Raw genomic sequence first — 72,089 nt, 5'->3', positions numbered from 1 at the left:
GTTAAAGGTCATTCTAAGGAGTTTTAATCCTAGTACACTTAAGGAATGAGTGTTAGAATGAACCTGCTAGAGACATTGTACAACGAATCAAGCCCTAACTTCTTCACCTAGAGTTCACGGCCACAACACTTGAGTTTACGGCCGTAAACTCAAGGTGGGCCGTAAACTCCCCCTTAAAGACTCATTTCCTTCATTTTTTGTTCATTATCTCATTTCCAACTCAAGAACACTTCCAAATCCTCTCAAGTATCATCGAGTTCATCATCTTAGATCATCAAAAACGTAAGTGTTCTTTCCTTGATTTGTTGTTACACTTCATCTCCTAGTTACACTCTTTGATTTCATCCATGAAAACATTCATTTTAACTAGATCTTCAAATCTTCAAGTTTCACCAAGAACACCAAGAACACATACTAGTGTTCTTGGCCAAAATCAACCATTTCAAGCCTCTATATCATAAGTACTCTTCCCTACACTTGATATCTAGTTAGGACTCAAGCTTAGAGCCTTGAAAACATCAAGAACACAAGAACAAAAGGAGTTTACGGCCAAGCCATCTCCCATGGCCGTAAACCCCTTTAAGGGTGCCATTTTGGCCATAAACCCTCCTAGATACAAAATTTGTGACCTAGAACCCTTCCTTGATGGAAATAGGACCTTAAACTACTCTCAAATGCATAATGACCATGAGTTTACGGCTGTAAACACCTTTGGTCCGTAAACTCATCAAAAGCCTCCAATGAGTTGGTCTTTCTCATCCTTGTGTAGAGCAAAAGTCCCTCAAGTTTCCCTAGCATTCAAACCCACACTTATGCATGTTTGACCATGAGTTTAAGGCCGTAAACTCCCTTTGGACGTAAACCCATGGTAGTAAACTCATGATAGTGCCATTCCACTTTCCTTTGACGAATCACATGTGATTCCAACACTTGGTCAAAGTGTTTCCTAGTCCCGGAAGGTGTTTGTAACATCCCAAAAACACAGTCTGAAAATTTCGTTTTAAATTAGTAATAAAACCATATTCATCAAACGTCATATAAGACTCATAAACAATGTATCTCAAAATATCATAACAACTGTCAAATATATCAGAGTATAACCATCCCAGGCTGAACAAATGGTGTGTGCACTGCAATCTTTCCGAGCTTCTCTTTTGAAAACTGAGTACCTGAAACCAAAACTGAAAACTGTAAGCACGAAGCTTAGTGAGTCTCCCCAACTACCACATACCATACAATAACATATAAAGCACATATTGGGCCTCGCCCACTGCATCGGACCGAAGTCCGGAAACTGCATCGGACCGAAGTCCGGAACTAACCAGGGCCTTGCCCTCTGCATCGGACCAAAGTCCGGAAACTGCATCGGACCGAAGTCCGGAACTAACCAGGGACTTTCCCTCTGCATCGGACCGAAGTCCGGAACTAACCAGGGCCTTGCCCTCTGCATCGGACCGAAGTCCGGAACTGGCTGTACATAGCATAGTATAATCGTAACTACTAGCATAAACACAGATACTGCATACTGCATCGGACCGAAGTCCGGAACACATAACACAAAGTCATACTTGAATCACAAAGACATCAAGCACACTGACTACTGCATCAGACCGAAGTCTGGAACTGACTGAACATAGCATAACATGATCATGACATATAATATGAACACATATACTGCATACTGCATCGGACCATAGTCCAGAACACATAACACATACCATGCCTGTATCACAAGGACACCAAGCATACTGAACTACTGCATCGGACTGAAGTCCGGAACTACTGCTAACTTAAACGGGCCGGCATTGTGGCCGTAGACCCGTTCCTACTAAAAGGAAACTCACCTCACACTGCTGAAGTCCCGTAGACACAATCTCATACTGCTGAAGTCCCGCAGACTCAACCTTAGCTGCTGGATGACAGATTCCCGAACTGTCAACACCAAAATAACACCCAATTAATAATTAGGTTATAACACATAACTATAAATGCATACTTTGGATAATTACTACATTACCCCTGGCTTGGCTTACCCAAGCCCAAGGCCCAATCCATAGACCCAAAGTCAACTAGGGATCAAAGCCCAACATATGGCCCAACTTTCCAAATTGGGCGCAAACCTCTACATGGACTTCCCTTAAGGCCCAATTGATCAGTCCAGTCCAACATGTCTCATTCTATGGGCCCAATATCATACAACCATCTAGGCCCCAACTATGGCCCATCTATGGCCCAATTTTCCAAATTGGGCCCACACCCTCCTATGGGCCTTACCCTAAAGCCCATTAAATTATTCTAGTCCATTTGCTTGTTCTTGGATGGCCCAACACAAAGCCCAATGAAATTAGGGTTTCACATAAAATGATAACTAGGGTTAAGTGTTTCTTACTTAACCCATTAAGGACTTAATTCATTAATTCCTTTACTCTATTAGATAAGTGATATGGAGTGATTTGGGCTTAATACACAATCCAATCCCAATGGCCCAAAGATGGGTCCAATAAGTCTAAGGCCCAATTACTCACAATTAGGGTTTTCTAAACCGTAATTAGGGTTTCCTCTCAAACATGGCCCAATAGGCCCAAAATTAATCTTTAAGCCCATTAGGGTCTTGCTAGGTCCATTAGGGTTTGCTTGTGGGGCACCACCCACTACCACCTCGGGTAGTGGTGGTCAATGGCGGCTCACGGCGGCGGCCACCACCGTACGGTGGTGGTTTGAGTTTCTTTTCATTAATCTTTTGGAAATTACAATTACAATGTTTTACTCAAAGATAAACACACACTAACTAACTAACACGCACATACAACCACCCTAGTGGTGGCCGGCGGCGGTATAAGGCGGCAGCCACCACCTCACGGTGGTGGTTTTTCTTCATTTTTCCAGCCAACAAACCCTCACACGACCAAAACACACATACAAACACGATTCTAATTGCTCATAAGGTCCAGCCACCAACCTAGCGGCTCATGGCGGCGGCAGCTAATGACTATCGACAGGACAAAAACGACAGCCACCATGGCTAGCGGCCATGGTGGTCCTTTTCTACTATCGGCCAGCAAACACACGTCTATACACTCTCGCAAACGACAGCTTTATTGCAACATGAGATGTAACAGGTAACGCCCACCCACTACCTCATCTCGGGGTGGCAGACGCGACTGGAACACCGCAACAAGCGGTGCTTGGGCTATGGTGGCGACGGGGCATGAGCAGGAGCGCAGCAACCATGGTCGAAGAAGATACGGTGCTTGAGATCGACAGCAGCAGCGCACCACCGAGACAAGAACGGGGAAAAAGGATCGAGAGGCTCGCTTCCTAACCGCAACCGGCAACAGCGATAGCCGAGATTGTCGTCGGTGGCTAGGAAATCACGAATCGGCGGCACCCACAACGTCCACTCCTCATCCATTCTTCAACTGATGCAGCACCCTAATTCCGATTTCCATCGGTCTTCGCCATAGCTGATGACAAGAGCCATCTGACGGTGCTAGGTGGTCGGAGTTAGTGCCGGCGGCTAGAGGTAGAGAGGGAAGTGGCGGCTGATGAAATCTCATAGGGTTTAGGGTTTTGGGGAGTGATGACGGGTTATATACCCGGTTACTTCAAATCTTCCCATAAAATACCATTCCAGCCCCTCCTTAACTTATTCCTTTCAATCTAAGTCCCAATTTTACCTTTTTAACCCCATCCTCTGAATTTCTTTACAAATAGACTCCGAAATTACCAATCAGCCCCCTTAACCTCTAAATTATTTTCAAAAGGAGTCCCATAATTTACCATTTAGTCTCTACCTTCTTAAATACTTACAAAACTAATCTGGAACTTGCACTTTTAACCCCCGACTTTTAAAATTCTTCACAAACTAGTCTGGGACTTACATTTATTAATTTATTTAAATAAATGGGGCGTTACAACTCTCCCCCACTTAAATTAGATTTCGTCCTTGAAATCATTTCTTACCATTCCTTATACACCCAACCACTATAGTGAGATGGTCACCGTCCTGGGCACGCCCTAGCCTTCTCAGGGTAGCCATGACCAACCTTGCAAAGCCTTAAATTCCACTGGTGAACGGATTCCTCACAACAGTCTACATCTATTATGTCTGATATCTGCTGTCCTGAGATGGTCTGATTCCCTGACAGACCTCTCATACTAAATCATTATTGATAAACCCCGCGGTGGGTGACGAAGAATTAGTCAGCAATCTGTTACGCTTATCATACATGAGATCCTCAATTACCATCACTGTTGGAGATCCAAAACTGTCTGAATCCCTGATCTGCCTGAAAACACTGAACTGCCTGAAACACTGACTGTCTGAAACACTAAACTACTTGAACACTGAACTGCCCGCGACACTGAACTGTCTGAACACTGAACTACCTGAACACTTGAACTGCCCGAAACACTGAACTGTCTGAACACTGAACTGCCCGAAACACTGAACTGTCTGAACACTGAACTGCCCGAAACACTGAACTGTTTGAACACTGAACTGCCCGAAACACTGAACTGTCTGAACACTGAACTGCCTGAAGCAGTATGTTGCCACATGGCTGCTTCCCGAAATCTATCTAGGCCTTCCTGGTCTCAATTGGTTCGTCAATCATCTGAAATACCGGGTTCCAGCCCAACTGTGGAGCCAAAGGACTCCCTGCTTAGCCGCCTCGCACGACTTCTGAACGAAATCCTTCTATGGATCTAGCTGCTACTAGTTATCTTGTCACTGAGGTTCTAACAACCTCCTGATCCAACCGATCGGGTCCGTGCGTCGAATCTTGATGTTACCAAACCACGGCTAAACGCGATTGCTACATGACCATTTGTAGCCTTATATAACAAGCAACCTGAAGCAATCCATTGCTTCCTCGATCTCAAAACTGCAGTGGCGTTCCTACAGTCTTCTCACTGGCTCGACTAGATCTAATCCATCCAAATAATTCCGAAATCCAATCCGTGGATTTCCATATCCTTACTGCTACACCCGAACTGGTGGGTACTACTGTTCTTTCTGCGCCCTAACAACGCACTCACGCTATCTACCAACCTTGTGAATGCTACGACTACACCCGCAGTCTCACAACACTCTAGCACTATCTGACTGCTATTGAATGCTACGGTTACACCCGCAGGCTTACAACACTTTCTCATACTATCTGGCTGCTAGTGAATGCTACGGCTACACCCGCAGACTTACAACACTCTGACACTATATGGCTGCTAGTGAATGCTACGGCTACACCCGCAGGCTTACAACACTTTCTCACATTATCTGGCTGCTAGTGAATGCTACGGCTACACCCGCAGACTTACAACACTCTGACACTATCTGGCTGCTAGTGAATGCTATGGCTACACCCGCAGACTTACAACACTCTGGCGATATCTGGCTGCTAGTGAATGCTACAGCTACACCCGTAGACTTACAACACTCTGACACTATCTCATTCGCTGATTACTAATCTGAACACATCCGACGTCGAGCATACATGCGACCTAACATCAAAAACTGAACCCATGTCCCGATTGGAATCCCCAAACTGATTCCTTAAGGCTTGCTACCAACATTCCGTGAACGTGATCTCATCATTGGCAAGTTTTTCTGAACTTCCATCTCACACTATCCTCAAATCATACAGCCGCTTGGGCTTTCTTCCTTCCTGACAAAGATGCGAAGCTTATTCCAGTTTCAAAACTGCTCCTACTTCTGAATCCTTGAATGATTCTCCCCCACTTTGATTCAACTAACGTCTTACAGCACACAATACTGGAAGGATTCTCAATCCTTCTTTCCATTCTATGCCCAATCTGCTGAAAACCACACTTACCATTGCTAGTGTTTCAATACTAGCCATTCCGAAAGATCACACAACTTCTAAAAATCCGAATAAATCTCCGATAATAACCCGCTAGACCCAGGAAGCTCTGAATCTTAATTGGAGACCTCGGAATCTCCCACTGCATCACAGCCTCTATCTTGGCCGGATCGACTAGAATATCCTTCTGATTGACAAGGTGCCCAAGAAATTGCACCCCGCGCAACCAGAACTCACAATTGGAGAACCTTGCAAAAATTCTCTCCCTGCTCAATGTCTCTAGCACCTCCCTCAGGTGCTTCTCGTGATGCTCCTCAGTCTTGGAATAAACCAAGATGACGTTGTACTTCCCAATCCCGTAATCTGAGGGATTGCTCTATCATTATTCGCTAATGTTTCTCGGTATGCAATTGGCATATGACATATCTTAAAAATACAATTCAAACACAAACGGAGGATAACTCAGGGTTACACTTACTCAAACCCTTGAAATGAAAGACTCCATCGTGCAGTTTCCCGCATGTGCTGTACTGAATCTAACCCTGCTGGTCCTTCAAAAGTTGATCCGAAATCTAGGGTCTTCTCTCGGGACCCCTCACTATAAGCAACTGATCTGGTTCCCCCTTCCCAGTGTGCTCTAAGTCAATATCCCGCTCTCGAGCTCTAGAAGTCATATCATTCAGGGTCTTACACCCCTAGATACTCACGATCTCCCTGCTATCATTCTACAGTATGTTTTGATAACTTACCTTCTTCATTTCCTCATCTGCTGCATACTGTGGTACCAACTAAGCTCTCTCTCCCGAGACTTGGCAGTGATCTCTGCCACAGTCTCAGTAGTCAGGCGGAGATCTAACAATTCTCACGCCAATTTTTGCGCCTCAAATGCTTGGGCACACTCTGCTCAGAATCTGGTCTAAAAGTCATCACATGACATAGCATCAACCGCATCATCCCTCAACTCACTACCAACCTCTTCCTATCAATCTCGTGCTCTAACCCTCAGGAGACAGGAAGTAAGTCGGATCTTGTCTCCTTTCGAGACTATGTCTGGTACAAAAAGTGTTGGCGACATCTGCCAACCATCTGCTACTAACAATGGGGTCCCTAACCCCCATGACAATCTGAAGCCTCACAAACTCTGAATTCCCGAAACATCGACGTACGGGTCTCTATCATGAGTGTTATCTTAGTGCAGAATGCACTCGATCTCTCATCACAAATCTCTATAATGCCCTCCTTGATCACACTAAGGATCACAGGAGTCTGGTCAATGATACTGCGCGTAACTCTCAGATGGAATGAACTCCCTCATCTGATCATCAATCAGCCCGGCTCCAGAGTCCGAGCATGATCCCTCGTCGACACCAGAACTACCATCTGGTCTACAACATAGCGTCACTATACTCGGCAACATACCATCACTAACATCACAATACTCATCCAAACTCGAGGGATCTCACACACTACAAGTTCCCTGGGTTCATCTCAGCCTTCCTTGATTCGAGTACGGATCCTCTGCTTTCAGTAGTACGGGCCCATACTACCTTCCACATCTATCCGTACTTTCCTCAAGTACTGCCTCGACTCCACCAAGTCACCACTACTGCTACTGATCTCTGCTACTCTCATCCTAGGCTTGCCCTAGGGAAATCTCTGACTCTACCCAATCCAGTCATCAGCTGCTGAAGGCCTCCTTGTAATGCCAATTAGCCATTACCTGAATACCATCACATGTGGCGAGGCTCAGATAATCCTTCGAGTAAAAGACTCGTCCCTACAACGGTTAGACTCAAACAAGAGCTGCGCAATAGTGCCAAATCTAGCACTCTGAGATTATTCAACCCTGATCACATGTGACGTGACGTATTCACCTAATGGCTAGCTCCCATCACTCCGAGTCCCACAAAGCACAAAGCAAGCAGCATTCAGACAGAGGAGACTACTCAAGAAATTCTATCCTCATAACAAGAAACTGTACTAGCATACAATGCTAAGCTCATACTATCAGGCATAACCTACACAGGCTATCCTACTACTGTCTATTCAATACTAGCATACAATTCTCATCAAGCTGAAACACATATAGCAGGCACATAAGGCATCCTCCTAGATCCTTAGTCCTGTTCTAGCATGTTGTTCTACTGAAACTGAAACTGACAATCATAACATAAACTTGTATGGATAATTTGGGAGTACTTACTTGAGCTCGGCTGATTGCACGCACCACACCCTTTTTCTCTTTTCAAAGTTCTTTTCTTTCTAAAAATTCTTTTTGCTTTTCTAAAACTCTTTTCTTTTTAAGTTTCTTTTTGCTTTTCTAAAACTCTTTTGTTTTGAAAACTTTATACCACTTCCTTAGTTTGAGTTCAGACACACTCGGGAGTGCGCCCGAATCCCTCAAACCAAGGCTCTGATACCAACTTGTAACATCCCAAAAACACAGTCTGAAAATTTCGTTTTAAATCAGTAATAAAACCATATTCATCAAACGTCATATAAGACTCATAAACAATGTATCTCAAAATATCATAACAACTGTCAAATATATCAAAGTATAACTATCCCAGGCTGAACAAATGGTGTGTGCACTGCAATCTTTCTGAGCTCCTCTTTTGAAAACTGAGTACCTGAAACCAAAACTGAAAACTGTAAGCACGAAGCTTAGTGAGTCTCCCCAACTACCACATACCATACAATAACATATAAAGCACATACTGGGCCTCGCCCACTGCATCGGACCGAAGTCCGGAAACTGCATCGGACCGAAGTCCGGAACTAACCAGGGCCTTGCCCTCTGCATCGGACCAAAATTTGGAAACTGCATCGGACCGAAGTCCGGAACTAACCAGGGCCTTGCCCTCTGCATCGGACCGAAGTCCGGAACTGGCTGTACATAGCATAGCATAATCGTAACTACTAGCATAAACACAGATACTGCATACTGCATCGGACCGAAGTCCGGAACACATAAAACAAAGTCATACTTGAATCACAAAGACATCAAGCACACTGACTACTGCATCAGACCGAAGTCTGGAACTGACTGAACATAGCATAGCATGATCATGACATATAATATGAACACATATACTGCATACTGCATCGGACCATAGTCCAGAACACATAACACATACCATGCCTGTATCACAAGGACACCAAGCATACTGAACTACTGCATCGGACTAAAGTCCGGAACTACTGCTAACTTAAACGGGTCGGCATTGTGGCCGTAGACCCGTTCCTACTAAAAGGAAACTCACCTCACACTGCTGAAGTCCCGTAGACACAATCTCATATTGCTGAAGTCCCGCAGACTCAACCTTAGCTGCTGGATGACAGATTCCCGAACTGGTAACACCAAAATAACACCCAATTAATAATTGGGTTATAACACATAACTATAAATGCATACTTTGGATAATTACTACATTACCCCTGGCTTGGCTTACCCAAGCCCAAGGCCCAATCCATAGACCCAAAGTCAACTAGGGATCAAAGCCCAACATATGGCCCAACTTTCCAAATTGGGCGCAAACCTCTACATGGACTTCCCTTAAGGCCCAATTGATCAGTCCAGTCCAACATGTCTCATTCTAGGGGCCCAATATCATACAACCATCTAGGCCCCAACTAAGGCCCATCTATGGCCCAATTTTCCAAATTGGGCCCACACCCTCCTATGGGCCTTACCCTAAAGCCCATTAAATTATTCTAGTCCATTTGCTTGTTCTTGGATGGCCCAACACAAAGCCCAAGTGAAATTAGGGTTTCACATAAAATGATAACTAGGGTTAAGTGTTTCTTACTTAACCCATTAAGGACTTAATTCATTAAGTCCTTTACTCTACTAGATAAGTGATATGGAGTGATTTGGGCTTAATACACAATCCAATCCCAATAGCCCAAAGATGGGTCCAATAAGTCTAAGGCCCAATTACTCACAATTAGGGTTTTCTAAACCCTAATTAGGGTTTCCTCTCAAACATGGCCCAATAGGCCCAAAATTAATCTTTAAGCCCATTAGGGTCTTGCTAGGTCCATTAGGGTTTGCTTGTGGGGCACCACCCACTACCACCTCGGGTAGTGGTGGTCAATGGCGGCTCACGGCGGCGGCCACCACCGTACGGTGGTGGTTTGAGTTTCTTTTCATTAATCTTTTGGAAATTACAATTACAATGTTTTACTCAAAGATAAACACACACTAACTAACTAACACGCACACACAACTACCCTAGTGGTGGCCGGCGGCGGTATAAGGCGGCAGCCACCACCTCACGGTGGTGGTTTTTCTTCATTTTTCCGGCCAACAAACCCTCACACGACCAAAACACACATACAAACACGATTCTAATTGCTCATAAGGTCCAGCCACCAACCTAGCGGCTCATGGCGGCGGCAGCTAATGACTATCGACAGGACAAAAACGACAGCCACCATGGCTAGCGGCCATGGTGGTCCTTTTCTACTATCGGCCAGCAAACACACGTCTGTACACTCTCACAAACGACAGCTTTATTGCAACATGAGATGTAACAGGTAACGCCCACCCACCACCTCATCTCAGGGTGGCAAACGCGACTGGAACACCGCAACAAGCGGTGCTTGGGCTATGGTGGCGACGGGGCATGAGCAGGAGCGCAGCAACCATGGTCGAAGAAGATACGGTGCTTGAGATCGACAGCAGCAGCGCACCACCGAGACAAGAACGGGGAAAAAGGATCGAGAGGCTCGCCTCCTAACTGCAACCGGCAACAGCGATAGCCGAGATTGTCGTCGGTGGCTAGGAAAGCACGAATCGGCGGCACCCACAACGTCCACTCCTCATCCATTCTTCAATTGATGCAGCACCCTAATTCCGATTTCCATCGGTCTTCGCCATAGCCGCTGACAAGAGCCATCCGACGGTGCTAGGTGGTCGGAGTTAGTGTCGGCGGCTAGAGGTAGAGAGGGAAGTGGCGGCTGATGAAATCTCATAGGGTTTAGGGTTTCGGGGAGTGGTGACGGGTTATATACCCGGTTACTTCAAATCTTCCCATAAAATACCATTCCAGCCCCTCCTTAACTTATTCCTTTCAATCTAAGTCCCAATTTTACCTTTTTAACCCCATCCTCTGAATTTATTTACAAATAGACTCCGAAATTACCAATCAGCCCCCTTAACCTCTAAATTATTTTCAAAAGGAGTCCCATAATTTACCATTTAGTCCCTACCTTCTTAAATACTTACAAAACTAATCTGGAACTTTCACTTTTAACCCCCGACTTTCAAAATTCTTCAAAAACTAGTCCGGGACTTACATTTATTAATTTATTTAAATAAATGGGGCGTTACAGTGTTTCCTTTCAAATAGTTTCTTATAAACACTATATTCATGCCAATATATGTCCTTTAGGACTTATTGTGTCTCGGGACTTCATTCGTGGAACTTCTCATCCTTACACGCGTATTCGTTGAATCACCCACATCAGGTGAGTTCATACCCCGTAATGAATCTTTTAGCTGTTTTAAATGCTTTTAAGGGGGGGAATACAAGTTGAACACAATGATAATTGTGTAATTGTTTGTTATAAACATCTTTCAAAATGTTTCTTATGTCTTTTATAAGTGATCAAAGCATTTCAAAAACTCTTTTAAAGTTATGTTACTTTATAGTTAATCAAACTCCGTTTTTAAAGTACAAGCATAACTTCGTAGTAAAATGAGTCTTTTCAATAACAGTTCAAGTACAAACGTTAGTAAACTATCATAAGTATAGTTTAGGAAGATACTATTCATTACTTCTAGTACAATGAAGCATACAAAGAGTCAGTTCATACATGAGTAGAACATACTATGATGAGAAACAAACAGAACATACATACATACTAGACAGAGAGAACATACAATACAGCTAGTACATATTATACATTATACAAGAGAACATACTATGATGAGAAACAAACAGAACGAACATACTAAGATGCTATAGCATGGAACTACTACAGGATCTAATTATACCAATGAATCACTAACTCATTATTCTAAATAAAAGGTGATAGTTATATTGGGAATACGTGATCATATAACTTTAATGTGAATTACACGGCTTGCAATTGATTGCAGAGGTCACGTTTGGCTCCCTTAATCTCTTGACATGGAGAGTGTATAGTAGGGGTGCTAGCCTTCACATTATGACCAGTATAAAATAAACATGTTTTAAGGTCATCAGTACATCCGTATGTCATTATAAACGACAACTGTGTACTTATATTTGTCATTACTTTCATAAAGTGACAGTACCACTTGAAAGTCAAATGCAAACTATTTTCGAGTTAAGATAGTTATAAACTAGGGAAAACTTACATTTTACAAACGACAACAGAACAGTCGAGTCTAGTATATTCAGTAGAAAGGGACCATAATGCTAACCTTATGATTCCTTAATGTATACATCAAAGGATATATATATATATATATATATATATATATATATATATATATATATATATATATATATATATAACAATAGGATCCGACAGATAATAGGATGTGTACTCTCCGCTTCATTTCCTGTTCCTTGTTTGGTTGTGGGCTTGGAACGGATTCACCCAATCTATTATCCATTCGATTTTAGATATATATATATATATATATATATATATATATATATATATATATATATATATATATATATATATATGTTCAGTATACATTAGGTCATCATAGGGGTACCAGGTATGGGTCAAGTCATAGGACACAAAGTCAATTCACAGTTTTCTAGTACAAAACATACTTTCCAAATCAGAACTTTTGGTATACAAAACTAGAAACTTCCCAGTAAAGGGTTTAATCCATTTTATTAAACCAGTATAGACTTAAAGGACCTTAGGTGATTGAATCTATAATACCTTAGTTTATACATCATGGTTATATATCATTAATACCCAACAGGTAGTTGGATGTGTGCTTTCCGCCTTACTTCCTGTTCCTTGTTTGGTTGTGGGCTTAGGGCAGATTTACACAATTAACTATCTATTTGATATTAGATCATATATAGCCAGTATAAACTAAGTGATTATAGAAGTAATCACTGTGGTCACCATTTTATTATAAGAAATAAGGGTTTTCTTAAAGAATCTTTTCATTAAATATAAAGGAACTAATACAATTAACTCCATGAGTAACAAGTGAATACGCCAGGGTTATATACAACAATGACCTAACAAACAATGGGATGTGTGCTATCCGCCTTACTTCCTGTTCCTTGTTTGGTTGTGGGCTTAGGGCAGATGCGCACAGTCGATTTTTTGTTTACTCTGAGTTTTATATAACTTGTATCCATTTAGTACTCATAGAAAGGATTGTAGAATCATTTTTACGTATCTTTCATCAAAGTAGGAAATATAGGATTTTCTAGAGGAACAGGCGAACTTTTCTAAACAAAACTTATAACTTACTACGTTTCAACTACATTGTACAACAACTTTCAACAACTTACTTACATCACTAAAGTCTTATGAACTCACCAGCTTAATTGCTGATCAACTCTTTCAAATAACTTGTATTCTCAGGAGACTAGTAGACAGGTACTCGCGCTAGGAATTCAGAAGATGGAGCATAATAGCTCCAAGTCTTGTTTTGTTATTTGCTTATGTATTCTATGTTTTGTGAACACACGCATTGTAAACACTTTCTTTCTAATGAAATGGTTGTTCATTACTTTGCTTACTATAATACATATCTTGTGATACTAAAGATGACGTCCTCCACCCCCGAATGTTTCCGCCGTTCCGGTTTTAGGGTGTGACAGATTGGTATCAGAGCATTGTTTATAGTGAACTAAGTATATCAACCGATAAAAGATATACAACTATAAATACAATGGGGCTCAAGTGCTCTGGATAATGATATATTTTAAGAGTATAACGATAAGTTATAAAAATATACCTACTTGCTTATACATGTACATACTAGACCAAGTATCACAAGAAGAACAGAACTAAAGTATTTAAAGGTTGAACACTGTCGTCAAACCTGAACAGTTATGTAATCATAGTTAGGATCAATATAGCGTGATCAACTATATTCATTCGAGATGTGACCGACATGTGTTTGGGACTGATGTGGTGTTGCAACAGTCTTAAAACTTACCTAAACACCAGTCAAGAGAATACTAGATCAAGTACATTAGAGCTAGAATACTATAGGAGTATTCTATAATACCATAACGCGATAACAAGTTTAAAACATACCAAGTACATTACGTTAAAATACTATAGGAGTATTTTAGGCACCATATAAATAACTTATGTGATAGCTTAAAGGACCCTTACGGATAGGTCTATAATCTTACAATGTATACTCCCAAGGTTTTATATAATTGAGATCTTATAGACTTAAAATTTGTGATCTACGCTCCACTTCCTGTTCCTTGTTTGGTTGTGGTTTTGGAGTAGAATCACTTATTCGAAGGTCTATTTAATCTTAAGTTATATACAACTTGTATACATTGTGCAATTATAGGAGGACTCTGTAAGGATCACCCCCATAAAGTTACCTTAAATCTCATAGATTCTTTAGTCACGTCCATTCTCGCACGACAAACCCAGATAGATGTAACCACTTCCTCATAGTAGACAACAGAAGAGTCAGGAGGAAACGAGAGCAAGTTCATGAGGAGCTTTCAAAGAAGGACCAACCGAAGTAACCAAAACGTCTTATGAGTCACACTAATAAATAATAGTCTTGGTTAACTTAATGAGTGAGTGGAGACACTACTCACATTATGTGTTAGGATTATTTTCTTACATGCAGCTGGTAACAGTTATTCAGGTAACAGATATTCATTCGAGGATAGCCATTTCTAATTCATAAAGTTTATGTGGTATAGACTTTTTATGAATTGTTTCTAGAACCCTGTGGAAGTCAGGACCCGATACACCCAAAACTAGGATAACCTTATCTTTTCAGCTTTCAGCTTGTGTCCATTGCTTTAGACTTATTCCGTCTCATCTTTGTATTCTTTTAGCAAAGATGTCTCCTCGCAGACCAAACAGGCGCACTATTCCGATAACTCCAACACCTCCTCCACAAATCGATACGGCAGCTCTAAATGCTGCAGTAGTTGCGGCTGTGGCAACAGCCATGGCTCAATATCATCCTACCAGTTCCAACGGAGGTGGAACACCTGTTCATTCTACTCAAGGTGAGGTCCCTGTACGCTCGAGAGAGTGCTCCTACAAGGACTTCACCAACTGCAAACCCCTTTCCTTTAATGGAAATGGTGGAGTCATCGCTCTAATGCGATGGTTCGAGAAAACAGATTCGGTCTTCGAAATCTGTTCGTGCCCAGAAGGGAGCAAAGTGAAGTTTGCTGCCTGCACCTTCTCCAACAGACCCCTGACATGATGGAACAGCCATGTTAAGTCACTGACCCTATCAGTGGCTAACTCAATAGTTTGGGAAAACCTAAAAGAGTTAATGCTGGAAGAGTACTACCCAAGGGGCGAAGTACAAAAGCTGGAACAAGAACTATGGGAGCTCAAAATGGTCGGCTCGGACATAGTGGCCTACACTGACAGGTTTAGCGACCTGGCAGCACTATGCCCTGGGGTGGTTACCCCGGAGAGCAAGAAGAAAGAACGATACATTTGGGGTCTGACTGATCCGACCCAAGGAGATGTGTTGTCTTCTAACCCAGCCACATTCGATAGTGCCAAACGCCTGGCCCAGCGACTCATTGACCATGGTGTAGAAGTCCTCGTTCCCGAGCCATCAAAGGGAAATGACTATAAACAGAAGTCGGGGAATAAGAGGAAAAAGAAGCGAACAACACAAGAACCCCTGCAAGAGCAACAAGCGAGCACTATGTACGCCGCTACAACGCCTGCTGCTCCAGCACCTGCCAGTCGATATGCTGGAACCCTCCCGAAGTGTGGAAAGTGCAACTATCACCACACCGCAGTATGTCGGCAAATGCAGTGTCTGAACTGCCACAGAAAGGGACACACAGTCCGTTTCTGCAGGGCACCGGCTCAACCGATCTCCCAAGTCCCCGGTGCTGAAGAAAACCAAGCCTGTTATGGCTGTGGTGAGTCTAGACACAATCAGAGGGACTGCCCGATAGCAAAGAACTCAGGAGCGGATGGACGAATTCTGATGATCACCGCAGGGGAATCTACCCCAGAGTCGTCGACGACCAGCGGTACGTTTTCGAAATAGTAATTACTTTGAAAAATTATTTTATATTCATATAAGATTAAAACTTGGGGGATAACACTTAAAAGTAATTATAATAACTCACATATTGAAATAGATCACAGTATTCAAGAGAACTAAAAGATCCGTTTAGAGAAGCTATGATGGCGTAGCATATACATCATGGTTGTGAATAACTAAGAGGCTGCAGGCTTAGAGTGAGTGATTTCGCCTTAATCCCTGTTCCTTAATTGGTTGAGGATTTGAGGCAGAGTTACTCAGTCGACTATCTTATTCGTCTTAAATATTCATAACTTGTATATGACAGGCGATCGTAGTGGTACCCAGGAGGATCATGATATAAAGTATCATCACCAGTTATCAAAGCACTTTCATTTGTATGTATGCGCACATAGCGGTACGATACGTAGGAGTGTTAACATCAAAGGGAAAACAGAAAGCCCTGGATCATTTACAAAGAGTACATTGTTGAACACACTAGGAGTACATTATCGAACACACTAGGGATACATCATCGTATAACAGACGTTTCTTTCAAAATTGACCAAAACTTTGTTCAGTAAAGAGTCCGTTACTATCATTCATCATGAATTGGTGTGGTCCTCACCATACTAAGTTCATATGTTTCTAATCGCCTCGATCGGCAAGTTCTCGAAACTTTCGTCATTCGTATCGACAGTTCGACCTAAACCTCAGTTTTATCTTTCTTATTCTAAACCGAAGTACTCGTGTGAAGAGTACTTTGTCCTCCGAAGCCTTATCGTCAGATGTCCGCAGACCGTCACGAAATACCACTCATCCAACAGGCCAAGTTCGCGCACAGAGGCTATGGACGAATACAGCCCACCTATCACTATTCAGGGTATACGCGAGGGTGGTATATGATTATGATTAAGCCGATTTAGCATGTGTGTTTCCGCCCTATCTCCTGTTCCTGGTTTGGTTGTGGACCCGGGGCAGAGTCGCACATCCGACCGTCTTACTAATCCTAATTATATACGACTTGTATACACGAGATAATGATAGATGGACCAAGTATGAATCCTATCATGAACACCAGGGCAAAGTTGCCAGGTCTACGAGTAGGTATTCTGCCAATCAAAGGAGCGCAACCCCAGTAGTGCTGCTAAGAAAGCTAATTTCGGGACGAAATTCCATCTAACGGGGGGATGATGTGACAACCCGAAAAATTTTTGTTTTAAAAGCTCAGTCAGTCAACTCAACTGAGTATTAGATTCATTGGTAATGAGTTCTAGCCTGGTTAAAGGTCATTCTAAGGAGTTTTAAGCCTAGTACACTTAAGGAATGAGTGTTAGAATGAACCTGCTAGAGACACTGTACAACGAATCAAGCCCTAACCTCTTCACTTAGACTTCACGGCCACAACACTTGAGTTTAAGGCCGTAAACTCAAGGTGGGCCGTAAACTCCCCCTTAAAGACTCATTTCCTTCACTTTTCATTCATTGTCTCATTTCCAACTCAAGAACACTTCCAAATCCTCTCAAGTATCATCGAGTTTGTCATCTTAGATCATCAAAAACGTAAGTGTTCTTTCCTTGATTTGTTATTACACTTCATCTCCTAGTTACACTCGTTGATTTCATCTATGAAAACATTCATTTTAACTATATCTTCAAATCTTCAAGTTTCACCAAGAACACCAAGAACACACACTAGTGTTCTTGGCCAAAATCAACCATTTCAAGCCTCTATATCGTAAGTACTCTTCCCTACACTTGATATCTAGTTAGGGCTCATGCTTAGAGCCTTGAAAACATCAAGAACACAAGAACAAAAGGAGTTTACGGCCAAGCCATCTCCCATGTCTGTAAACCCCTTTAAGGGTGCCATTTTGGCCATAAACCCTCCTAGATGCAAAGCTTGTGACCTAGAACCCTTCCTTGATGGAAATAGGACCTTAAACTACTCTCAAATGCATAATGACCATGAGTTTACGGCTGTAAACTCCTTTGGGCCGTAAACTCATCAAAAGCTTCCAATGAGTTGGTCTTTCTCATCCTTGTGTAGAGCAAAAGTCCCTCAAGTTTCCCTAGCATTCAAACCCACACTTATGCATGTTTGACCATGAGTTTACGGCCGTAAACTCCCTTTGGCCGTAAACCCATGGTAGTAAACTCATGATATTGCCATTCCACTTTCCTTTGACGAATCACATATGATTCCAACACTTGGTCAAAGTGTTTCCTAGTCCCGGAAGGTGTTTCCTTTCAAATAGTTGCTTATAAACACTACATTCATGCCAATATATGTCATTTAGGACGACTTCATTCGTGGAACTTCTCATCCTTACACGCGTATTCGTTGAATCACCCACATCAGGTGAGTTCATACCTCGTAATGAATCTTTTAACTATTTTAAATGCTTTTAAGGGGGGGAATACAAGTTGGACACAATGATAATTGTGTAATTGTTTGTTATTAACATCTTTCAAAATGTTGCTTATGTCTTTTATAAGTGATCAAAGCATTTTAAAAACTCTTTTAAAGTTATGTTACTTTATAGTTAATCAAACTCCGTTTTTAAAGTACAAGCATAACTTCGGAGTAAAATGAGTCTTTTCAATAACAGTTCAAGTACAAACGTTAGTAAACTATAATAGGTATAGTTTAGGAAGATACTATTCATTACTTCTAGTACAATGAAGCATACAAAGAGTCAGTTCATACATGAGTAGAACATACTATGATGAGAAACAAACAGAACATACATACATACTAGACAGAGAGAACATACAATACAGCTAGTACATACTATACATTATACAAGAGAACATACTATGATGAGAAACAAACAGAACGAACATACTAAGATGCTATAGCATGGAACTACTACAGGACACAAAGTCAATGCACAGTTTTCTAGTATTAAACATACTTTCCAAATCATAACTTTTGGTATACAAAACTAGAAACTTCCCAGTAAAGGGTTTAATCCATTTTATTAAACCAGTATAGACTTAAAGGACCTTAGGTGATTGAATCTATAATACCTTAGTTTATACATCATGGTTATATATCATTAATACCCAACAGGTAGTTGGATGTGTGCTTTCCGCCTTACTTCCTGTTCCTTGTTTGGTTGTGGGCTTAGGGCAGATTTACACAATTAACTATCTATTTGATATTAGATCATATATAGCCAGTATAAACTAAGTGATTATAGAAGTAATCACTGTGGTCACCATTTTATTATAAGAAATAAGGGTTTTCTTAAAGAATCTTTTCATTAAATATAAATGAACTAATACAATTAACTCCATGAGTAACAAGTGAATACGCCAGGGTTATATACAACAATGACCTAACAAACAATGGGATGTGTACTATCCGCCTTACTTCCTGTTCCTTGTTTGGTTGTGGGCTTAGGGCAGATGCGCACAGTCGATTGTTTGTTTACTCTGAGTTTTATATAACTTGTATCCATTTAGTACTCATAGAAAGGATTGTAGAATCATTTTTACGTATCTTTCATCAAAGTAGGAAATATAGGATTTTCTAGAGGAACATGCGAACTTTTCTAAACAAAACTTATAACTTACTACATTTCAACAACATTTTACAACAACTTTCTACAACGTACTTACATCACTAAAATCTTATGAACTCACCAGCTTAATTGCTGATCAACTCTTTCAAATAACTTGTATTCTCAGGAGACTAGTAGACAGGTACTCGCGCTGAGAATTCAGAAGATGGAGCATAATAGCTCCAAATCTTGTTTTGTTATTTGCTTATAAACCCGATTCCGACGATCCTTATATCCACGGAAAGGTGACGAGAAGCCCTGCACTTCTATCAACTCATACCTTCCTTAAGACCTTCCTAACAAAAGTCCATTTTCAACAAAAGCCCGAACTGCCACTTTACCGAAATACCCCTAGGCCTCAAAACACGAACCGAGCACCCGGATCACTTCTAATACATCACCCGCACCCAAATAGGCCTAGATCTTACCTTCTTAAAAGCCATAAGCTTTATAATGACCGACCTTCGGGCCACAGCCTCAGACTAGGAGTCAATTCAGAACAGGGTGTTACATCATAAATCTGAACTTTGGTAAGAAAGTCAATAGGTATTGATTTCTAGAAGTCCAGCTGGTCTCTGGGTACATGTCAAATCTAGTGGGAGCATAAGTTTTATGCTACTAAGGACATAATTATTATGCTAGTGGGAGCATAATCATTATGATAGGTGTTGCGAGTTGGCAATGCTATTTATAGGAAACAAAGTTTTGATTTGCAAAGTTGCAGAGTTTGAAAAGTTGTTTCGCTATAGTAAGGGAGAGAATACTTATACTTTATTTCGGATCTAAAAGCTTAGATTGAAGTATTAATCGTACTTAGTCATGAACATATATGAATACCATTTTGAAATGTTTCAACATTGAAAATTATATATATATATATATATATATATATATATATATATATATATATATATATGGAAACATTATATCACGTCTTTATGTAAGACATTATGAATCGTATCCCATACGCTTCGGGTATAGGATCGATTGCATATGCTATAATATTTACATGTTCTGATTTTCCAAATGCCTAGGGCATTAAGAGGAAAAAATGACCAGAACCGGATATGACTAAAGTAGTTTAACAACAGTCAAGGACGATCTAAGGTTCGCTAAGGATTTATCGCTTGTGAGCAGTTGGAAGTATAGTAATGGGCGGACCATATCGACATTATTTTTAATAGATGGGATTCTGTTAAGAATGAATATTCATATGGAAAATATGAAAACGTTTCCATATTGGGAGTTGGATATTAAGAATCTATGTGAATGTTAGAAACTTTTATGCAAGAAGGATGTTCAAAGGAATGTAATTTGAATGTGAGACTTCATATCTATGGAGTTGTCTTATAACAATCTCTAATAAAGCACTTTGTAATCTCATTGGCAAAGTCTTTGTAACTTTGGTGCTATGACATTACAAAAGGATCATTGCGTAAAATGTTAGAATCTAACACATTCTAATAGTGACAAGAATTTAGTATTCTTACACTTGTGATAAGGATTTGGAATTGTGAAATGAGCATCATTGGAAATGTTTTCAATTGATCTATTTCACAAAGAAATGACCATAGATAAACATAGTGTGCATGCTTGGAGCATGGGATAACTATTGTTTTAATTCAATTATTAAGTTGATTACTCGAAACATTATGCAATGAATAATGTGTAATCAATATGATGATTAAATAATAAGTGTTTTATTTATACTCAAAAGTGTTGAGACCATATTGGATTTGATTATTCTTGTGTTTCACTTCGCATGTTTTGACTTCCCGAATAATAAGATTATTCAAACTATCCACAGCCGATCATAATTTGGAAGTAGGTATTGAGGTAAGACTGTCATGAATCCGTCTGTAGATTGTCTAAGTGTTTAGTCATAGCAAAAGTTTGCTGCAGTATTCATGAGTACTCCTGAAATAAGATTTGAGTATTGGATTAAACCCACGCTCACATGAATCACTTCATGGATTTTATCACAAGTGATTTTGAGACGATAATATCTTATATTCTTTAAACGGAGACATATGAGTTGTTGTTTACGAGTCGGTTGCACATTGATAATATGTAAACACATCAGTAACTTGATGTTATAAAACTTATTGTTGTATGTGATTTGGTGAGTAAATAGTACAAGCATATAAGTCGAAGTTTATCTATTCCTTTTACCCAATGTGGGATAAAAACGATATATGTGGGCCCCTCGATGATTTAGTGATGACAACCCTAAAGCGCTTGGCCAAGCCTGGACTATGTTGATGTGTTCAATTGTAGTCTGTTGTCAGTCGTCATAAATCGAAAATCGGAAAACAACACATGGACAGAGAGAATGATTATAATCCATGTCTCATGTCCATACGATATCTAGAATGGAGGAATATTTGATCCCTTATCTAAAGGACGCGTTACAGATAAGATCAGAGTTCGACAGCGGCTTTTGAGAGCTACGATTGCTAATCGAATTCTGAAGTCGTACTTGCAATAATAGTTATTAGACTTATCCAAGTGGGAGACTGTTGGATTAGGTGTCTAAGACCATAACTATTTTTGGTACGTACTTAATTTTATTATGAGCATGGTCCTTTTGGGTTGCCTTCACCATAGCAATTTGATAGGATGAATTATGTGAAATAGGTTAATTGTGATTTATTAATATGTTATAAGAATAATATATTAATTGAGAAATCATATTATTTAATTAGTATTGATCAAGAATTAATTAAGAACTAATTTAGTGATCAAAAGATATTAATTAAATAAATGGAGACTGATTATGAAAATCAGTAATAGTTGTAGTTTGGGCTCATGGACTCCATTGGTATAGGGTGGACGAAATCTCTATGAGAGTCCATAAAGATTTCGTCCAAGGCTTGCCAAATTGGATCCATATGTTGCTTAGGGCCTAAGCAAGGGAATTAGGGTTTCTAAGTTGTAAACCCTAAGAGCCTCAACTATAAAAGGGACCCCTAGCTCCTAAAAATCGGCACCTATGATCCCATAAGAAACCCTAGCCGATTTTAGGAGTCCCTAACCTCTCTCTCATAATTCTCCATTGCTACTTGATTTTTGTGACTCCATTAGAGGTGAAACAATTGGGGCACTAAGCTTTCAAAGGTCAAGGAGTTCTTGTTATTGCTACATAACAAGTGAGGTAATGTTCCAAACCCTATTTTACATATGAATTTCGAAATTGGTATGCTAGTATTAGGGTTTATGCTTTGGATGATTATTTGCATGTATAACTTGAGAAAAACCTAGATCTAAAGCATTAGGGTTGCATATACACCATAGGAATGTTGTAGTGCTCAAAACCCATCAGACCATTCCCAGGCATATGCTAGTCACATCTTGGATAAATATAGTTGATCAGGCTATATTCATCCCAGACTTGATTACATACCCTAAGTTCTACTCGTAGTGTTCAACTTATCTTAATACTTTTGTATTGTTCTTATTATGACATTGTTCTAGTATGTATTCATGTATGTATACTTTTATAAAAAATATTATTATATTTAAAAAGTATATTTCTTGGTTAGAGTGTTATAGTCCCATTGTATTTATAGTTGTATATCTTATATGGTTTGATATACTTAGTTGACTATAAACAATGCTCTGATACCAATTTGTCACACCCCCAAACCAGGATGGCGGAAACGTCCGGGGGTGGGTGATTATCATGTATTGTATCATAACATAGAGAATAATAGTGACCAAAGCAAACACAACCATCATAAATATAATTAAAAAGGTTACATTGTTTCATGAGTTACATGTTTCAAAATCAATTACAATATGATGATAAAAATGATTTGTCTGACGCCTTAGCGTCCCGTCCTCAAAAGCTGGTAGTTACATGTTTTAGTGATTACCTGAGAATACAAGTAGTTTTGAAAGAGTGTCAACAATTAAGTTGGTGAGTTCATAAGCGTTTGTATGTAGAGTTGAAAGACTTTCTTTATAAAAATATAGTGTTCGTTCCAGAAAATCCAATATTTTCCTTTTAAAAATGAGTTGCAGTCTTAAAGCCCAAAGACCGAAATGTACAAGTATTTTCCATACTTATAATAGTATATGCAGTTTTAAATTATATAAAACCGTTTGAGTGAATGTATCCCCATAAACTATATGTATCGTTGTTTCCCCATGTGAGTTATTATAAACGTGCTAACGACATAGATGGCCTGTTATGACGTTCTTCAGGCGTCAGAATGTTAGGAAATTTGTCACCCCAGACCTGCCGGTCTAGTTGTTGCAAGCAGCTTAGGTGCGGGATTGGCAGTCCCAATATAGATCTATACACCACTATCACGCTCTCTTACTTGAGACTCCGATTATAATACAGGACTTTTGTAGGTACACTGATTTGTACGTGAAGATTTTGGCTCACAAAATTTGATTCAACGAGTTTACGTATAGTGTAATGAAAACCCTTCTGAAAGTGGAATAATAAGTTCCCATAGTAAATTTCATAGTGTAAAAGACTCATAAACTATACCGATTATAGTTTATCATAAATGTTTTGTAGTGATGAGAAACCTTTATATGTATGATTATCACCTTTTCATGGAAATAAAATAGCATGAAAATAATCAATATACATTTCCTTAATATTATACACTTTGCTCAACATGTTACAAAGTGTTGATGATTCATAAACCATTCTTCAAGAGTTTATTTTAGTATTTGGTTTTCGTACCCATATATAAATATATGAATATATATTTATACTTACATAGGGTCTAGTATACTTAGCCATTCACAACCAATAATTATTTTACATCAAACATAAATACGTGAGTCTTTGGTACGAAGATATTCATTTTTCTAGTCTTTAACTTTTATGTTCACGTTTTTAGAAAAAATCATAGAAAATGAGTCTAATTTGTCCATAATTTTTACCCTGACCTTTAGTGGTTCCTAACCAGCGTAAAAATGTTCATTTTCACAGAGTGGTCCGAAACTGTTCTGAAATGATAGGCATTTTTGTAAAAATCACCATAAATTGTAGAAAAATCGTATGAACGCGTGCGAGTAGTCTTTAAAAAGTTATAGACCTGAACTATTTTCATATTTTACAGTTTTGAAAAATATTAAGTTTAATATGGGTGAAACTGTCCGTGAATAGATCACAACTTTTCTATAAAAAGTTGATCTTTAAGTTTAGATTATGTTTTAGTGACATAACTTGTATTCCCCCCCCCCCTAAAACTTAGAAAAAATCGAAAATGTAGGGGTATGAACTCACCTTATGTGTTTTCTTGATGAGTGGAAGGTTGAGGATGAAGAGTTTCAAGTCAAGAGCACTTGAAAAATACTTAGAGATTTTGATGATCCTATGGACGTTAATATGTTAATATGTGTGTAAATGATTTATGATTATTATGGAAGTATATAGAAATCTTCGAAGTTGGAGGAAATACTTACCAATAAGGAGGAAGGACCCAAGAACACTTTTTGGAAAGAAAACGTGGCTATAGAGAGAGAGGGTGAGAGCTCTTTTGTAGAGAGAAAAGTGGAATTTTGGAAGTAATAGTGAAGTGAGAGTTAAATCTCCTGATCACTTATTTTATAGGAAGAATTAGGTAGGTGGATGGGTTATTGGGATGTTTAATAGATAATGATTTGACCAATGGAGACTAGAGAAGTGACATAAAGGTGACATTGGGTTTGATGGGGGATCCACTTGATCCACTTGTGCTATATAATATATTTTTAACTTTAGATATTATTTTATGCAAATGTGTGATTTATATTTAATAAAGCTTTAAGATGTGCATAAAATATGAGTTTAGGAGGTCTAGGATGTGAAAAATATGAGTTTTATGTAAATCCGCTGTCAAAAACTCTTAAAAACGACGAAAAGTCCGAAACAGCCAAAAATCCGGAGTGGTGTCCGAGAGGGTTCGCTGCGAGAGGGTTCGCTGAGAGGGTTCGTTGAGAGAGGGTTCGCTGCGAGAGGGTTCGCTGCGAGAGCATTCGTTGTGAGAGGGAGAGGGTTCGCTATGATAGGGAGAGGGTTCGTTGTGAGAGGGTTCGCTGTGAGAGGGCGAGAGGGTTCGCTGCGAGAGGGTTCGTAGTGAACTTGTCGTTTCCCATTTTCTTCTCCCATTTCGAGTGGTTTTCAACAAATTAAAGGGTTGGGATGGTATGGGTGTTTATGGAAAAGGTTGGACGTGTGATTCTTGTTACTAAGAGAGATTTGGGAGAGATTTGAGAGAGATTTGGGAGAGAGAGATTGTGAGAGATTGTGTTTGTAGTCTTTGTTGTGGTTTTGCCTCGTAGTGTTTAGGATTATGAACTCCACTACGCGAAGGTCTGAGTGTTATTTATCCCCGAAGTATATATAGTTGAATTTTATCGAGTTGTTACATTTCCCACCCTACTTAGGGTTTATACTGACAATTGGTAAATTCTGAGTGATACTTCGTATTAAAATAGTAAGTTGTACATTAGAAAACATAGTGTAAACCCTAACGTACTAGTACTGGTCGAGTTGACCGGGTTGACTTGTTGACTTTGTTTGACCTAAAGTTGACGGTTGTCATAGATGATGACTTGTTAATATGAAAATCTCGACAGAGAAGGAAGAATCCTGAAAGCAAGAGTAGAATTAGAATTTTGTTCATCAAATGTGAAACGTAAACACAGTCGTATGCGATTGGCAGGGAGGAAGGAAGCTTCAGCAGCTCGGGATTGAGGATTACGACACTTCCGTGTGTGTGTCGATGAGAAGAAAAGAATGGAGGCGTGCTAAAGAGAAAGAACATGAATGAATTAGGGCTGAATTAGGGCACTTCCGTCTTATTAATTTATTTTTGATGAGTTTTAATTGTCTTTATTAGGTTTCCTAATTTTAAACTTTTTATTTTTGGTGAGTTTTAATTTTCTTTATTAGGTTTCTTAATTTTAAACTTTTTATTTTTGGTGAGTTTTAATTGTTCTTATTAAGTTTCCTAATTTTAAACCTAAGATATTTTTTTATAAAATTGGTGGACAAAAAATAAAAGGGTTTGAGTAAATGATTATGTCAGCAAAATGATCCAATGGTGCAAAATCTAAGAATGAAATGCAATCAATAGGCCTGATTGTTGAAGATGATGTAATCAGATTTCTCTTTTAATATATATATATACAGATAGAGATTACACGATTCGTCCCAGGTGCAAGTGCCAAAATACACGTTTAGTCCATATTTTCGATTTTTAACTCGGACCATCCCTTGTTAAATTTAAACTTGCATGTTTCATCCCTAACACTAACACCGTTTATTTTTTTGCCGGCAACCCATAGTAAATGACGATTTTACCCTTACTGATATATTTTTATCCTTTTTTTTATTTTTTTTCTTAATATTTATATTGTGTAAAATATATTGGGGGACTATGCCCACACTTCACACCCCTTCCCCGCCCCAAACTCTGCAGTCCCAGCGTACACATACACCTTCTCCGACAGGAAAAAAAATCAACCCATAATAATACAATGTATCAAACATCAAGAATAAGACCTGCAAGAACTGTGAATCATTCAAACACCGAGGGTTTTGATCAATCACAAATTTAATCAATCAAAGGTTTAAAAATGCAAACATATGGGTTTAAATCAAACACAAAATTAAATCTTGAAGTAGCCAAATTGAGTAACATCGACGACTAGAACCTATCAGTTGAAGCCTTCACCTTCGCGTCTTGTGGCACTATTGACCAGAGCTTATGCACGTTCTTAAGGTAATAGAACTTGTTTCTGAGCTTATGGAAATACCGCATACGAACATTACCAAAGTAAACAGGATAGTACTTGTCGAAGAGGATCTGATGGTGGTGCATACCTCGGCATTACCATGACCTCCGGGATGCTTTTGCTGCTTTCCGATACCACCACGTCCAACGCTCACGTCGCCACACTTCTTGTGATTCTTCTTAAATTTGGTCGTCAACATCCCCAGTTAAGCAAATTATGGTGAAGGGCGGCGGTAGAAACCCTGTGTTATAGTCCTTCAAAAATTATTCCTTAAAGACTCCAAGTGCCCTATATCTCTTCCAACTCGGCACCCCTTTCATCACCATAAAATCTTCGTCACCCTCTTTCTTCGCCGGAAAACATGAAGAAGGGATACCCGATCAGTTGTTCTAAACCAAAAATTCACTAGAGATGGAGATAGAAGATCGGGGTTCCACGCAGACAAATACGTTGTTGTCGGTTATGGCTAGAAAGCGAGGTCGATGGAGGAACAGAAGCCAAAGTGGATTGCGTTGGTGGCCATGCCTCATATGGTCGTCTCCCTGGTGTCCCGTGGCCAGTGAACGAAAAGGGTGTGGATGAACGCTCCTATAGTGGGTTGCAGACGAAATAGAGAAGAGAAGGAGGGGGATTGGGGGTTTCGATGAATGTGCGTTACAAAGGCTAGAGAAGAGATGAGAGATTGGAGAGGGTTAGGTTTAGGTTTTCATTAATCTATTTATTCAATTTATTTATTTTTCATTTTAAAAGACTGAAATACCCCTTGTATATGGGGCACTTAAACGGAACAACAAACGGTTAACGATGTTAGGAATGAAACGGACAACAAACTAAACTATGATGGATGATCCGAGTTATTTTTTGAAAATAGGGATTAAATCTGCATTTTGACACTGGTACGAGGGACAAATCGTATAATTTACTCTCAGGTATATTTGAAGTAGTGGTGATGTGTATGAACCCATTTTTATACGAACGGTGGATGCGGAAGTAAGATATCTCGAGATTAATCGTGTTTTTGTAAGTATGAACACGAAGAAAATATTATGAGTTCGAATAAAGAAGGCTAAGAACAAAGAGAGATAATAATATTAATGAAGAACATGGTGGGAGAGAAACTCTCCCTAGGTGGGAGAACCCACCACTTTTCTCTCTCTCTAGATTACATTGTGAGAAGTACAAAAGTAATCTCTAGCTAAGAAAAGTGAGCTAGCTTTTTTAAGAGATGACCAACTCTCCCTTTATATAGGAGGGAGAGTATTTACACCAAAATACAATAAAGGGAAAATACAACCTAACTATCACTCATTATTTGTAGAGCATTTCCATGCTCCAACATTCTCTCCCTAAATGCTTACAAATGATGAGAGATACAACAAGTGATACAAGGCTATAATACAGTAATCCGACTAGCAAGTGTGGTAATAAAATGAAACATCGTGAGAACCAAATGCTGAAATGTCTCTGAAACTCTGAAGTGTCTGTGAAGTCTGAAACTGGCCATGAATCTCTAAACAATGAAGGTCTTCGGCTTCAAAGCACAACCAATAAAGCAGAAAAAAATTAAGATCCAAATCTTCAAACCAGTCATAATCACCCGAAGAAAGAGGTCATCATGAACAAGTAGAAGATCCAATAAAAGAAACACTTCGGCTTCAAAAAGTCTGAAAAAACATCTCGAGTTCTCGAATTATAATACACCGAAATTCTTCAAAGAATAACCTGCTAAAAATGTGAAGCATCCATAAAATGAAGTCCGGATAAAAATAATGTGAGTCCAAAGACATGGTCCAACAATGCCAAAAATTTAATCCAAGGATCAAAAATAAGTGACACGTCACATCGCCAAAATAATCTTCGTCTTCAACATATCACAAATCCAAACTTGAGAAATCATAAAATTTGAACCGGATGTGAACACAAAATCATCATGTGGTAGAGTCCGAATAATAAATAATCTGAATCGGAAAACATTGAGTAATGCCAAAATTTTGATCCGTAAAGACCAAAAATAAGTGCCACATCGCATCACTAAATAAATAATCGTCTTCAGAAGTCTTCAAAAATCCAAACTCAAACAATCACAATAACCAAATCTGGATGATATTCTCTCCCTATTTTTGATAACCAATGAGCGGATATCAAAAATCAACAAATCATCGGATGGAGAGTGTCGGATACCAAGAGCTAAGAGAGCTCTCCCTAGATGTATGAATGGTCTCGATAAGAAACGAGAAAGAGTAAAAGAGATACTCTTGTGGTCATGAGGAGGAGGGTGACATAGTTGCTGAAGCTGTGTTGAGAAAATAATCTGTTGTGCCAAAAATATATATCCAAATATCCAAACTGCGGTGCCGAAACACTTGAAGTGGCTTCAAAGAAGGTAAAGTCCACTTACTTAAAAATAAGCAACCAAGTCATAATAATCCCATAGTGTGAAGAATGCGGAAAAACTTTGTTGATCAATCGCCGTTGCGGTGCAAGCATCACAAAGAATAATATGAAGTCCGACTGCGGTATGGAGTAATCTTCCAAAAATAATCGGCATGAAATGAACCAATGTGACAATCCAAGGTTCGGTTGTGGCAAAAATTGGTATTAGAAAAATAATTTGTGTAAAAAAATAATTGGTTTTAATAAAAAAAAATTGGCTAAAATAAAAAAAATGGCTAAAAAAAATTAGCTGAATAAAAATAATTGGCGTTAAAAAAAATAAATTGGTGTTAAAAAAATTTAAAAATAATAATGATAATAATAAAAGTGGCTGAATAATAAAAAAGGAGTTAAGAAAGAAAAAAAGGGTTTAAAAAAAGGGGGGAAGGGCTGATGAGAGGGGAAGAAAAAGGAAGGGGGAGGAGGAAGGAGCTGAGAAGGGTAGATCTGAAGTCTGCTGATGGAGGGTGGTTGCGGTGGGAGGTGGGTTGTGGATTGGTGGGTGACTTCGGATGAGAGGGGGTGAGGCGGGTGAGGTTGGTTACGGATGGAGTGGCTTGGGTGCGGACGCAAGGGTGAAGGATGGCGAATCAGATGTGGGAACCGAAGTCAGGAGCTAAGATTGCGGTGCGATGGAGTGATAAGCGGTTGCGGTGCTAGACTACAGTAGGCGCGTTGCGGTCCGAACCAGGGAAGGAAGGCTGCGGTCCGAACCAAGGCAATGATCCGAGCCGAGGGCAAATGAGGGGTTTTGGCTGCGGTCAGGAATTTAAGAAGGAATTGCGGACAAGGCAGCAGTGTGACCGAGGCTGCGGTCATCAGCAATCTTGATTTTTTTTTTTTGATCCTTTTTTTTATAATAATAAAGGACAAAAAAAAAAGGATTTTGGGCAGAGGAAAAAGGGTGTGCAAGTGGGTTTTAGGGGACAAAAGGTGATGAGATTTGTCATAGTCACATGGTTTTTGCTTGGGAAATCAAATAAGAGTGAATTACTCTTTACCCAAAAGAGCAAAAAGGACAAAGTGTTTTTCACAAACACAATTTACGTCCAAATGGTCTTCAACATTAGATTCACAGTAGGAAAAGTTAGAAGAATAAGAACTTTATACCTTTTGTGAAGAAAAAGTTGCTGGGAAAAAAAAAAATTCACTTCTCTTGAAAATAAGCCCATTAAATTTGTGTCTTCTCATCCAAGGAAAAAGAGTTTCCTGGAACAAATTCTTCATCTTTTTCTAGACCACAAAATAATTTCTTCACCAAATATTCTTCATTTCTTCAACAGCAAAAATAATAACTTTTAAGAACATCATTTCCAGCAGTAATTTGAACAAGCAACAGCAGCAACAATTTATTTTTTTTACTAAGATTTGAGTCAACCCGGAAGATAGAACTAAGAACGAACTCATAAAAAAAATTCGGTTTGAAACCCGAAATTTTTTTTCTTGCAGAAACACGGAAAAATCACAAGATAATCACCGAACGGGAGTCGTTCCCTTGAACTAGTCGATTGAACCTTCAAGGTACGACTCTGATACCAATTGTAGGAACTCCTTTTTATACGCACGGTAGATGCGGAAGTAAGATATCTCGAGATTAATCGTGTTTTTGTAAGTATGAACACGAAGAACATATTATGAGTTCGAATAAAGAAGGCTAAGAACAAAGAGAGATAATAATATTAATGAAGAACATGGTGGGAGAGAAACTCTCCCTAGGTGGGAGAACCCATCACTTTTCTCTCTAGATTACATTGTGAGAAGTACAAAAGTAATATCTAGCTAAGAAAAGTGAGCTAACTTTTTTAAGAGATGACCAACTCTCCCTTTATATAGGAGGGAGAGTATTTACACCAAAAATACAATAAAGGAAAAATACAACCTAACTATCACTCATTATTTGTAGAGCATTTCCATGCTCCAACATCATGGCATTTGTTTATTGGCTAAAAAATCTAATCCGGGATTTGGTGCTCTATTTCAAAGATATAGGAAGAGAGGGTAGATCTTGCAAGGCTTTTCAAAATGAAAATTAAAAATGGCTCAGGAACCACGCTTTGGTATCAGATTGTTGGTTTGTAGATGGGCTTCATTTAAAGCGATTTCTTGGGCCTTGAGGACAGTTTTTAGGAAATTAGAAAGTGCCACCGCTTATGATATACAAATGATGATATTTTCTTGCGTAAAAAATAGAAGCAAAATTTGTATAGCGAAATTTTGAAAGAATATAAAATATTTGTTATGGTAGTTTATTTCCTAACAGTTTGGTCCTTTTCCTACAAACCGTTTTCGGGCTTATACCGACTTCTATTGGGTCGCTGGTAAATTAAAATTCATATAAGTACCAAAAAATTAATGGATCGGTAAAAAACTTAGGAAGAAAAATTAAAAATCTAGATAATTTTCGTGAACACGGAACTTGAAATAAAAATCCAACCTAAAATCACCATAACCCCCACAACAAAAAAGATTGGAAATCAATATAGAAGAGGTGTGATAGACATAGGCAAACGATAAGGCATGGGAAGTCATTCAAAATTGTCGAGATTTTTGGATGATTTGTAATTCAATTTGAAAGTTCCATTAAATTTTGCCTACAAATCCTCTTATTTTTTTTAAAAAAATTAACTTAAAATCATATGAAATTACCCCAAAAATTAGGAATCAATATTTTAACATGTTATATTACTTCCTTATTAGAAAAATATATATGTAATTTTTCTAGGCTTTGTGAAAAGAAAACCTAAATTATAAGAAAATGACATCTGATCAAATGCTTAAAAAAATGATAAGTGGCAAAAAATAATTTTTATTTATTAGAGTAGATTATATTAGAGTAGATATCAACATTTTAGGTTGTAGTTCTATTTCCAACTAAAATCAAAGCATAATTTAGGATATTCGTGAAAGATTTCAACAACAAACAAACCTTAATATACACACATCGAACAAACAAACCTTAATATACACACATCGATACATATAGAATTATCAAGTTCCAATATTTATTTTTTGTAAAGGTATGCTTTATATTATAAACAAACGCTCAGTCATTTGAATTTATTAATAGAATTGAAATTGGATTTTTTAAGCTTTTGGGCTTCGGTTGGCACTTTGACGTTGGTTGCCAACCCTACTCCTTCAAGAAACTTTATAATGTACCAAGTAACATCTATTTGCCACCACTCAAATCCATGTCGAGCTGAATACTCAAATGCATGATGATTATTATGCCATCCTTCTCCGAAAAAAAACACTCCTAACAACCTTCACAAAATTTGGACAAACATTTATTTATGTTGGATACAAGTATAATTAGCACATTCAGATATATAAAAACATACCAGTTGTTCTTGGAGAGATCTCCGGTATTCCAAGATTGGTTTCCCCAAATATGACAAACAGAGTTCACAAAAAACGTGAGGTGGTATACCCATACAGTCCTAACACCCTACATAAACAATGTAGATTGAAAATTAATTAAATATATGTATTATCGTACACATATACATACTATTTTACATTTTTACACACATTATATCGAAAGCAACATATTGTACTACAATTATTTTATGATTATGTATCAAGTATTTTTTTGTTTATTTGACGAGACAATATACGATAAATCATCAATTCGCTTTGAGATAAACAACAATTATTTACCATCACCAATTCGCTTTGAGATAAACAACATTTATTCACCACACTGTTGTTCCTTTTATTCTTTGTTGTTGCAAATTAACCTTCTAAGTTTAGTTAATTTGGTTCAAAAAAAAATTATATAAACGATGAAATTACATATTTGCAAGCATCTAAGTCAGATATATTTGAAGTAGTGGTCATGACATTTGTTTATTGGCTAAAAAATTTAATCCGGGGATTTGGTGCTCTATTTCAAAGATACAGGAAGACATGGTGGATCTTGCAAGGCTTTTCAAAATGAAAATTAAAAATGGCTCTGGAACCACGCTTTGGTAATTGGTAAAGATTGTTGGTTTGTAGATGGGCTTCACTTAAAGCGATTTCTTAGGCCTTGAGGATAGTTTTTAGGAAATAAGAAAGTGCCACTGCTTATGATATACAAATGATGATATTTTCTTGCCTAAAAAATAGAAGCAAAATTTGTATAGCGAAAATTTGAAAGAATATAAAATATTTGTTATGGTAGTTTGTTTCCTAACAGTTTGGTCCTTTTCCTACAAACCGTTTTTGGGCTTATACCGACTTCTGTTGGGTCGTTACTTACTCTCAAAATTTGTCCTGCGATAAAATTTAGTAGTTGAATAGTAAAATTTCATAGGGGTCTATGGTTCAAACCTGATACACCAAAAATCTTGCTACGATTGACTTGTCATGGATTTTGAGACGGATTGACTTAGACCGTTCAAAATGATACAATATATTATTTTTTAACTCGCAAAACAAGCATTAAATGAAAAAAAAATAATCGAGTCAAAAGTTGCTTAGAAGTGATTAAAATCTTTACAATATCCGATCACCTTAGGTAAAAGAATTAGACGGTTATTGTAATTCTATAATTCTTGTAGTGATACTTGATACATTTACCATTTATAGAATTCAAAATGAAATAAACAAAAGTAATATTAGTGTATCAACCCACCCTTCAAAATTATCGGTCTTTGAACGGATATTAAACTTACACTAAGAACATCTCCAATGGTTACCCATGTTATAACTTAAAGTTATTGTCACCTCATCATCTATTAATTTTGATCTCTAAATAAATGACTTCTTCAATGGTTGAACTTATTTTAATAGTTTTTTTATAAATTTAACTAATTTATCTTATTCTATCTAAAATGTTTTATAAAACATCTAATTTAATTAATCCTTTTTTAAACACAAATCATATCTTAATATGAAAATATATAATACAATTATATCGAGTCTTTATTTATACACCTAAAATATGAAAAATGATTATGTTTTAGTTATAAAAATACAACAAAAACATTGACAATATTACAAATTAGTTATAAAATGACATATCTTTAAAATGGAAGGGTTAAAATGTACAAGTTATCATACTCTATTGACCACTCAATATATAAAAAAGCAAAAAAGTTGTTTGCTCCAATGGTTTTAAGTGTTCATTTTTTATAAAAGTAAATAGAATACACTATAAAAAAAACCTCCCATTGGAGATTCTCTAACATCTATTGATGTAGCAATATAACAAAAGAAAGAATTTCTTAATTTTAATATTAATTTTAACTTACATTAAGACCAATTTTTACCAAACACTAAAACATTATTATAGAAACTAATAAAATGTTGTTGGGTTCCCAACAAATCTATAAAATCACTATTTTAAAATAGTAAAATAAAATGGTTTTATGTTCCAATACAATGGTGTTTGGTTCCATTAACGGCGTGTTCGGCACGGAGCGTTTGAGAGCTTCTAGCGTTTAACAAAACGCTCCATTTTGAACAGAAAGCCCCTTTCGACACTACAAGCTTCTAGCGTTTAGTTTAAACAAAACGTTCCAAATCCAAATGTTACTTCATGTAGCGTTTAACAAAACGCTACAAGCTACAAACTACCCGCTACCAGCTAATTTTGCCGAACACGACCTAAATCTCTAAGATTATACAGTGCACCAACATCACACACCACGGTTTGGTGAGGTGGCACTGCCACTGCGGCAGTGCGGTGAACACCATACTGGCCAGTATGCAGTGTAGTGCAGTGTCCACCCCATACGAGACCAACTTACCGTACCTTTTTCTTTCTTTGTGGCTGTTTTAAAATCAACAAATTTAATATATATATATATATATATATATATATATATATATATATATATATATATATATATATATGATTTTTTTTCTCTATAATAAATACACACATTATTTCACATTTCAAACTACACAACTATCAAATATCTTTATATTCTCTATTGTTAAATTTTGAAATGTCTTCATCATCTTCCACTTTGTCGGATATATTGACATTGCAGGAGTCGGCATATATCGGGAACGTTATGAGAATAGTAATAGTGTATCTACAAGAAAATGAATTTCAAACTTTGCGTTCAAAGACTATAAATCATTCTTTATGGAGAAATCATGAGGCCTAACACAAACCATCTTGTGAATGACTATTTTGACGATGATGTAATCTACACTGACAAATCTGGACGTCAGTTCTGGATGAGGAAAGAATTATTCAAAACTTATTCATACACATTGTTGATGATGTGAATAATCGATTTCTGTATTTTCAACAGAAATGGGAAGCAAGAGGCAAGAAAAGTTTCTCTCCAATTTAAAAAAGTACAACGATAATTCGTCAACTAGCATTTGGCATGGGACCGGACTCATGGGATGAGTAGTGGAGGATATCAAAGTGAACGACATGTAGAATGTTTATACAAGTTTGCTAAAGTTGTGATTATCCTTTATCATGGTCGGTATTTACGCAAGCATGTAACTAGCGACATCCATCAATTGTATACGAAACATGAAAACAAGCATGAGTTTTCTGGAATACTTTGTAGTATTGATTATATGCTCTGGGGTGGTCATTACGCCCTAATGTGTGGCATAGTCAATTCATGTGAAGTGATCGAAAACAACCAACAATACTTTCAGAAGCAGTGACATTGTGTGATGTTTGGATATGACATACGTATTTGGGCCATAGGGTGCCAACAACGATCTCAACGTTCTAGAATAATCGTCGAATATTCAACAAAATCTACCTTGAGAAATTGTATGATGTGTCACTTCAAGAAAATAGAAAACCATACAAGCGTGGGTATTACCAACTGATGGGATATATCTCAAGTTAGTTGTATTTGTGAAATCATTATCGTGTCTAAACAATGAAAAACGATTAAAGTTTAAGTCGACCCAAGAATCAGCTAGGAAGGATGTCAAGTGAGCCTTTGGTGTTCTAGAGAGACGTTGACAGATACTCAAAGCACCGACATGATCATTCGAGCATAGAATAATAAGTAGCATGATGTATGTATGCATCATATTGCATAATATCATTATGGAAGATGAAGGAAAAAACGATTTGTCACTACAATGAAAACGACAATTTACTAATATTCGAAGGAGTAGGTATTGGTACACCGAAAAACATAGCGAACAGAGGGGAAGTATACAACAAAGTTGGACACCACAACCTTTGGGTTGATTTTGGTGGAACATGTCTTAAATGCTAATCTAAATCTCGTCGTTGGTGATTTTTACGACGATTTGTTTGACGATACAAATGACGCATCAAATATGTTTGTAGATGATTTGGTCGACGACGATGATGATGTTGACAAGACAAATTCCAATCATTTAAATGGGGCGAAGAAGAATGAAAAGAAAATAAAGAAAATAATATGGCTTAATATGACATACCTAAAAAATATGATAAAATGACCATAGCCACCGATCTAAAAACAATATTTTAATTTACATTAATACTGGTTTTTATATATTTAATGTTAAACAAATAAGCAATTTAATGTTTTATGGTAGAAATAACACTTACGACCCATTTATTGAACTCAATTTCAATCAAGCGTAATTCAACCGGAATTATAAGTAATTCAACCTCAATAATTTTACAATAAGTGAATCACATTAAGTACAATTTTTTTTATTTTATATAATGAATACACTAGTTGTCACATCTGTGTATTATATGGGTTTATTAAAAAAAATTATGAAGACCTACAAACATAGGGAATTTGAATTTATAAACTAAAAAAGAAAATATTGAATTATTAAAATGTAATGTTTAATTTGTTATTTTAAACTTTTTATTTCTTTTTTTTAATTTAAACATATATTTTAAATAAATAAACAAATGAAATAAAAGGAGTAAATTTAGAAACTTAGAAATTAAAAAAAAGTTGCATTAATTAAATTGATATGCATTTATTATTACATTTATTACAATTATTACATTTAAATATAATATGAAATTTAATAAAATAAAAAAACCACAAAATGATAAGTGGAAAAACAATAAATCAAAAAATCTTAAAAAATGACATGTGTTAAATATAATGAGAATATGACATTTGGCAGAAATGATTTTTATTTATTAGGATAAATGTTATTGGAATTTTTGTAAGTTTAAGATAAAACTTCATAAAATGTCTTTGTGGCTTCCTAAAATCTCAGATATAACCTCTATTTAAAAAAAACAAACTTTATAAAAGATTTATGTGGTTTTTAATTTATATTATGACTGTCACCTACATAAAAAAACATTTTATATCATTTTTAATTTATTTTATATTTTCTTTAACTAATTTGAACTTGCAAAAAAGTAAAAAGAAAAAGAGAATAAAAAAACACCCCCGCCCCTACGTGTATACCAACCCCAAATGTATACACTTCGATAATGGAAGGGAATCGGCGTCACAGACCATGGAAACACCCCCCTCCACATACACACCCCCCCCCCCCCCCCACCTTTAATACCTACCGACTACATATCCCAAACTGTCGATGTTGTGTCTCCCTCTGTGAATCAGATTACACCACAAACAACCATATATCCTTTTAATCGATAGTCGCCACATATCTATGCATGATGGAGATCACCACCCCATTAAGCAACTGATGATCACCATCGCCACTAAACTACGGACCGTTGGACCACCTGATGACCGAAGTCGTTTCTCGCTAATGCACTAAACGATCACCTCCATTTGTTCTTCCTTGAGCCGTCGACGAAACACATGTATGTCGTCGCTAAACCACTGATGTACCACAAGAGCACAACTTTGGTTATAAATTCATGAAATTATTGTTATTTTACTAAAATTATTTATATTTTCATGAAATATTTCTTCCTCTATGCCATCGTCGAGCCTTTTTAACTTAGTTCCTCATGAAATCGGTGTAGATTTTATCCCCTATGGAATTTGAAATGTTTTTTTTATTGATGCTAAAATCTGAAATGGTTTCGTGAATTGGTAATCTTTTTAATTCAAAGTCATCTGCCAACTATGAGGTGGATCGTGATGGTATTGGAGATAGTTACTAATTGGAAGGGCATTTTATGTAAAGGAATGTAAAGATTCGTGTCAAATAATGTAATTTTTTTTATGTAAAATAATGCAATGGAAAATGGTAAGAATGTTTGGTTAACATATGTGATTTTCTTATTTGGGTTTCAAGATCATCATGTTCATCAGTTGTACAGGTGTGTGAAAATGGATGATGGAGTTTGATTTTTTTCTTGAAATTGGTGGTAGACGGTGGTGGAGGGCAACTAAAGAAAGGTGAGGAAAAGGGTGGGCGTGGTGGTTTATGAAGATGGTGGCGTATAATGTGGTGATTGGAAGATGTTAAAGGTGGGTCTTGATGAACCAGTGGTGGTCCGATTGTCTTGGATGGTGGCAAGTAAGGGTCTGAAAGGTGATGATGTTGGTGTTCTGTGATTGTGACGTTAATGGGTATATGGTAGTCCGACAGGTGGGAGTTGATAATGACAACGATGGTGATGGAGGTAATGTGGGACATCAACCAGAAAGGGAAAGACAAAATGTAGGGTAGGGTAGGGTAAGATGAAGTAGGTGGATGGGGTAAGATTTTTTAATTCTTTTTATTTTTTAAAATTTTTTTAAATGTAAAATTAATTAAAAGAAAATGTAAAATAAATTTAAAAGGATATAAAAGTTTTTTAGGTGGAATAAGGACCATAGAAAATATAAATCACATGGATCTTCTATAAATTTTTTTAAAATTGAGGACATTATTATAAAAAACTACAGGGAAAATGAAGTTTTGCCTAGATTTAATTTTTCTTATTTTCTACATTCTTCTAATTTTATTGATTATATTTGAAATTTCACTTTATAACCATGCATTAAAGTATTAGACTTGTAAATTTATAATGCTAAACATTATATAATATTAAAATTAATTACTTTAAAATAATCAATAATTATTATCCATTAACATCATATCCTAAATTGATAATGTACGTTATCTATTTATTTATCTTCCTCCGTTTTATATTTTAACTCATTCAAATAAAATCGTTAAAAACAAACAATTTATTTTTTAGAGGGAAATGAGCACTAGCCATGCCAAACTATATGTCCGTTGTCTATCATGATGTAATGTTAGACACAGGGCGGGTCCAAAGATTTAGTGGGCCCAAGACGAAAAGAAAAAATAGGTCCCTAAAGTTGAAAATAGACAAGCCTTTATAAAATTTATTATTAATATTAAAAAACAAAAATATGGCTACAACATTACAAAAACAACTAATTTAAAGAAAAATATATTTCTTAGCATTTTTAGATAAGTTTAATTTTCTCTCTCTCTCTCTCTCTCTCTCTATATATATATATATATATATATATATATATATATATATATATATATATATATGTTCTAGGAATTTTGGGCCCCCTAAAGACATGGGCCCTGGGCGACCGCCCGGGTTGCCCACCGTTTAGACCGGCCCTGGGATTAACTATTCACTGAGGAGCTGGAGGTATCAAAATAGACGATGCTTTCATTTAGCCAAACCATCTGAACCAAATCTTGAAAAGACGAGATTTTTATAAACATGTATGAAAAACAAAGGGTCAAGAGATGCTTACTGCACGATCTACCCAACCGCTAAAAAAATTTGCATAAGATAACATAGTAGGAGGTCGGCCCCTACCCAAAAGGGAAAAAGGTCTTCTATTCATAGTCATGAAATCTCTATCAATAGAACTAGCCTCTTTTTATTTAGTGAAGGACATACTATATTAATTCTAATATTTAATTCATTAACTCCCACAAATTTATGTAAATATTTGACCTGTTTTATAATCTTATTTTATTATATTTAATGAAAATAACAATGATATCTTATAAATTATCTAAAAAAATAACAAGTTACATCGATTTATTAAAAATCATCAATTGTTATTTGAAATGTTATATATTTTCATTTATTATTTAAATAATGAGAATTTATTTTTAAGCAACTAAAAGGATACCTAAAGAAATATTTTTCATATATATATATATATATATATATATATATATATATATATATATATATATATATATATATATATATATATATATATATATATATATATATATATATATATATATATATGTGTGTGTATTTGTTTGTGTTTGTGAGGAATACACAAATATCTGCACATTGAATATTAAAAGGATAGTTTTAAATTAGTCAAAACTAATATTAAATAAAAAAATAAAGACATTTTTTTTATATAGAACCAACGGATATAGACCACTAAGATGATGTGGTTCACAATCAATATTAATCGTTAATCACATTAATTTCAACATTTTTTAAATACATATATTTTCTGATATTTTCTGGTATGATTTGAATAACCATAAATTTTAATAATTTATATTATTATAATAATAATAATAATTCAATGATCGATGATGATAAGTTAGTTAATTTTAACAATATAATTAATCGTGTAATTTTATTATTTTGTAATCTTACAAAAATGGCTCAGAACATAAAATTCTTAGTTTATCTTTGGAATAAATGTTAGAATAAAAAGAGGAATTTGTAGAGGAGGAATGGTCTTGTCCCCGTTCTTTTTTCTTTGAATTTGTTGCTTTTGTGTACTGTTTGATTTGGTCCTCGTCTAGCTTCTTGCTTCCGGGGTCTTTTTCATAAAATTGGTTGTTTCCAAAAAATGTAATATACTTGGTTTATAACGTAGTTAATTAATGAAGGAGGGTAATCAAGTTATTTGAGCAAACTACATAATCATGATCTAGATCTGTCAAACCTTCATTTGGTTTTGGTTGAACTTTAGCATGTAAGATCATATTTTTATGGACCATATTGATAGGTTTGGCTATATATATCATGCCAACCCTAACTTTAAACGCCATTTTTAAGTATGTGCATATGATTTTTATAAAAAAACTTGTCTTTTTGTAACTATTTATCATATAAAAATAAAAGTTTATTAAAATGACGTATTCAAGTGGAATATATGGGAAATAATTATGCATAATGAGTTTATGAAATGAATTCAAATGAAATTTATATACCATTCCCCAAACCAGGTATGTAAATCCACCCCATGCATATAAGAGAGCACCACATCCAAATAAATGCCACATGTATGTTTTCCGTATAAACATGTAGAATGTCTGATTTTTTAAATCCTCTACATTTTTATGTTCCCGATACTGCATTAAAACAACCAATATAAAATAATTTCATGACGTGTACTCATAGCAAATGCGTTTTGACTAAGGGTGTGTTGGGATTTCTTTTTAAACTTAAAAGTACTTTTTTTATAAAAAGGATTTTTTGTAAATTTTTTTTTTCTAAAAGAGGGTTTTTAAAATGTGTTTGATTTGACTTTTATAGTTTTTAAGTGGCAAAAGCCAAAAGTCACAAAAAGACATAATTTCATGATTTTTAAAAAACCATTTTTTTTTGTTCTTAGCAAAACGTTGTTTTAAAACAAACTTTTATACTTACCAAACATCTTTTGGACATTTTTAACTTTCTGGAAACCAAAGAAAAAAGTCTCAATATTTTTAGAGAAGTTTCACTTTAGTCCCAAATTTTATTTTTTAAAAGAAAAATCTTAATTATTTGATTTTACACGATAATATGTCATTCCTGTTAAAAAAAGATTTTTTTTAGTTAATTTGAGCCAAAAAGAAATAATCAGGACTTTTCTGTTCAAAAAATAAAATTCGGGACTAAAATAAAACATTTCCAAAAATATTAGGATTTTTCTGACAATATCCGTTTTGGAAAAGTTAAAAGTCCAAAAGTTATTTTAAATGTAATGACAACCACCCTCTAAAATTCGAAACAATATATTTATAATCATAAATTAAAATTATAACAAATTATCGAAACCTTGATACCTTTTCAACCATATATTCACTGTCAAAAAGCCAACCCATATGACTAAACCAAAATCCATTAACGGGTGAATGTGTATCATTATTCGAATCCACATATTTGTGATGGTATCTATGAATGCTCACCCAAAATATTGGATCTCCCTGCATGTAAGAATATAACCTAAATATTATTTATATTGATCTTTCTAAATAACGTTTGATTTTAGTTTTCTCATAAAGTCTTGGAATATGAATATAATGAAAAGTTGTAATCTAAATAATATATTTAAATAATTGTTAATCAAACAAAGTTTCTTATAAAATTTTATTTCAATATTATAGAAATATATTATTTATTATAATGTTATTTATATTTGAATGACCTTTTATTACGAAAATCTTAAATATTATTTATGTAAAAAAAAAATCATAGTGACCGTTTCTGTAAATTACAAGATTATTATAAGTAATAAATAGATGTGTGGTAAAAATCTGAAATAGATAAAATGTATTATTCATAAGCCACTTTAATTAATATACATAGTATAATATATATAATATTATATAAAGTTCATTAAATTCATATAAAACTTCCTAAAAAACATAAATAAATTTTTTTATTATCTTGCTTACTTCATTCATTCGTCAATGAATATGTTTTAGTAAACAAAATCTTAATCAAATTGAACAAAAATTACATTCGGTATAACGGTGAAGTTAAATACAAACCTGGGCAGCTAGGACCCCAAAGTAAACACACATATACTCGAGCCATTTGGGGAGTTTGAAACTATGATGGGACAAAAGTCGGTGATAAGAAAGAGTTATACCCAAAATTCCAGTAAGCAAGTAACCAGAAAATGCAATCCAAAAAGCATCCCAAGTGAAAGCAAATGGTGCAAAGAGGGTTAATATATGGACAAAAGTGAACCATAATGCCACTTGAATGTCTATAGGTTGCCATTTTCGACCATAAAATTGGTCTCTAGGTTTTGTGACTATCACATCGGAAAACGGTATTTTCCGGTGATCCGATTGGTTTCCACCATCACAGTCGGAGAATGGCACCGCTAAATTAAAGTTTCTCATATTGTTTTAGTGCTTGAATAGTCTGTGTGTTTCTTACGGGGTATAAATAGCCAAATTTTATGGGCTAATTAAATGATAAAAAAGTTACAAAATCACCCCATAGGTTTAGTTTCTTTTCTCAAAGAGCACCCAATTTTAGTTAATGATGTGAATGTACGTAAATCCTCCCTTGTGGAAATATTATGAAGTTAGTGGTCAAAATTGCGTATGATTTAATCAAGGAGAACCGTCATGCATTTGCTTATAGTTTGATTTTATATAGGGTGGCAATTAATGACATACAACAAAAATACACGACACGAAACGAAATTGAGACGAAACTGAAATTCGAATTCGTGTTCGTGTCAAATGTAAAAAGCACAACGTCGTGTCGTATCGTGTTGGTGTTCAAAATTTAACACGAAATTGACACGATTTAGCATTTGTTTGTCGTGTTTTCCGTGTTATGTATGAATAAATATTAATTAAATACATTAAATATTATTTCATGTTATCTTTGTCGTGTCGTGTCGTGTTTATCGTTTTTTAATCGGTTCGTTTTCGTGTTAGTTTAAAAAAACCTGACATTATGTCGTGTCGTGTTACATAAAACATTGTCGTGTCGTGTCGTGTCAGACAAAAACACGACACGATGGCCCGATTTGCCACCCCTAATTTTTTCTTTATTTTGTTGAAAGATATATACTATTTTAATTAGACTAAATTACATTAGTCCTATGATTTATAAAAAAACTAGGTTAAAACCCGTGGAACCCACGGGTGTTGATTTTTAATTGAATTTAAAAATTAATTATATAATAAAATAATATTTCATTAATTTAGAAAACTTATGAATTGTAATATTACATTTTTCAATAACTTTATGATTTGTAAGTATTTAATTACACAATAAATGGTAAGTATTTAATTAGAATTGGAGATTTTTAAAACCTTTATTTTTGGTGCATGATTCTCGTTGAACATACGCAGATGATGCATTACCAATGTGTGTAATTGTAACATCCGGATTTTCAGGGATATTATTGTATATGTTAATCTTGAGGTTGAAGAAGACTCGACGAGTTAAGGGTCCAACTCGCCGAATCGAGTCGAGATTGCCCGCGTGGATTTAATGAGTGGACTCGATGAGTCAGAGGAGGGACTCGCCGAGTAGGCGTTGGGCAGAGAAACCCTAATTTTCCGGACTTGTGCCCTATTTAAATGGCTTTAAGCCCTTATTTCCGCCTCCCTCATCTCCAGAGAGCCCTGTGGGAAACCCTAGATCAGTTCCATCCATCGTGAGAGAGAGTGGCTAAATTGGGTGTTCTTGTGCAATTTTGAGAGGGGATTTGGAGAGCATCTTGGCTTGGATCAAGAGAAGGCTTTGGATCCAGAGATTCTTCAGAGTTATGCTTCATTTGGAGGTAAAAAGATGCTATCTTGATCATTTCCTTATGAGATCTTGTTTTAAGGGAACTTTTAGGGCTTTCTTCCATTTATCTTGTGTCATGGAGTGATTTGTGTATGGTTTGAGGCTGGGACCTCAGATATGGACTATGAGTGGCCTTGTGAGTCCAGAAACTCGAGCTTTATTGAGTTGGAAGCAAGCTCTTGTACATCTAGCCCTTATTGGAGCATGTTTTGGCATTATGAGCCTTATATGCCATGCATGAACGTAAAGCTTGCAGCTTTACATGCTATTCGAGCCTTAGAATAGTAGATCTAGTGATTGGAGTGATAGATCTGCCTTAAATCGTCTGAATGTGAAATCAGATCAAAGGGACTCGCCGAGTCCATGAGCTAACTCGACGAGTCGGCGAGGGTTTGTCCCGATGGATTGATTATCCGATAACTCGGCGAGTTGGGGGTCAACTCGACGAGTTGAGCTGGACTTTTGAGACTTCTGAGGATACGAGAGGACTCGACGAGTCGCAGGAGTGCACTCGACGAGTCGGGTCAAACATGGACTGTTGACTCGAGTTGACCTCTGTTGACTTTGGGGTTTTGGTCAACATGAGTAATAGAGACCATGGAGGGGTAAAATGGTCTTTTATCCACTTCAAAGAGTTAGAGAGAGAAAGAGTAGCCTTCGGTTACTTAAGTCGTGAAAAGAGTATTAATTAGAGATATTCATCCTTTGTGTTAGGCGGAGGCTAGTTCGAGATCCGATCGCGAGGTTACCTGCTCACCTACTTGCGAGGTGAGTCTTCTCACTATACTTTACCTAGAGTGGTAATTATGTGTGACCAGAGGGTCTTATGTGCTTGCTTTAGTTATGCATGATTATGTGATACGTATTGTATGCTATATTATTTGTTGCTTAGACCGGACCGGAGGGTCCAACGAACTATGAGGACAGAGGGTTCTCAATCAGACCGGACCGGAGGGTCCAACGAGCTACGAGACTGGAGGGTCCCGCTGAGACACATAGACCGGAGGGTCTTACAGTGTATAGCCTCGAGTGGCAAATTGTTGTATGTGGTATTTTGGGGAACTCACTAAGCTTCATGCTTACCGTGTTATGTGTTATGTGTTTCAGGTTGTTCTCAGGATCGCGGGAAGGCACCGACTTGATTGTACACACCAGTGAGAGAGTTACGTTTTGAGGATCCTGGATTTTAACCGAGTAATTAAGAAGTTTTGAGTTGTAAACTTAATAAAAGAGATTTTTGTGAAATACATTATGAGAATTATGTGATTTAAAATGAAAAAAATTGTTTTGAAAATTCACGCTGTTACAAGTTGGTATCAGAGCCTTGGTTTGAGGGATTCGGATGCACCTTCGGGTAAATTTGGACTCAAACTAAGGATTTGAGAAAAATTTTCAAGGAAATGATTTTTCTAAAATGAGCAAGAGTTTCTAAGAGAACACGAGAAGGAACAGTGTGTACAATCAGCCAGAGCCCGAATGGTGATTTCCCAAAATACCCTATTTGTGCTATGAGATATTTTGTGATATTCTGCATGCTAAAGGATAGGCTAGGTATTTCATATTTTAGGACCAGAGTGGCCTGATTTGTGATGCCTTAGCCTAGGAGATGCTGTTATCTGTGATGTGCTCTCGAGTATGTGCTGAGTAAGAGTATCCAGCAGGAATATTACAGAGATAGAGTTTCGAGTAGAGGAGTAATCTAGGAGAGACACCTAGATGAGCATTGGAGGAACCTACTGAGAGAGTAGCTAGATGCCCGCGTGGGGTAGAGTTGCCTGAGTTCGGTGACACCTGTGAGTATGAGCAGAGCAATAGAGTTGTAACCTAGAGTGGGTTTTACGTGTTTAGTCGATGCCCGAATGCTGCTTGCTTCGTGCTTTGTGGAACTCCCGATGATGGGAGTCAGCTACCAAGTGAATGTGACGATATTCAGGAGGTAGATGGCTAGCATCATAAGGAGTTCTTCAGCAGCTGATGGCGGGAAAGAGTGAGAACCTAGGAAGAGCCTAGGGAGTGACCATGGTCAGATGAGTGCGTTGACAGAGTAGAGCATTTCGCTGGGGAGCGAGCACGCGCGACGGGATTGGTGATTGAGAAGGTTGAGCAGCTACTTAGGAACTCTGGGATGGTCCGTGTAAAAAGTATGGGTAGATGTGGCAGGTAGTATGGGCCCGTACTACTGAAAGCAGAGGACCCATACTCGATGCAGGGAGTATTCCGGAGGATCTAAGTAGCAGTTTGAGAGGTGATGTCATGGTTCGAGTACCATGCTAAGTAGCAGATTGAGAAGTGATGTCATGGTTTGAGTACCATGCTTTGTGGCAGACTGAGAGGTGATGTAGTGGTTCGAGTACCATGATTCGTAGCAGTTAATGCTTGTGTTTTTCAATTATTCCGTCATGATTGATTAGGTGGAGATCGGATGCGATAGAGTAAGAGGTCAGAGGGCCATGTTGAACGAGCTTCCACGAAGCATCCCTTGTGAGGGAAGTCGAGATGATTCCAAGGTATTTTTGAGTGAGATGTCGGACGAAGTCGCGAGACTCGAGGATGAGTAGAGATGGCGTTTATGGAGGATTGCGGCCTGAGTTGAGCAATCAGCCGATAGTGGAGATGTCACCTTCTGTGACCTGAGTGGTGCTATTTCCGTTTCCTGTGGGAAAACATAAGAGGTGTTGAGATTTCGGTTTCTGAGCTTGGGGGTAAACCCTGAGGGTTAGCATTGATGGCGATCTTCCACCAGAGTATTTGGGCAGTATGTCTACCGCGAGGTAATGATATGGCATGAGCAGGTTGTCAGTGGGGACTGAGATGGTCAAGGACAAGGATACACCCTATTCGAGTATAGTAGGGCATGTATTAGCTGCAGCGTCGGATGATCAAGAGGAGGATATTGGGGCGGTGGCTCTTATTGTCTATGATGAGTATCGAGTATGGTAATGAGGTCGCCACTCTTATTACAACCCACGTGATGGAACGTTGGTTGAGGAGTCGAGGATGAGGAGTATGATAGTTCATTATTTCCATACTAAGAGCCAGGGTTACTACTGGACAGTTGAGATGTCCGGTAATGGGATAGTATGAGACTCTGAATGACTAGAGGCAGTCATGATGAGAAGTTTCTGAGGATTTCATCTGAGATTCAGAGTACTTGGAGTTGCTTGATCTCTAGTGGGGAGATCATTGAGCGTTGCGCAGTACCTTCCAAGGGTAGATGCGATGTTACTGGTAGAAACAGTCTGTGGGATAGATTGTTAATGCGCCAAGCGGTGTTGGGTCGAACCCAAAGTAGGGGAGAACCGGGTATTTTATTGAAGGGATCATAAATTTGTTAAAGAGCGATTAGAGAACTGGATATAGAGACCTGCGGAACGGAGTCATGAGGCCAGGGTTATTAGTGGTCGAGGCGAGGTGCAGAGCAAGGTAATGCAGGTCGTACGTGTTCGAGAAAGGATGAGGGTCTCAACGGCAAGTGGCTGTTGATCGGAGACCTTGTGGTGGTCAGGAAATTTTCAAGGTTGTAATGGTGAATTCGAAGGGGTTGGCTCGTAAGGTTAGTTCGGCGGTTGAGAATTTCTGGTGCAATGTATGGGCTGGTATATGCGGTTGGGAAGGACAGAAGTTGATTAGGCAACCAACTTCCGGGTCGTTATGGGTATGTTTGTATGAGTTCTGAGCATTATAGGAGGGAATTTCGGATTGTCGTCAACATTTTTTGGGTCTTGAGTTTGAGACGGCAAGTGGTGTATCAAGTATCTATGGTTCCAGTGGGAGCCCTTCGGCTAATGGCAGCAAGTGAGGAAAATGGATTGCAGTGAGAAAAAGGGGTTTGGTCGTGACGGTTTCCGTCAGGAATTGTGATGCATAATTTGGATAAGTGTGAGCACTTATCTATGTTGGTCTGCAGAGCATGAGTTAGTGGACGCAGTAGGGTGTTGTGATGCTACGGGGAGCCGTAGTACTCACTAGTCAGTGAGAGGTTGTTGTGATGCTACGGGGAGCCGTAGTACTCACTAGTCAGTGAGAGGTTGTTGTGATGCTACAGGGATCCGTAGTACTCACTAGTCAGTGAGAGGTTGTTATGATGCTATAGGGAGCCATAGTACTCACTAGTCAGTGAGAGGTTGTTGTGATGCTACGGGGAGCCTTAGTACTCACTAGTCAGTGAGAAGTTGTTGTGATGCTACGGGGAGCCGTAGTACTCACTAGTCAGCGAGAGAATGTCGTGATGAAGCATGACGCGGAAGAGTTTTAGGCTTGGGTGGCCCTAATATTTGAGTTTGTGGAAGCATGGTGGTCGAACCAGGGGCGAGACAGGGGTCTCCATATTTGTCGGGAGTCGTTATATTCTGAATTGAGTAGTGGTTGTCGCAACCAAAAGGAAGTGGATAAGTGGGGTACACATGGGTTGCAGACTATGAGTCAGGAGTTTAGTGATTCATTGGGATGTATCACACCCCAAAACCGGAACGGCGGAAACGTTCTGAGGTGGAGGACGTCATGTTTAGTATCACAAGTCATGCATCATAGTAAACAAAATAATAAACAACCATTTCATTTGAAAGAAAGTGTTTACAAAGTATGATTCACATAATATAGACTACAAAGTAAATAACAAAACAAGACTTGAGCTATACTGCTCCATCTTCTGAATTCCCAGAGCGCGTACCTGTCTACTGGTCTCCTGAGAATACAAGTTATTTTGAAAGTGTAGATCAACATTTAAGCTGGTGAGTTCATAAGATTTAGGTGATGTAAGTAAGTTGTAGTAAGTTTGTAAGTTCTGATTTGAAAAGTTCGCCTGTTCCTCCAGAAAATCCTATATTTCCTGCTTTGATGAAAGGTAAATAAAAATGACTCTACAGTCCTTTCTATGAGTACTAAATGGATACAAGTTATATAAAACCCAGAGTAAACAAACAATCGGTTGTGTGTATCTGCCCTAAGCCCACAACCAAACAAGGAACAGGAAATGAGGCAGAAGGCACACATCCCATTGTTTGTTAGATCATCGCTGTATATAACCCTGGCGTATTCACTTGGTACTCACGGAGTTAACTGTAATAGTTCCTTTATATTTGATGAAAAGATTCTTTTAAGAAAACCCTTATTTCTTTTAGTAAAAATGTTAACCACAATGGTTCCTTCTGTAATCACTTAGTTTATACTAGCGATATATAATCTAATATCGAACAGATAGTTAATTGTGTGAATCTGCCCTAAGCCCACAACCAAACAAGGAACAGGAAATGAGGCGGAAAGTACACATCCAACTACCTATCGGGTATTAATTATATATAACCCTGATGTATAAACTAAGGTATTATAGAATTAACCACCTAGGGTCCTTTAAGTTATACTGGTTTAATAAAATGGATTAAACCCTTTACTGGTAAGTTTCTAGCTTTGTTTATCAAACGTTCTATTTGAAAAGTATGTTTTGTACTAGAAAACGGTGCATTGAATTAGTGTCCTATGACCTGACCCATACCTGGTACCCCTTATGATTACTTGGTGTATACGGAACATATATATAGCTAAGATCGAATAGATAGTAGGCTAGGTGAATCTGCTCTAAGCCCAAAAGCAAAAAGGAACAGGAAATGAAGCGGAAAGCACACATCCTACTACCTGTCGGATCCGATTAATATATGTTCCTGATGTCGAAACTAAGGAATCATAAATTTAGCATTATAGGCCCCTTTCTACTGAATGTACTAGACTCGACTGTTCTGTTTGTCGTTTGAAAAGATGTAAGTTTTCCCTAGTTTATAACTATCTTAACTCGAAAATAGTTTGCATTAACTTTCAAGTGGAACTGTCACAATATGAAAGTAATGGGAAAATGTAAGTACACAGTTGTCTTTTGAATTGACATTCTGAAGTACTGATTACCTTAAAACAATGTGATGTGGTTGTACCCATACTATACGCTCTCCCTGCAAGAGATTCTGGTTACAAAACGCGTCTTCAACAAACAAATTGCTAAGCCGTGAAATAGTCTCACATTAAAGTTATTCTAGTCTTGTATACCCAATTTAATATCACCTTTTGTTTAGAAAAATGAGTTAGTGATCATTGGTATATTTTGTTAATCATGATTTGTTCTTCTGTGATAGTATCTTAGTATGTTCTTTCTATTATAGTATCTTAGTATGTTCTTTATGTTATAGTGTATTGTATCTACCTCCCTGTTTCTCTTTATAGTATGTTCTAGTATCTATTATGAACTGAACCCCTAAACTATACCTATTATAGTTTACTAGTATGTTTACTTGAACTGTTACTGAAAAAGACTCATTTATCTACTAAGTTATTATTGTACTTTAAAAACGGAGTTTTATAAACTATAAAGTAACATAACTTAAAAAGAGTTTTTGAAATGTTTTGATCACTTATAAAAACATAAGCAATCCTTTGAAAGATGTGTATAACATGCATTTACACAATTATCATTGTGTTCAACTTGTATCCCCCCTTTAAAAGCATTTAGAACAATTTGAAAGATTGATTATAGGGGTATGAACTCACCTTATGTGGGTGAGTCAAACGAATATGCGTGTAAGGATGAGAAGTTCCACGAATAAAGTCCCGAGACACAAACGAGTCCTAAATGACATATAATGGCATATATTGGCATATATTGGCATACATATAGTGTTTAGAAGCAACCGCATGCAAGGAAACACCTTTAGGGACTAGGAAACACTTGGACCAAGTGTTAGAATCACATGTGATTCATCATAGGGGAGTGTACGGCCACAATAGGGAGTGTGCGGCCATGGGTGTACGGCCATGGAGTGTACGGCCGTACACTCATGGTAAAAAGTGCACAAAAGTGTGTTTGAATGATAGGGAAGCTTGTGGGACTATTGCTCATCAAGTGTTGAAGTTAGATTTGCATTTTGGAAGCCCTTTTGGGGTGTTTTGAGGGGTGTACGGCCACACATGGGTGTAAGGCCGTACACTCCTTTTGATCTTGAGTTTTGGCCGTTTTTAGGGGGTTAAACAAGTGTTCCTAACATGAACTAAGCATAGGGAAAGAATACTTACGTTCTGGAGGCTTGAAAAGGGTTCACAACCACCAAGAACAAGTGTGTGTTCTTGGTGAAATGGATGAAGATTTGAAGATCTACCCAAAAGATGATTGGCATGGATGAAATCAAAGGGTGTTACTAGGTTAAGAAGAATTACAACTAATCAAAACGGAAGAAAGGCTTACATTCTTGAAGATCGGGGTGAAAAGCTTGATGATAGTTGAGAGAAAACTCGAGTTCTTGACTTGGAAACTGAAGAAATGACTTAGAAATGAAGGCATACTATACTTGTGGAGGGGGTGTACCACCAACATGGGTGTACGGCCGTACACTCATGTGTACGGCCGTACACTCCCTCTGATGGAGTGTTCGTCTTGATTTCAACGCGAAGAACTTTAGCTGACACTTCCCTAAACCCAATGCTTAAATATACTGAGCTTAGAACCCTTAAAAAGACTCTAAACAATGCTAACTGATAGCAGAAACGGGTCTGACACTCGGTTGAATTGAATGGCTGGACTTACAAGGTAAAAATTTTCGGGTTGTCACAATGCAGAGTAAAGAAAACCCAAAAGATGTTATAAAAAAAGAGAGATATAGAGAAGTCGTATAGGAGGATAGATTACAGATTAAAGAAAACTAACCTTAAACCTCCTTAACAACGATTGAATGAAAACCCAAAAGATGTTATAAAAAAAAAGAGAGATATAGAGAAGTCGTATACGAGGATAGATTACAGATTAAAGAAAACTAACCTTGAACCTTCTTATATGATAAATTAGGTTGGCTAAATAATGGCCTCATAAAAGGGACAAGATTTAAGGTAAACAAAATTAAGACCAACATAAAGCAACAATGTTTTTCAGTAGTGATGTTGCATTGTTATTTTCTTGTGTTCTTAACTGCTTCACATTCCACTTTGCAATAATTTCAGTACACTCTCAATTCTTTTAGTTATTCAGATTCTTCTATTTATTGTAGAGTCCATATTATCGAATTTGTACAAATGCATGAATTCAGATTGTCTTGTAAAAGAAAGACTGAACAGGAATTCAGATTGCTAACCTTGTGTAGTTGTTTCTGTCGTCGAGGATGATTATGAAGTAAACGATCACAAAATCAAGGAAATTAAACCTGGTACTGACAGGAAGGATTGAAGAACTTATGTTAGCAACTTGATTTATTGAATAAATTATGTTAAAACAAATAAAACTGACAAGGTACAGTGAAGAAGAACTGAGAAGGTACAGTAAAGAAGAACTGAAGAAGAATATCGTTTGCAAAGAATTCTCTGAAGCAGAATCGTGAACACAAAAGAAGCGTATAGATGGTATAGTGGTATATATTTCGGTATGCATTTATTTGGTGCAGATTTTTTGGGATTTAATCACTGGAAATTAATCAATTTCCAATTACAATAAACAAACTTCCACAGTTTATCGGGTATGACGAATTTGAAATTTGAATTACCGATTTTTGCATATTATTTGCAAATCTTTTATAAATTTTAATTTTTTTAATGCCTTTAATTGGTGCAGATTTTTTCGGATTTATTGCATCTATATGATATATGATATGATATATGAATTGAAGGCATTTACGTAAATGCAGCTTAAGAAAAGAAGCGGGAAAACACGATTTAGGGCTGCTGGGAGAGTGACACGTGACGAAATTGTACTTATTTATTAGAATAGAGGATACGGGTTCATTTTTTTTAATAAGGGTGTTCCTTGCTATTTAAATTTTTTGTGTGGTTGGTGAGTCAAAAATCTAATCGACGAATCAGATAACCGAATTAAAATGAAAAACGATTTCAATATAACATTCATGTTTGATTCAAAAATGATGACAACAAGGTAAGACTCAAATAAACATAAAGATTATATATATATATATATATATATATATATATATATATATATATATATATATATATATATATATATATATATATATATATATATGGTCCGATTCCAGTGAGTACTCTTTTTAAAGTGAGGACACCTTAAAAAAACTGAAAATAAAATCTAAAAAAAATACAAATTATAAAATCGAGCATAATACTATATCCGGGAGAAAATAACATTTTAAATTTTTTTTACATCATTAAAATTGAATCATGGATCATAAAAGTTGAATCAAGGATCATAAAAATGATCAATGCTTCAATTTTAATGATACAATTTTTTTTCTCTCCGGTGTAGTACTATGCTCAATTTTACGATTTGTATTTTTTTTAGATTTTTTTTTCAATTTTTTAAGGTGTACTCACGAGTCTTCACTTTAAAAAGAGTCGTCACCCGATCCTGTTTATATATATATATATATATATATATATATATATATATATATATATATATATATATATATATATATATATATATATATATATATATAGAAGCATGTACAAATGAGAACAATTTCCAATTGAGAACATATGAGAACAATTTTCTTCCACTTATTTAAAAAAAAGAATACCCCACCCTTCCTACCCTACCCTTCAAAGTATTACATCTCACTTGAAACTGCTCCATCAATACCACCAGACTGCCACCGACAGTCGGACCATCAGACCGCCGTCAGATTAACTGGAGCACGGTCGGAATGTCCAAACCACCACTAGAACATTGTCTCTCCACTCTCTACAGATCTGTTTTCACATGTTTTTTTTCTCCCTCACTCGTTAGCTCGTCGGAAAACACCTCCGCTATCCATAAACCAACTCCTCTCATCTTCCTGAATCAGATACACTTTTCAGAAACCACCTTCGCTCGTCGGAAACCACCTCCTCTCCACGGGAATCAGATACAGTCGTGTCGGAGGTAAGATTGGAGAAATCTAAGCGCCTCATTTCTATTCCGGGAGCTGAAAAACAAGTGTTAGACCGTTCAATCGATCTTACGAGGGTTCTGTGTCTCACTCAACGAGTGTATCAGTCGATGGACTCCGGTTTCCTAAATGAGTGGTGGCGACGAGATCGAAAGTAGGTGAGACCGACGGTTTTCATCGGTAGTAGGTACGGCGGAGGTGCGGAGGAGTCACACAGTTGCATGAGAACAGCGAGCTCAAAAAGTTCGTCGAGGACTCCAGTTTCCAGCTTCGTTATTTTCTGCTTCTCAACATTGTGCTACTGTTGTGACATGGATTTCAGTCTCCATCTTTATCGGAGAAGAAAGTTAGCCGGAGGAGGGAGTACCAGAGACGAAGACGTTGTCAGAAGATTATCTGCGATGGAAGCATTTTTTTGGAAAGGAATTGCTATGGATGGGTCATGTGTGTGATAAAAGAGGTGTCTCTTTAACCTAAACCTGATAGCTAGGTCAAATATTATTTGGGCTAAGTTTTGGGCTATCGCTAATACGTTTTGTATTTTGAATTGAGCATCTTTTTCTTTTGCATATTGGATCTATTTAATTAATAACTCATTCAAATTTTGAGAAATAAATAAGACATAAAATTATATGGATTAAAAATAATATTAGTTCATAAAAATGTATTTTATAGATAGAAAATAATGTTTTTATAATATTTTGTATCTTTAAAATAGATAATATATAAATATAATGGCTATTTTTTTTAAATACATATAATCATATGTGATTAATACATATAATCATATGTGATTAAATACACGAGAATAATAACTGAATTGAAAATGCGAAAACGAATTTTGTTTACATAAATAATGTGTGATTAAAGACATATAGTAACATGTGATTAAATACACAAGAACAACTATTAAATCGTTAGCGCAATTTTTTTTTATCCACATTAATCATATTTGACAAATACTTATAATCACATGTGATTAAATACATGAGAAAATTATTGAATCGAGAATTCAAAAATGAATCTTGTACATATAAGTCATATGTGATTTGATACATATAATCACATATGTATCTAATCACATATAATTTATATGAACAAGATTTGTTTTCACAATTTCGATTTAATAATTTTTCTCTTGTATTTAATCACATGTGATTATAAGTATGTATCAAATATGATTAATGTGGACAAGATTTTTTTATTTGTATCTAATCATATATGATTTATGTGGACATAATTTATTTTTGTTTTCTTTATTTGATAGTTGTTCTCATGTATTTAATCATATTTGATTATATGTATATAAACACATATGATTTATATGGAAAAAACAGAATGTTGTCCATATAAATCATATGTGATTAGATACATATAATCACACGCGATTATATACACAAGAACAACTATTGAACCAAGAACACGAAAACAATTTTTTTCTACATAAATCATATGTGATTAAATACATAAGACCAAATATTGAGTCGAAAACGCGAAAATGAATATTGTCCATACAAACGGTATGTGACCAAATATGTATCTAATCGCATATGATATATGAGGACAATATTCATTTTTGCTTTATCAATTCAATAGTTGTTTTCATTATTTAAGCACATATGATTAGATTATATGTATCTAATCTCATATGATTTATAAGAACAATATTCATTTTGCGTTTTCGATTCAATATTTGTTCTCGTGTATTTAATCACATGTGATTATATGTATCAAATCACATATGATTTATTTGTGAAAAATTTATTTTTTCATTCTTGATTCAAAAGTTGTTCTTTGTCCATATTAATCATATGTGATTAGATACATATAATCATACATGATTAAATAAATGAGAAAATTATTGAATCGAAAAGTTGTTCTTTGTCCATATTAATCATATGTGATTAGATACATATAATCATACATGATTAAATAAATGAGAAAATTATTGAATCGAAAAATCGAAAACAAATATTGTCTATATAAATAATATGTGATTAGATGTGACAACCCGAAATTTTCATTTGTATAAACTCCGCGGTCAAGCACATCAAATTAAATCCAAATTCATTTTAGTACGTTTTTGGCCAGTTTTCAGTCTGTTGGGTGTTTTTATTTTATACTCGTCAAGCGAACAAATAAAAGGAAGTATACTTTAGAGGTTGTCGTGCATCACGTAAGTCTCAAAACTCCAAGAGTTTGGAGTTTACGGCCCCAAACATGGAGTTTACGGCCGTAAACACTAAAGAGTATAAATATGACACATAGTCATTTTTAGCTCACTTTCCCACTTCCTAGTTCAAGAACACCCAAGTTTTCTCTCAACTATCATAAGATCATCTCTTCAAATCCGCCAAAATGTAAGTGTTTCCTTCCTAGATTCGAACATGCAACACTTAATCTAGTGTTTATACATCATTTCATCCATGGATTCTTCATCTTTTCTTAGATCTTCAAGTGTTCTTCAAAACACCAAGAACACCAAGAACACACACTAGTGTTCTTGGCCCTTAAACACTCCTACAAGCTTCCCATAAGTAAGTACACTCCTCCTAACTGGTTGTTTGCTTAGAATGCATGTTAAACCCTCGAAGAACATCAAAATCCCCAAGAACATATGTGTTTACGGTTCAAGGAGATCTCCTTAGACCGTAAACACCTTCAAGTGGGGTTTAGGTGCCCCTAACACCTTCTATGGCTTGTATAAAGGACTAGAACCTTGCATGCATGAGCTAGAAACACCAAAACACGGAATGGTTGGGTAACCATGAGATTACGGCCGTAAACGCATGGGTTTACGACCGTAAACACATGTGTTTACGACCGTAAACTCCCAAGGAGTGGTCCAAGGATCGTAAACTCCAACAAAGGGCCATTTCGAGCCCTAGTCACTTCCTAAGCCTTGGATTCGAGTCTAGCTTACTTCCTTGTGTGGTTTAGGACCTTAAAACACCCAATGACACCATTTCCATGAGTTTACGGCCGTAAACTCATGGGGGAAATGGTCCCAGAACCGTAAACCCATATGGTGCTACCATATGGGGAGTAAACTCCAATGTGAGGCCATACTCTCTTAAGATGCAACCCTTAGCACTCCTAGCACTTGAAACAAAGTGTTTTCATGTATTTGAGTGTCTTTACTTGCTTAATTAGTTATTAAATGACTAATTAGATACATAAATGTATCATTGCATGCTCAATAGGATCCACGTGTGTGTTCAAGTCCTCACTTGACACTTAGCATCCTATACCACCCGTTCATCCGAATCACCCACTTCAGTGAGTTCATACCCCTTAATCAACCTTTTTAAATGATTTTAAATGCTTTTATGGGGGGGAATACAAGTTGAACTATAAAGTTATTATATCAACCATATGTGATTAATAATTGTATAGCAAAAAGATTTATGCGTGTTAAACTGTTTTATCCAGCTAAAGGTTTCCAAATTTTGTTTTCAAATCTCTTTTAAAGTATCAAAATCTCTTTTAAATTACCAAGCTTTTATCAAAGTCTTTTAAACTTATATTCTTGATAGAATCATGTCTATATAGATATAGTTATATAAGTAGGGTTTGAAGGACCTCGGACTGATAACCCGCTTTATTTCCTGTTCCTTGTTTGGTTGTGGACTTAGAGCATCCGATTATTTGTTCGAGTGTCGTTGAAGTCCTAGTTATATATTATGTATATCTGGTTAGATGTTAATACTCTTATTCCAGTTCAACACCTTTGGGTAGCAAAGGCATCTAGATAACCTCTCGAGTAAACTATAATAGGTATAGTTTAGAAACCAACCATGACTTTCATGAAGGAGAACTTAGTTATATCTATATTCTAAGAACTTGTACTTATAGTAACAAGAAAGGTATAAAGAAATCAAAACACGAGATACATCCTCATGATGCAGATTTTACCGTTGTCGAGTGGTAACCAGAGTCTCCTGGAGGGAGAGCGGGCATTGTGTGTATAGATCTATACGGGACAGACCATCCCACATCCTGACTGCTAGCTACAGTCTCGGCCGACCAAGCCAAGGGGTGACAAATGTCACATTCATTTCGACACCAGCAGGTCGTCGTGTTTACATCCGTCAATCAGTATGGTTACGAGTACCTTTACAATTACCTTATAATCCATGGCTTTAAGGTAATAAGTATTATCACGGTATTTTCTACATATGAAACCATCATAATATATTTTCCTAGTTATACACTAGGCCTCATATTAAACCTTTAAACTGACCTACTTAGGATTAAAGGTTAACTTAGACTCTCCGAGGCGTATTGTTCACTTAATACCGCCTGGAGTCTGTATTTCATTCACTTAGACTCTCCGAGGCGTATTGTTCACTTAATACCGCCTGGAGTCTGTATTTCATTCACTTAGACTCTCCGAGGCGTATTGTTCACTTAATACCGTCTGGAGTCTGTATTTCATTCACTTAGACTCTCCGAGGCGTATTGTTCACTTAATACCGCCTGGAGTCTATACTTCATTCCTTTAGACTCTCTGAGGCGTATGGTTCATTCGATACCACCTGGAGTCTATGTTTTATTCACTTTTAGTCAGCAGCGTTACTGCTGAGGTAAAATAGTATTTTCCCTATTACTTTTGCTTGTGATCTTCTCACATATTCCTTAAAGTATAAACTAGATTTTGATAATAATAGTTACCTTTGGGGGAAATTACTCCTTAAACATAAAACAATTGGGTCTTGGTAGAAGACCACTTTTATTAGAAAATATAGGATTTTCTGGAAAGAATTCTAATACTCTGTAAGCTCAAATCACCATTATCTAGTGAGATTATTTTGAAGAAAAACATGTATTTATACCAATGTCATTAAATACTTATGAACTCACCAGCATTAAAATGCTGATACTCGCTTTCAAAATAACTTGTATTCTCAGGTCATCAGTAGACAGGTACACTCCGAGAGCTTTTGCGAAGTCAGCCTAGTACCAAGCTGCAGCTTATGTTATTCCTATATCTACTTTTGATGTTGTTGTTAAATGTAACCTACGTAAAATTATTACTATTAATGCAATGGTTGTTGTACTTTGATTACTATACTGCATATGTTGTGATACTTGACATGACGTCCTCCACCCCAGAACGTTTCCGCCGTTCCGGTTTTGGGGTGTGACAGATTGGTATCAGAGCATTGTTTATAGTGAGCTCAGTATATCAAATCATAAAAGATATACAACGTATAAATACAATGGGATAAAATACTCTGACCAAGAATTATACTTTAAAATATAACCATATTTTACAAAAGTATAACAGAATATAAAAACCCGAACAAGTATCACAAGAAGAACAAGAATAAAAGTCTTCGGATGTTGAGCATTACCGTCAAACCTAGGCAGTTATGTAATCGTAGGCTGGAATAAATGTAACCTGATCAACTACATTTATTCGAGATGCGACTAACGTGTGCTTGGGAGTGGTGGTGGTGTTGCAATAAATATGAAACTTACCAAATAGGAATGCCAGAGCCGAACATAAAGTTTAAAATACTATAGGAGTATTTTAGAATACTAAAAGACTCACAATAAACCCAGAAACATGCTCAGAAGTTTTAGAATCAAACATGTAATTAAAATACTATAGGGGTATTTTAGGAACCATGAATAACCTTGCCTGAAAACTAAAGAGATCCTTATTGATAGACCTATGATTACAGAGTGTATACTCCCAAGGTTATATATAGTGAGGATCTCATAGGCTAAGAATGTGTGGTTTCGCTCTACTTCCTTTTCCTTGTTTGGATGTGGATATAGGGTAGTATCACATATTCGAAGGCCTATCAGATCTAAGTTATATATGATTTGTGTACACTATGTAATTGTAGCCGGACTCGATATGGATCACCCAATAAAATGCTTTAATAATCTCGTAAGATTCTTTAGACATTTCCATTCTCGCGCAAACCCCTTTAAGGAAGCCTTATCCATTCCAGTAATCGGCAGAAGAGTCGATACAGACCCAGAAGAGGTTCATTGAGAAGATTTCCAATTAGGAAATAAATGAACAGGGACGAGACTATTGAAATCACCATGTGCCTATACCTTTTAGGGACATCGGTGGGAAATTCGCCTGAACTTCCGAGATTTCAGTCATCCATTATGAAGTGATGACACTCAGAGTCAGAATCAGAAGTAAGGCGGAGCAGAAATTCAATATGTCTACGAGAGCGGAGAACCCTATATAGATACCCGAAGGAAACCAACGCTTGTTCCAGTCAGGAATAAGAGGTGGACAGAGGGAGCCAATGCATGGAGCCCGAGAAGTTTTTCTACCTCTTTAACGTCACGCTAATAATCCATAAAATAATACAATTTAGTGAGTTAGTGATTACACTACTCACACTATGTGCTAGGCAAATCGTCTTTCCCGTCGCGATTTATATAAATAGATCGGATCACAAAACCTCGATTGAGAGTGTTTAGCCATAAGTTTTCATGAGCCTTTTCTTCCGTGATCTTCGTTCCGAACTTCTCTCAAATCTTTTCAAAACCGGAGAGTGAACCTCTCCAATATAAAGATAACTTAGTAGGAACGACACCCATTTTATGGCTTTCCGATACACTTACTCCTACTCTGTTACCTAGACTGCATCATAGGGATGTAGGTCGACGCTCAGATAACCATAAATCAAGGTGCGGGAAAAATTTATGCCTATCATAGTAAAGAAGGATACGTCTAGGGTTAACCATCGTTTCTCATCAACTTGTGTTCCTTTTCGTGTAGGAAAAACCATGCCTCCAAAGGAACGTAACCAACCCGCTGGTAAGACACCGATTCTTCAAATCAATGAAGCTACGTTTCAAGCTGCAGTTTCAGCAGCCGTAGCAGCTGTCATGGCTCACCTGAACGCTAACAACACCAATGTTAGCAGGAGCCCTATCGGGAATCCCGATCATAGCAATGGACGGCAGCAACCAACACCGGTGTGTAAAGCCACCCAAGAACTCCAACCTAACCCACTGAAAAGGAAGTTTGAGAACGAGGAGGGAAGTACCTCGACTCAAGGACCTTCCGAAGGACAACGAGCTAAAGTGGTCAATGCCTCTGTCAACCCTTCTGCCTCGACACCAAGAAGACCATACCTAGGAAACCTTCCCCGCTGCAGCAAGTGTAACTACCATCATCATGGTATCTGTCGGGAACTCTTTTGTGTTAGGTGCAACATGAAGAGGCATACCGCTCGCTTCTGTAGAACCCCAGTTGAGTTCATTACATCAACCACCAATGTAGGGACCAGTCCAGTATGCCACCTATGTGGTGAGATTGGGCACTTCAAGAGGGACTGCCCAACTAAAGGGAATGACAAGAACGCAGGAGGAGTTTAACCCTAATGCCTAGGGGAACATCAAGAACCCGGTATAATTTTGGTACGTTTCTCAAACCTTAAGTAGCTAATCGAAAACTTAAAATAATCCGTTCTAATTCTAATTACTCCCTCGTTAAGGCGAAAGTCGCAGCACTGTTGTAACACTTAAAAACAAATCAGGTAAAGCTATGATGGCTTAGTATATACGTTAAGAACATTTATAATTAAGATTAATAGACCTCGAGTGAGTGATGCTGCCTTATCTCCTGTTCCTTGTTTGGTTGTGGATTTAGGGCGGAGTCGCTCAGTCAACAGTCCTTTTAATCTTAATTATACATGACTAATGTATACTAGGCGGTTATAGAGAGGCCTCGTGAGAAATCCGTTCATGATAAGTACATTATTACGAAACATCAGGACCCCTAAAGTTCAGCGTCAACCATGTCGGTCCAAGTATCCACGATAGTGATGCTGTGGACGAAACCCGAGACGCCAAGAACTTGTGTGCCCTGTTCAGCACATAGTCCTATCGATCTTCATTCCATATCGTGTCGATGATTGTAAATTTCGACACTACCGTCAGCCATGGCTTGACTTGGTTCAACCATGCAAGAATTCCTAGTGCTGTGTAAAAAAAAGAACTTTCACCGTATCCTGTGCATCGAATAAAGGTTCTTTCGAACCTAATAAGGAAAACCTAATGCGAACCGTCAGTCGTATCTCTCGTCCAACCTTCAGAAGTAACCAGGAGAGGGGTACCACGTGCTGTTAACCAACCCCGCTAGACTTTAAAACCAGAAACGAAAGGCACTGCAAATATTCCGGAAAACAATAACCGCCTGAGGCCTACTCAGTAGATCCCCCAGAAAGACCATTTGCACTGCGCAATCGGGTTCATGAATCAAGAGAAAGAACTCATGGGATCAACTTACTACTGCTGAGTATATGCATTAGAGTGGTATATAATTTAGATCAATGAAATTTAAGATGTGTGCTTCCTCCCTACTCCCTGTTCCTTGTTTGGTTGAGGGTTTGGGGTGGGGCCACACATCTGAACATCCCGTCAATCTCAATTATATACGACTTGCATACACCGAGTATTAGTGATTGAGCCGAGTACGAGGTCTACCACGAACCTTATAATAAGACCCTTCATACTATCCCATAGAAAAGGAGCTGGAGTCAAGAGAACCACTGTAGGTTGAGCTACTAAAATGACCACAAATTCGAAATTGTTGTCATCCCGGTTAAGCCAACGTAGTAGCTAACACCCTCAGTTAGGAAAAGTAACTCAAGACGTAAGAGTCAAAAACATTGACTACGACCATCCATTCACGCTTAATCCCACGAATTAAGCATCTCAGCAGTGGGGCCAAAAACCTGAAAACTGTGACAGGTTAAACTCTGAGAAGAGTGAATGAGGAAATTAGAGGTTCTGAGTGACAGAACCCTATGCTATCTAGATTTAATCTAGATAGAGAAAACTCAGTAACACCGAAAGAGTAGTTGCAAGGGATACTCGCACTACTCGGGCACTTCGTCCATCCAAATACAGACGAGGAGTGCCTAGGATACAATGCCTCCTCATGCGAGAAAAGTCACCGTCACCCTATAGATGATAGACTGCATTCTCCAAAGTAAATACTAAAATGCTAAGAACCACATGACTACCTCCGCAACCAAGAATACTTGAATAAAGTAGATGGTAAGTTGCGTTAAGCTTTATAACCCAGATCATAAAGAGATTGTAGACTCGACACCAGTCTAGATGTTAGTCGATGGGTTATACAAGAACACGCGCTTCCTACAAACTGGAGGGAGCAGACGCGATGGAGAATGGTGCAAGTCTTAGAGATTTGTTAGACTACTAGGTGTTCCAAAGAATACTATCCCGAAAGAGATAGTAGATCCACCTCCCGAGATAGTCAATCACTTCAGAAAATCTTTAAGGGCGACGCTAGCCCCGACCAGAGACTGCTATCCATTAAACAATGAAGCGAGTAAGAGAATGATTCTTTCCAGTTAGGAATCATACTGTGAAAGCATCTACTAGACGATGAGAAAAGTTTCAATTTTCTAAGCATCGTCTGGTAAAACCCTCTATCTCGCTGACTTTGAGAGTTTATGTTAGAAACACCTCGAGAGTCAGAAGTGCAGGTCCATTTTGCACAGGGTCGAGATAGATGCCACGTAACCAATAGATGCCAGTATATAGCCAATACCTCCAATGATCCAGAAAACCTCCGAAAACCAATCAGTAGGAAATACGAATCCGAAGACGACCTGAGCCTTCTAAGAACCAACCCGGAAGACTGCACTCCAGTAAGAGAGAACTTGTGGAACTTCAGAATGGCGATCACGCCAAGTGATGATCTAACCATGGAAGTACATTATGTTCCAAGTACTGAAACATTCTATCTTCCCAAGAACCTAGGACCATCAGGGATTCTTGATAAGAATTGGTCCAACCTCCGTCAGACCACGACTACATTAGGGATTCCATAATTTCCATCCGAATCTATCCCACGTCTCAACTCGAAAAAGTGCTTGTCCGACATGACTCTTGTAATCCTACTAGTCGAGATCGAAATCAATGAGAGCCCCAACTTCGTGTAGGAACCTATAGAGATCATGGACCGAGAGGTCAAGCGAACAAAGCAAAGCCGTATCCTGATAGTGGAGGTTCGCAGGAACGCCAAGCGAAGACCTGATTTTACTTGGGAGCAAGAGGATCTGATGAAGCTAAAGTATCCTCATCTTTTTGCTTTGCTAAATTGTATCTACGCGTGTGCTTGAACTTTAATTTCGGGATGAAATTCCCTCTAACGGGGGGATGATGTGACAACCCGAAATTTTCATTTGTATAAACTCCGCGGTCAAGCACATCAAATTAAATCCAAATTCATTTTAGTACATTTTTTGCCGGTTTTCAGTCTGTTGGGTGTTTTTTTTTTATACTCGTCAAGGGAACCAATAAAAGGAAGTATACTTTAGAGGTTGTCGTGCATCACGTAAGTCTCAAAACTCCAAGAGTTTGGAGTTTACGGCCCCAAACATGGAGTTTACGGCCGTAAACTCTAAAGAGTATAAATATGACACTTAGTCATTTTTAGCTCACTTTCCCACTTCCTAGTTCAAGAACACCCAAGTTTTCTCTCAACTATCATAAGATCATCTCTTCAAATCCGCCAAAATGTAAGTGTTTCCTTCCTAGATTCGAACATGCAACACTTAATCTAGTGTTTATACATCATTTCATCCATGGATTCTTCATCTTTTCTTAGATCTTCAAGTGTTCTTCAAAACACCAAGAACACCAAGAACACACACTAGTGTTCTTGGCCCTTAAACACTCCTACAAGCTTCCCATAAGTAAGTACACTCCTCCTAACTGGTTGTTTGCTTAGCATGCATGTTAAACCCTCTAAGAACATCAAAATCCCCAAGAACATATGTGTTTACGGTTCAAGGAGATCTCCTTAGACCGTAAACACCTTCAAGTGGGGTTTAGGTGCCCCTAACACCTTCTATGGCTTGTATAAAGGACTAGAACCTTGCATGCATGAGCTAGAAACACCAAAACACGAAATGGTTGGGTAACCATGAGTTTACGGCCGTAAACTCATGGGTTTACGACTGTAAACACATGTGTTTACGACCGTAAACTCCCAAGGAGTGGTCCAAGGACCGTAAACTCCAACAAAGGGCCATTTCGAGCCCTAGTCACTTCCTAAGCCTTGGATTCGAGTCTAGCTTACTTCCTTGTGTGGTTTAGGACCTTAAAACACCCAATGACACCATTGCCATGAGTTTACGGCCGTAAACTCATTGGGGAAATGGTCCCAGAACCGTAAACCCATATGGTGCTACCATATGGGGAGTAAACTCCAATGTGAGGCCATACTCTCTTAAGATGCAACCCTTAGCACTCCTAGCACTTGAAACAAAGTGTTTTCATGTATTTGAGTGTCTTTACTTGCTTAATTAGTTATTAAATGACTAATTAGATACATAAATGTATCATTGCATGCTCAATAGGATCCGCGTGTGTGTTCAAGTCCTCACTTGACACTTAGCATACTATACCACCCGTTCATCCGAATCACCCACTTCAGGTGAGTTCATACCCCTTAATCAACCTTTTTAAATGATTTTAAATGCTTTTATGGGGGGGGGGGAATACAAGTTGAAATATAAAGTTATTATATCAACCATATGTGATTAATAACTGTATAGCAAAAAGATTTCTGCGTGTTAAACTGTTTTATCCAGCTAAAGGTTTCCAAATTTTGTTTTCAAATCTCTTTTAAAGTACCAAAATCTCTTTTAAATTACCAAGCTTTTATCAAAGTCTTTTAAACTTATATTCTTGATAGAATCATGTCTATATAGATATAGTTATATAAGTAGGGTTTGAAGGACTTAGGACTGATAACCCGCTTTATTTCCTGTTCCTTGTTTGGTTGTGGACTTAGAGCATCCGGTTATTTGTCCGAGTGTCGTTGAAGTCCTAGTTATATATTATGTATATCTGGTTAGATGTTAATACTCTTATTCCAGTTCAACACCTTTGGGTAGCAAAGGCATCTAGATAACCTCTCGAGTAAACTATAATAGGTATAGTTTAGAAACCAACCATGACTTTCATGAAGGAGAACTTAGTTATATCTATATTCTAAGAACTTGTACTTATAGTAACAAGAAAGGTATAAAGAAATCAAAACACGAGATACATCCTCATGACACGGATTTCACCGTTGTCGAGTGGTAACCAGAGTCTCCTGGAGGGAGAGCGGGCATTGTGTGTATAGATCTTTACGGGACAGACCATCCCACATCCTGACTGCTAGCTACAGTCCCGGCCGACCAAGCCAAGGGGTGACAAATGTCACATTAATTTCGACGCCAGCAGGTCGTCGTGTTTACATCCGTCAATCAATATGGTTACGAGTATCTTTACAATTACCTTATAATCCATGGCTTTAAGGTAATAAGTATTATCACAGTATTTTCTACATATGAAAACATCATAATATATTTTCCTAGTTATACACTAGGCCTCATATTAAACCTTCAAACTGACCTACTTAGGATTAAAGGTTAACTTAGACTCTCCGAGGCGTATTGTTCACTTAATACCGCCTGGAGTCTGTATTTCATTCACTTAGACTCTCCGAGGCTTATTGTTCACTTAATACCGCCTGGAGTCTGTATTTCATTCACTTAGACTCTCCGAGGCGTATTGTTCACTTAATACCGCCTGGAGTCTGTATTTCATTCACTTAGACTCTCCGAGGCGTATTGTTCACTTAATACCACCTAGAGTCTGTATTTCATTCACTTAGACTCTCCGAGGCGTATTGTTCACTTAATACCGCCTAGAGTCTATACTTCATTCCTTTAGACTCTCTGAGGCGTATGGTTCATTCGATACCACCTGGAGTCTATGTTTTATTCACTTTTAGTCAGCAGCGTTACTGCTGAGGTAAAATAGTATTTTCCCTATTACTTTTGCTTGTGATCTTCTCACATATTCCTTAAAGTATAAACTATATTTTGATAATAATAGTTACCTTTGAGGGAAATTACTCCTTAAACATAAAACAATTGGGTCTTGGTAGAAGACTACTTTTATTAGAAAATATAGGATTTTATGGAAAGAATTCTAATACTCTGTAAACTCAAATCACCATTATCTAGTGAGATTATTTTGAAGAAAAACATGCATTTATATCAATGTCATTAAATACTTATGAACTCACCAGCATTAAAATGCTGATACTCGCTTTCAAAATAACTTGTATTCTCAGGTCATCAGTAGACAGGTACACTCGAGGAGCTTTTGCAAAGTCAGCCTAGTACCAAGCTGCATCTTATGTTATTTCCTACATCTACTTTTGATGTTGTTGTTAAATGTAACCTATGTAAAATTATTACTATTAATGCAATGGTTGTTGTATTTTGATTACTATACTGCATATGTTGTGATACTTGACATGACGTCCTCCACCCCAGAACGTTTCCGCCGTTCCGGTTTTGGGGTGTGACATTAGATACAAATAATCACATGTGATTATATATGTTTAATCACATATGATTTATTTGATTAAATGTATATAATCACATATAATTTATGTGATTATATGTATTTAAATACACAAGAACAACTATTGAATCACATATGATTTATGTGGACAATATTTATTATCGCGTTCTCGATTAAATAATTGTTTTTTGTTAACTTTAATTATATGTGATTAAATACATCTAATCACATGTGATTATATGTATCTAATCACATATGATTTATATGGACAAAGAGAATCTTGTCTATATAAATCATATGTGATTAGATACATATTTGTTCATATTAATCATACGCTATTAAGTACGTATAATCGTATATGATCAAATACATGAGAAAAAATATTGAATGGAAAACATGAAAACGAATCTTGTTTATATAAATCATATGTGATTAGATACATATAATCATATGTTATTATATGTATTTAATCACATGTTATTTATGTGATTAAATACATATAATCACATACAATTTATGCCATTATATGCATTTAATCATATATGGTGTTGGTGGTTCTAGGTAATGGGTGGTGGAGATGAGTGGTGGTGCGTGGTGGGTGGTGAGTGATAGGGGTCGTAGGTTATAGTTGGTTTATAGTGGTTTTGAGTGGTGGGTGGTGGTGGTGGTGAAGGGCGGTGTATGGTGGTGAAGGGCGGTGTGTGGTGGTGGGGTGGTGGTTATGATTTGTGGTGGATGGGTTGGTGGTGGTCGTGTTAATGGGTGGATGATAGCTGCTGTTGGTGGTAGCATGTGGTGATCTTTGGTGTTGACGATGGACGGTGGTAATGGTGGTAGGTGGTATGTAGTGATGGTGGTAGGTGGTGACGATATGGGTGGGTGGTGGTTGGTGTTAGAGATGGTGGTGGCGGGTGGTGGTGATAGTGGTGACGGGTGGTGGTGATGGATTGTGGTGTTGGGTAGTGGTGGTGGGTGGGTGGGTGGGTAAATGGGTGGTGGTGGGGGTTATGATGTCCGGTAGTGGTGGTGGCGGGTAGTAGTGATGGGTGGTGGTTATGGGTGGTAGAGGTAAGTGGTGGTTGGTGGGTGGTTAATGATAGGGATGGTGGTGATGGGTGATAGTGGTGGTGTATGGTGGTTTTCATGGGTGATGGGTGGTGGTGGGTGGTGCGTGAGGGTGGTTGTGGCGGGGGTGGTGATGCGTGGTGGAGGAGGGTAGTGGTGATGGGTGGTGGTGAGTGGGTGGGTGGGGGTGGTGGAGGCGGATGGTAGTGGTGGATGATAGTGATGGGTGATGGGTGGTGGTCATAATGGTGGGTGGTAGAGGTGGGTGGATAGTGGTTGTGGTGGGTGATGGTGATTGTAGTGGGTGGTGGTTTTGGTGGGTGGTGGGTGGGGTGATAGTAGCAGGTGGTGGTGATGGTGGGTGGTGGGGGTGATGGAAGGTGGTGATGACTGGTGAAGACGGGTGGTAGTGATTGGTGGTGGGTGGTAGTGACAGGTGTTGTTTATAATGGTGGGTGGTGGGTAGGTGGTAGTGATAGGTGGTGGAGGTGGGTGGTTAGTGGTGGGTGGTGAGGTTGGTGTTGATGGTGTTGGGTGGTGGTTTTGGTTGGTGGTGGGTGCGGTAAGTGGGGTTGGGTGGTGGTGTTGGTAGATTGTGGATGGTGGTGGCGGGTGGTGGTGGTTGTGGGTGGTGTTGTTTGGATGGTGAGTGGTGTTGGTTAGTGAATTTTTTTATTTTTTTTAGTTATTTTTTATTTATATTAATATTATTTGATGATTTTAATTTAAAAAATTGCGTTGGCCGAATTTGTTCTAAAATATATTCTCACAATAAGATTAAATTAGAATTTAAGTTTTTAATATTTTACAATTATAATTAAGAAGAATATTAAGGATCATAATATTTTCCGTTCATACTTTTTTTTGAATCATATTATTTTTGGTTCATAAAATTTTGAATCATAGTATTTTGAATCAAATCATTTTTAAATCATATGATATTGAGTCAATAACATATTCAATTAAATATAGTTTTTGTTCAAAAAAAATTATGGGTCATTATATATTTTGAATCATTTAATTTTGAACAATAAAAAATATAATTAAGGATTATAAAATATTTGAGTATAAGTATTTTTAGATCATAACAAATTAAGGATCATAAACAAGTTGAATCAAATATTTTTTTTTTAATCATAAATATTTTGAATCATCACATTTTCGATCATATTATGTTCAATATATATATATATATATATATATATATATATATATATATATATATATATATATATATATATATATATATATATATATATATATCTTAAAATTAAAAAAAAATACTTCAAAAACATGTTTTTGAAAAACTCTTTTTATAAAATCACTAGTATATTGACTACAAGTATCTCTTAAATTTTTATGATTTTTAGAGAATTTTTTTTTGGTTTTCTTTTATAAAAAAAAAAAATAACAATTAACCTTTGCCAGAAGGGTTTTTTTTCCTCTTCCCTTATACCCATTTAACATCCAAACAATTAACCTTTGCTGGAAAATGTCAAAAATCTCGCACTTAATTACATAAACGTCATACCATCTCGCGAGATATTGACGATAAATAAAATCAAATCTCCACCTTTTATTTTTTCAATCCTGGAGCAAAGATTTGTTCTCATAGTCCTTAGTTATTTTTGAGTCCTCACTCGATCCACCTTATATATATATATATATGGGCCGAAAACCCATTCCTTTTGTCATGTTGGGTCGTAAACACCTATGTGGGCCCACAAGGATCAAAACTCCCTAATGGACCAAAGCAAGAACAAGCCCAAGGCCCATATTTCCTTTTTCCTCTCATTCTCAAAATATATATATATATATATATATATATATATATATATATATATATATATATATATATATATATATAAGATTGTGGGAATGAACATCTTGACACCTCACCATTTCATGGTGAATATCCATGCATAATATCCCCCATATAACAATGAAGTCTCATGTTTCTAGGCAAGTCTTATCACTCTTTCCCCCTTCCTTTCTTATCCTCGGCCAAAGAGAAAGCAACACCACTTCCTTCATTTCACTCTTAAACTCACCAAAAAATCCTCTCTAGAACTCTCAAGAAAATCCCATTTCCCTCTCCAAATTCGTGTGAGCTTGTGTGTAAGTCCAAGGATACTTCATCAAAATCCATCCATTCTTGGTAACCTACTTCTCATTAAGGTGTTTAACTTCATGTTCATGATAAACTTACTTCTCTTAACACTCCATTTCATGATCCATGCACCTTAGAACCCAATAAGTTCGAGATCTACTCAAGGGGAGCTTGCTAGGGCCGAAATCTCTCTCATTCCTTTACTAAAAACCGAATCCATCAACCCAAAGTGAGTTTATACCCCTATTTTCGGTTTTATATTGTTTTTGGGGGAGGATACAAGTTGCCTTGTGTTAGATCTATGTGTTTATGTATGTATATGTGTGTTTTATGCTATGTGATGTGACTTTTACTATGAAAACTTGTTGAAACATCACAAAACTCGAAAAATCCACTAAACATGGTGATATTTGCAAACTGAAAGTATTACATATAACATACTATGAAGTGAAATGAGAAAACATGTTGAAGAACACTAGAAAACTAAATAAATTCGTGTAGAGGGCCATTTTTGACAAAACAAACAAAAAGCTGAGATTCTTATGTAACTCACGGTT

At 37.2% G+C, this 72,089-nt stretch overlaps 1 protein-coding gene across 2 annotated transcripts; it reads right to left on the bottom strand.

Moving 5' to 3' along the window:
• Positions 1-32,648: 32,648 nt before the first annotated feature.
• On the bottom strand, positions 32,649-43,696 carry LOC145109789 (palmitoyl-monogalactosyldiacylglycerol delta-7 desaturase, chloroplastic-like). 2 transcript variants are annotated; one of them, XM_079046949.1, is made up of 5 exons: positions 43,335-43,696; positions 42,627-42,767; positions 41,790-41,930; positions 33,092-33,198; positions 32,653-33,014 (listed from the first exon to the last, which is right to left on the bottom strand). In XM_079046949.1, exons 1-5 carry the CDS (start codon positions 43,692-43,694, stop codon positions 32,798-32,800), a joined length of 966 nt encoding a protein of 321 aa, XP_078903075.1. In that variant the 5' UTR covers positions 43,695-43,696; the 3' UTR covers positions 32,653-32,797. The 2 variants fall into 2 exon arrangements, with proteins under 2 accessions (XP_078903080.1, XP_078903075.1); XM_079046954.1 differs by lacking the exon at positions 41,790-41,930 and having other exon boundaries at positions 32,649-33,014.
• Positions 43,697-72,089: the final 28,393 nt, after the last annotated feature.

Source organism: Lactuca virosa, chromosome 1, assembly GCF_052849685.1.
Source record: "Lactuca virosa cultivar CGN04683 chromosome 1, Lactuca_virosa_CGN04683_v6, whole genome shotgun sequence".
Lineage (NCBI taxonomy): Eukaryota > Viridiplantae > Streptophyta > Magnoliopsida > Asterales > Asteraceae > Lactuca > Lactuca virosa.
Note: the sequence above shows the minus strand (reverse complement) of the source record. Positions and strands in the feature narration are given on the sequence as shown.

Coding starts and splice junctions, on each gene's coding strand:
- LOC145109789 (XM_079046949.1), bottom strand. CDS start 43,694: ATGAGAAACTTTAATTTAGCGGTGCCATTCTCCGACTGTGATGGTGGA. Junction 42,768..43,334: donor TTGGGGTCCTAGCTGCCCAG/GTTTGTATTTAA, acceptor TCTTACATGCAG/GGAGATCCAATATTTTGGGT. Junction 41,931..42,626: donor GTGAATATATGGTTGAAAAG/GTATCAAGGTTT, acceptor GTTTTAATGCAG/TATCGGGAACATAAAAATGT.